The 71,048-nt window shown below is 38.7% G+C and overlaps 5 protein-coding genes across 5 annotated transcripts; 3 read left to right on the top strand and 2 right to left on the bottom strand.

Moving 5' to 3' along the window:
• The first annotated feature begins 16,939 nt into the window (after positions 1–16,939).
• LOC136277319 (tetratricopeptide repeat protein 28-like) lies at positions 16,940–20,603 on the top strand. The gene is made up of 2 exons (XM_066159313.1): positions 16,940–18,465; positions 20,284–20,603. The coding sequence occupies exon 1, from the start codon at positions 16,955–16,957 to the stop codon at positions 18,455–18,457; it is 1,503 nt and encodes a 500-aa protein (XP_066015410.1). The 5' UTR covers positions 16,940–16,954; the 3' UTR covers positions 18,458–18,465; positions 20,284–20,603.
• Positions 20,604–22,559: 1,956 nt separating this feature from the next.
• LOC136276757 (kelch-like ECH-associated protein 1B) lies at positions 22,560–28,083 on the bottom strand. Its single transcript, XM_066158787.1, has 6 exons — positions 27,748–28,083; positions 27,231–27,287; positions 26,232–26,424; positions 25,087–25,359; positions 24,203–24,275; positions 22,560–23,412 (listed from the first exon to the last, which is right to left on the bottom strand). Exons 1-6 carry the CDS (start codon positions 28,081–28,083, stop codon positions 23,241–23,243), a joined length of 1,104 nt encoding a protein of 367 aa, XP_066014884.1. The 3' UTR covers positions 22,560–23,240.
• Positions 28,084–48,661: 20,578 nt separating this feature from the next.
• Positions 48,662–51,114, top strand: LOC136277443 (tetratricopeptide repeat protein 28-like). Its single transcript, XM_066159549.1, has 2 exons — positions 48,662–50,523; positions 51,008–51,114. The coding sequence occupies exons 1-2, from the start codon at positions 48,776–48,778 to the stop codon at positions 51,063–51,065; spliced, it is 1,806 nt and encodes a 601-aa protein (XP_066015646.1). The 5' UTR covers positions 48,662–48,775; the 3' UTR covers positions 51,066–51,114.
• Positions 51,115–53,256: 2,142 nt separating this feature from the next.
• LOC131783163 (kelch-like ECH-associated protein 1) lies at positions 53,257–58,934 on the bottom strand. Its single transcript, XM_066159239.1, has 6 exons — positions 58,581–58,934; positions 58,063–58,245; positions 57,033–57,225; positions 55,795–56,067; positions 54,921–54,993; positions 53,257–54,116 (listed from the first exon to the last, which is right to left on the bottom strand). Exons 1-6 carry the CDS (start codon positions 58,929–58,931, stop codon positions 53,729–53,731), a joined length of 1,461 nt encoding a protein of 486 aa, XP_066015336.1. The 5' UTR covers positions 58,932–58,934; the 3' UTR covers positions 53,257–53,728.
• Positions 58,935–60,339: 1,405 nt separating this feature from the next.
• LOC131783164 (uncharacterized) lies at positions 60,340–66,147 on the top strand. The gene is made up of 6 exons (XM_066159302.1): positions 60,340–62,231; positions 62,678–62,761; positions 63,202–63,357; positions 63,847–63,948; positions 64,057–64,324; positions 65,253–66,147. The coding sequence occupies exons 1-6, from the start codon at positions 62,229–62,231 to the stop codon at positions 65,426–65,428; spliced, it is 789 nt and encodes a 262-aa protein (XP_066015399.1). The 5' UTR covers positions 60,340–62,228; the 3' UTR covers positions 65,429–66,147.
• Positions 66,148–71,048: the final 4,901 nt, after the last annotated feature.

Raw genomic sequence — 71,048 nt, 5'->3', positions numbered from 1 at the left:
TGGCTGAAGAATATATTGATACTGTAGGGAGAAATTGCACGTTAAACAATTCTTTGGTGTCATATTCTCAGACTGAAAGATAAAAGCAGAGACGCTATGTATGATCGGGACAATCAGATTTTTAAATCTGAAATCATGTTTAAAAATATGTTTTAAAAAAGTTTTAAAAAATCAAATTTTCATTTAAATTCATAGACCAGCGCTTTTATAATCAGAGCTGCTATTACACAGACCATTATTATTTTGATTAATATTCTTATTCGACATGAATTGCCTTAGAAGGACGTCGTTCTTACGAAGTTCCCTCATTTTTTCAAAATTGTCGTCTTATCCCTCAGATAAAGAACATGTGACGCATTAACATGGGTACTTCTGCTGTGTTGAGTCAAATTCATTTCATTCATACCTATTTATCAGTTGGTTAACAATCAAACCGCTTGTGTGAATTTAATCAAATAGACGTGCTTAATCTGTGCCCATATACTTCATGAGAAGTTTATAAATGTTAATATCATGTACACATTGCATTTTTTGCTCGTGGTCAGTTATCTTCGGCAGAACAAGTTTTAAGATCCAGAAAGATGGTAGACGTTGTCAGTGTTCCCAATGTAAACAACGGGTGAAATAAGGCCATTCAAAATTGAAACTGTTTTCATGAAAATGTTTATCACATGAGTAGAAATTCTTCTTATAAAACCTCCGTTTAGTCCAGCTCGTCTAATGTTGTTTTTTTGGCCGTCCTAATTTGCTTAATTTTTTGCAGTGTCAGTTGTAACGCAAATTATATACAAATCGCACAGTATTGCTAAGTTTCAAATTAATTCAAGGCGGGAAAATCTAGTCTGTTTGATAATTTAACCTTGTGTGCTTAATTTATGGAGAAGTTGACAAGCCATTGATTTTCAGGTTCCTAAACGGCTTTTTTGTTGTTCTGTAGAAACCGAGCTCAATCTTTATACTTGGTAACCGTTTTTCACCCATTTTACTTCTATTTTACAAAAGGTTTCACGTCTTTCTTACAATAGCTATTTGCAATTATCTTTGTTTTGCAGAGAAAGTCTTACTTCGGTTTCTTGCTTTTGGTTTCATCAGTCATACGACTAAAATATCAAACAAGACAAGCTTCTTGTGTAAAGAAAGTTAGTAGTTAAAAAAATAAATTTAGAAACAATCTTTCCTGCTTTACAAAACTGAAATGTTTTGCACTGGACATTCAAAGCCAGAGGATTTAATCTCGAAATTATCTTAGATTCTGGCAAAGATTTGTTGATCGTAGTCTGCAAAATAAAATAATGAAGTCAATTTTAGGCCTTTAACTTCCATTATCATACTAAGTCTCCTTTGCAAATGTAACAAATATCTCAGGAAATATTTTTAGAGAATAAAGTGTTGCGTAAAAAAACCAAAAGCAAGAAATCGAAATAAGACTTCCCCTGCAAAACAAATGATAAATGCAAGATAAATGCAAATAGCTATTGTGAGAAAAACGTGAGAGCGTCTGTAAAGTAGAAGTAAAATGGGTGAATAAAAAATTTATGAATCGAAGAGGGAAAAACGGTTGCCAAGTATAAAGATTGAGCTCGATGTGTACAGAACATAAAAAAAGGCCGTTCAGGAACATGAAAATCAATCGCTCATCATCCTCTCCATAAATTAAGCACACAGGGTTGAATTATCAAACAGACGAGAGTTATCTTCTCGACTTGAATTCATCTGAAATTTAATAATACTGTGCGATTTTTGTATAATCTGCGTTACAACTGACACTGAAAAACGTTAAGCAACTTAAGACGGCCAAGGAAACAACAGTAGACGAGCCGGGGCAAAACGAAGATTTTATGAGAAGAATTTCTGCTCATGCGATGAACATTTTCACAAAAACAATTTCAATTTCGAATGGCCTTATTTCACTCATTGTTTACATTAGGAACACTAACAACGGCTACCATCTTTCTGGATCTTAAAACTTGTTTTGCCGAAGATAACTGACCCCGCGCGATAAATGCAATGTGTACATGATTTAAACATTTATAAACTTCTCATGACGTTTACGGGCACAAATTAAGCATGTCTATTTGATTAAATTCACACAAGCGGTTTGATTGTTAACCAACTGATGAATAGATATTAATGAAACGATTTTGACTCAACACGGCAGAAGTACCAATGTTAATGCGTCAGATGTTCTGTATCTGAGGGATAAGAAAAAAAATTTAAAAAATAGAGGGAACTTATTAAGAACGACGTCCTTCTATGGCAATTCATGTCGTGTAAGAATATTAATCAATATAATAATGGTCAGTGTAAGAGCAGCTCTGATTAAAAAGGCGCTGGAATATGAATTATTTATCTTCGGCAAAACAAGTTTTAAGGTCCAGAAAGATGGTAGCGTTTGTTAGTTTAATATGAATTATTATATCTTCGGCAAAACAAGTTTTAAGATCCAGAAAGATGGTAGCGTTTGTTAGTTTACCCAATGTAAAAAATGAGTGGAATAAGGCCATTCAAAATTGAAACTATTTTCATTTAAATGTTCATCACATAAGCAGAAATTCTTCCTCTCATAAAATCTTCGTTTGGCCCCGGCTCGTCTAATGTTGTTTCCTTGGCCGTCCTCAGTAGCTTAACGTTTTTCAGTGTCAGTTGTAACGCAGAGTATATACAAATCGCACAGTATTGCTAAATTTCAAATGAATTCAAAGCGGGGAGATAATTCTAGCCTGTTTGATAATTTAACCTTGCACGCTTAATTTATGGAGAAGATGATGGGCGATTGATTTTCAGGTTCCTGAGCGGCCTTTTTTTGTGTTTTGTACAAATCGAGCTCAATCTTTATACTTGGTAACCGTTTTTCCCTCTTCCGGATTCATAAGTTTTTTATTCACCCATTTTACTTCTATTTTACAGAAGCCTTCACGTCTTTCTTACAATAGCTATTTGCATTTATCTTTGTTTTGCAGGGGAAGTCGTATTTCGGTTTCTTGCTTTTGGTTTCATCAGTCATACGACTAGAATATCAAACAAGACAAGCTTTTTGTGCAAAAGGTTAATAGTAAAAATATTAAATTTAGAAACAATCTCTCCCGCTTTACAAAACTGAAATGTTTTGCACTGGACATTTAAAGCCAGAGAATTTAACCTCCAAATAATCTTAGATTTTGGCAAAGATTTGTTGCTGAATGATGAACTCAATTTTAGGCCTTTAACTTCCATGATCTTACTCCGTTCTTTGCAAATGTAACGAATATCTGGGGCGGGAAATATTTTTAGAGAATGAAGTGTTGCGTCTTCTCATAAAATCTATGTTGGACCGGCTCTTCTAATGTTGTTTTCTTGGCCTTCATAAGTAGACTACCGTTTCCCAGTGTCAGTTAAAACGCAAAGGATACACAAATCGCACCGCATTGCTAAATTTCAAATTAATTGGAGGTGGGGAAATCTAGTCTGTTTGATAATTGAACCCTGTGTGCTTAATTTATGGAGAGGATGACGAGCGATTGATTTTCAAGTTTCTGAACGGTCTCTTTTTGTGTTCTTTACGAATCGAGCTCAATCATTTTACGTGGTAACCGTTTTTCCCTCTTCGGTTCATCAATTTTTTTTCACCCATTTCACTTCTATTTTACGGAAGGTTTCACGTCTTTCTTACAATAGTTATTTGCATTTATCTTTGTTTTGCAAGGGAAGTCTTATTTCGGTCTCTTCCTTTTTCTTCCATCAGTCATACGACTAGAATATCAAACATAACAAGCTTCTTGTGTAAAAGATTAGTAGTAAAAAAAATAATTTCGAAACAATCTCTCCCGCTTTACAAAACTGAAATGTTTTGCACTTTACATTCAAAGCCAGAGGATTTAACCTCCAAATAATCTTAGATTTTGGCAAAGATTTTTTGCTTTAATCTTGACTTAAATAAAATCTCCGTTTGGACCGGCTCTTTTAATGTTTTTTTCTTGGTCTTCATAATTAGCTTAACGTTTTTCAGTGTCAGTTAAAACATAGAGTATACACAAATCGCACAGTATTTCTAAATTTCAAATTAATTCGAGGCGGGGAAATCTAGTCTGTTTGATAATTCAACCCTGTGTGCTTAATTTGTGGAGAGGATGGTGAGCGATTGATTTTCAGGTTCCTGAATGGCTTTTGTAAGTCTCCTTTGCAAATGTAACAAATATCTTAGTAAATATGTTTAGAGAATAAAGTGTTGCGTCAATTTGACGTGTCAAAAAAAGCGGATCAACTTAGATTACAGCAGGCTTTGTTAAACGATTAACAATGACCGTATATGGCTACTTTGGAACAATGGCGGAACCAACTTCAAAATACACGCGGGATTTTTCAAAATTTCCGATTATCATACGTGCCTCAGATTTAAACCACCGGCAAAACTGACGATAAGACAAATCCTCCCCGTGGGGGTGATTCCGGTAAATTTTTTAGGATGCAAATATTCATGGTGGGGTGGATGGTGGGGCGACTGTAGCTTTCGTATCTGAAGTAAAGAGATGTCACTGTTTTTTTTCCTTTATATTGCTTAAAACTGGCGAAAGATATATTCAATTAGAGGCTCGCTGTGCGATACAAAGGTAATGAGAGCATGTGTAATCTGGTATTAACGTCCGAAGCCTACAGCGCTGTTGAATCATGTAGAAGACTATCGTCATTTGCTCGATTGTTTAATGTGCGTGAATTTAAATTTCGCGCTGCGTGAATAAGATTTTGTTCCTGATGTAAAAAAAAAAAATTCATATTCTCCTTCCTCTTGCGTGTGACACCGTCCTTCTGATAAGTTTCTTTATTCTCCAAAACTGTTGGCTGAAGAATATATTGATACTGTAGGGAGAAATTGCACATTAAACAATTCTTTGGTGTCACAGTGTCATAGTCTGGGAGTGAAAGAGTAAAAGCAGATACGCAATGAATGAACCGGAAAATCAGATTCTTAAATCTGAAATCTTTTTAAAAAAGGAACATGAGGATGTCATGTTTTTTTTATTTAAATTACGGGGAACTTAGAAAGCGACGTAGTTCTGTTTTAGGTTTTCTAAACGATTCTTTGTTTCACCGATTAAGCTGTTACCTTTTTTGACTCTTGTCAGATTGTCATTCATCTCTGTTTTTCAAGGAAAGCGTTATTTCAGTCTTTTACTCTCGGCTTCCTCAGTCATTCGATCAGAATACGAAACACGATACAACTCTCTGTTCAAGAGTAAGCAGTAAAAATAAAGAAAATATTAGCTTGCAGTCCCATCTCTCTCTCTCTCTCTATTTTTATTTAAAAAATGTTTTCGGCGCCTGCTCAAATCAGGCGCAACAGAAGTTGAATTCAAGACAGCGATTTTTGATGTGGAAAGAAAAGCGCTTCAATGTTTTTTCAACGACGCTATGGGCGAAACAGAAAGTCTCATTCATATATCTCATACCATGAGATTATCAACTGCAGTTTATAGTTTCCTGTCTTAGACCTATCAAACTTAGCACTTTGTTCTCACGCGAGCTGCGTGCATTTATCTCTGTTTCTCTCCACTTTTGGTCTCATCAACCAAACAAAGCGTGATTATTTTTGAAAGGGTTACCAGCAAAAAACTAAATTTAGTTGTTAATAAAGTTATTCTTTTCTCGCTTCGAAAAAAATGAATTTCTGGTTAAGTAAATGTAGCAAATTCAGTGGTAAGAAAGAGTTTTAATTCCAAACAATCTAATAATATTTGAGGGCTCTTCTGTCTTCTTGTTAGACCCTTTTGTTTTCTTGTTGAACTCTGTTGTTTTCTTGTTTTACTCTTGTTTTCTTGTTGGACTCTTTTGTTTTCTTGTTGGACTCTTTTGTTTTCTTGTTGGACTCTTTTGTTTTCTTGTTGGACTCTTTTATTTTCTTGTTAGACTCTTATTTTCTTGTTGCACTCTCTTGCTTTCTTGTTGGACTCTCTTGTTTTCTTGTTGGAGTCTTTTGTTTTCTTGTCGGACTCTCTTGTTTTCTTGTTGGACTCTCTTGTTTTCTTGTTGGACTCTTGTTTCCTTGTTGAACTTTTTTGTCTTCTTGTTGGGCTCTGTTGTTTTCTTGTTGGACTATCTTGTTTTCTTGTTGGACTCTCTTGTTTTCTTGTTGGACTCTCTTGTTTTCTTGTTGGACTCTCTTGTTTTCTTGTTGGACTCTCTTGTTTTCTTGTTGGACTCTCTTGTTTTCTTGTTGGAGTCTTTTGTTTTCTTGTTGGACTCTCTTGTTTTCTTGTTGGGCTCTCTTGTTTTCTTGTTGGACTCTTCTGTTTTCCTGTTGGACTCTCTTGTTTTCTTGTTGGACTCTCTTGTTTTCTTGTTGGACTCTCTTGTTTTCTTTTTGGAGTCTTTTGTTTTCTTGTCGGACACTCTTGTTTTCTTGTTGGACTCTCTTGTTTTCTTGTTGGACTCTTGTTTTCTTGTTGAACTTTTTTGTCTTCTTGTTGGGCTCTGTTGTTTTCTTGTTGGACTATCTTGTTTTCTTGTTGGACTCTCTTGTTTTCTTGTTGGACTCTCTTGTTTTCTTGTTGGACTCTCTTGTTTTCTTGTTGGACTCTCTTGTTTTCTTGTTGGACTCTCTTGTTTTCTTGGTGGGCTCTTTTGTTTTCTTGTTAGACTCGTGTTTTCTTGCTGGACTCTTTTGTTTTCTTGTTGGAGTCTTTTGTTTTCTTGTCGGACTCCCTTGTTTTCTTGTTGGACTCTCTTGTTTTCTTGTTGGACTCTCTTTTTTTCTTGTTGGACACTCTTGTTTTCTTGTTGGACTCTCTTGTTTTCTTGTTGGACTCTCTTGTTTTCTTGTTGGACTCTCTTGTTTTCTTGTTGGACTCTCTTGTTTTCTTGTTGGACTCTCTTGTTTTCTTGTTGGACTCTCTTGTTTTCTTGTTGGACTCTCTTGTTTTCTTGGTGGGCTCTTTTGTTTTCTTGTTAGACTCGTGTTTTCTTGCTGGACTCTTTTGTTTTCTTGTTGGAGTCTTTTGTTTTCTTGTCGGACTCCCTTGTTTTCTTGTTGGACTCTCTTGTTTTCTTGTTGGACTCTCTTTTTTTCTTGTTGGACACTCTTGTTTTCTTGTTGGACTCTCTTGTTTTCTTGTTGGACTCTCTTGTTTTCTTGTTGGACTCTCTTGTTTTCTTGTTGGACTCTCTTGTTTTCTTGTTGGACTCTCTTGTTTTCTTGGTGGGCTCTTTTGTTTTCTTGTTAGACTCGTGTTTTCTTGCTGGACTCTTTTATTTTCTTGTTGGAGTCTCTTGTTTTCTTGTTGGACTCTCTTGTTTTCTTGTTGGACTATCTTGTTTTCTTGTTGGACTCTCTTGTTTTCTTGTTGGACTCTCTTGTTTTCTTGTTGGACTCTCTTGTTTTCTTCGTGGGCTCTTTTGTTTTCTTGTTGGACTCGTGTTTTCTTGCTGGACTCTTTTGTTTTCTTGTTGGAGTCTTTTGTTTTCTTGTTGGAGTCTTTTGTTTTCTTGTTGGAGTCTTGTTTTCTTGTTGGACTCTTGTTTTCTTGTTGGAGTCTTTTGTTTTCTTGTTGGAGTCTTTTGTTTTCTTGTTGGACTCTTGTTTTCTTGCTGGAGTCTTTTGTTTTCTTGTTGGACTCTTGTTTTCTTGTTGGAGTCTTGTTTTCTTGTTGGATTCTTTTGTTTTCTTGTTGGACTCTTGTTTTCTTGCTGGAGTCTTTTGTTTTCTTGTTGGAGTCTTTTGTTTTCTTGTTGGAGTCTTTTGTTTTCTTGTTGGAGTCTTTTGTTTTCTTGTTGGAGTCTTTTGTTTTCTTGTTGGAGTCTTTTGTTTTCTTGTTGGAGTCTTTTGTTTTCTTGTTGGAGTCTTTTGTTTTCTTGTTGGAGTCTTTTGATTTCTTGTTGGAGTCTTTTATTTTCTTGTTGGACTCTTGTTTTCTTGTTGGACTCTTGCTTTCTTGTTGGACTCTCTTGTTTCCTTGTTGGACTCTTTTGTTTTCTTATTGGACTCTTTTGTTTTCTTGTTGGACTCTTTTGTTTTCTTGATGGACTCTCTTGTTTTCTTGTTGGACTCTCTTGTTTTCTTGTTGGACTCTTCTGTCTTCTTGTTGGACTCTTTTGTTTTCTTGTTGGACTCTTTTGTTTTCTTGTTAGATTCTTTTGTTTTCTTGTTGGACTCTTGTTTTTTTGTTGGACCCTTTTGTTTTCCTGTTGGACTCTTTTGTTTTCTTGTTGGACTCTTTTGTTTCTTGTTGTACTCTTTTGTTTTCTTGTTGGACTCTTGTTTCCTTGTTGGACTCTAGGGAAAACAAAACTAAATGTTGCCCTCGGCACCATACATTTAGTGTATATTGATATTGTAAGGAGAAACTACATGTTTATGACTTCTGAGATGATCGAAACTTAGGAGATCCCGTATGTCATTTGATGAATCTTATTAGGAACTTGGAAAACAATTTTCCTTTAATCTTAGGTCTTTTTTCTATTTTGATGATTTCTTCTCAATAACCGTGCAAGTAAAACGTTATTACACCAGCTATTTCCGTTTACGTTTGTTTGTCTGGGAAAGTCTCATTTCATTTTCTTAATTTTGTTTTCATTAGTCACGCTATCAGGCACCAATGTAAAAGGCATGTTCTGTTTCCAAGAGGTGAGCTGTTCGTTTTCTTTAATTTCTGCATTTTTATTGCTTCCTCGGTTTCATTTTCCATGAATGAAATTGACTTCATTACTTTACGAAACAAAAAATTTGGAGGAGTTAGTATATGACGTACTGAAGTAACGCGTATGTTGTTAAATGAAATAGAAAGATTTTCCTTCGTCTGAAAAACAAAGCATCTTGTAAGCGGTTGAAACGTTTGGTAGAATTTTTCTAAAATTAATTATACGAGTTCCTAAGACTGACATGCCGACTTGATCTCTATGGGACAAACGGTTAGAAATACCAACACAAATCTTGCACAAATATCCTCATCTGGGCTCAATTGAACAGTTTTATACTTCGTTTAATTGTAGAATGTGATTTTTTTTGTTGGATTTATGTCCATCAAATTTTTCCACCACGTAACGAAACTAGATCTACGTCATGCACAGGCGGCCCAAGCTCCAGCTGTGAGATGATGATCTTGCGCAATAACTGTCAGGGCGGAATTATTACACCGCTTTCTTTAATGAAAAGAACCTATTTAGCGTGTTGTCCATTTCGAGGTTTTTCTTATGTACGTATAAAACCTCGAAATGGACCACTCGCTAAAATGGGTTCTTTTCATCAAAGTAAGCGGTCAGATAACAAGTGATACGCTGTAGAAGTAAGGTGGAGTATTTTTATTGAGAATTTGACGTAATTTTTAATTCCTTAGAGCGGTCGTAAATATTCCGATACAAGCTCTTATAATTCCGCCATGACCGTCTGTTATTGCGCAAGATGATCATCTCACAGCTGGAGCTTGGGGCCGCCTGTGCGTCACGTAGATGGATATCTCCAGATCGATTCAAGATATATTGATGTGCCTCGATTTTTAAACAAATAACAACGGAAATCAGAGCTTAGTTAGTCCCTGGTTTTTGAAGGGCAGCAGAGTAAGGATCCCGCGTTGTGTTTAAAAACTCGAACATTTATCAGTGTTAGGTTTTTTTAAGCTTCCTTTTTTTGTTGATTCTTTCTTACGACAACAAACAGGAGAGAGCCGTCATAAGTGACGCTGCAGAAATCCTAAGATCAGTCCAAATAGGTTTAAATGTCGTCATATTTCTTCTGAACACTGATCGAGGCCTACAAGCGACTGAGTTATGTAATGAATGTGTAATTCTTCTTCAAAACCTTGACTCTGGTAGTCACCTTGATATCTCCGATGTACTATTCAATGCGTACTATGCCATCTCTGGTTACACGGATGCAGAAAGACATGCCACCAAACTTCTTGACACATTTAATCATGCTTGGAGACTAAACATAGAAGTGGGAGACAAATATCAAGCACAAAGCCGGTTTGTAGAGGCAAAGCAACTCTTTAAATGCGCACTCACCATCATGAAAACAATTGGTCACAAAAGAAAAGAAGCACTGGCTCAAGTGAGACTTGGAAATGTCTGTGCTAGCCTCAGTAAATATCAGAATGCTAAAGAATATTACGACAAAGCACTTGCCATCACGATAGAAATTGGCAACAGAGGAGAAGAAGGAACAACCTACGGGAACCTCGGAAATGTGTTTCATTCCCTTGGCGAATATCAGAATGCTAAAGAATATCACGAGAAAGCACTTGCTATCGCGATAGAAATTGGTGACAGAGGAGAAGAAGGAACAACCTACGGGAACCTCGGAAATGTCTTTCATTCCCTTGGCGAATATCAGAATGCTAAAGAATATCACGAGAAAGCACTTGCCATCGCGATAGAAATTGGCGACAGAGGAGAAGAAGGAACAACCTACGGGAACCTCGGAAATGTCTTTCATTCCCTTGGCGAATATCAGAATGCTAAACAATTTCACGAGAAAGCACTTGCCATCGCGATAGAAATTGGGGACAGAAGGGTAGAAGGAACAACCTACGGGAACCTCGGAAGTGTGTTTCATTCCCTTGGCGAATATCAGAATGCTAAAGAATATCACGAGAAAGCACTTGCCATCGCGATAGAAATTGGCGACAGAGGAGAAGAAGGAACAACCTACGGGAACCTCGGAAATGTCTTTCATTCCCTTGGCAAATATCAGAGTGCTAAAGAATATCACGAGAAAGCACTTGCCATCGCGATAGAAATTGGCGACAGAGGAGAAGAAGGAACAACCTACGGGAACCTCGGAAATGTGTTTCATTCCCTTGGCGAATATCAGAATGCTAAAGAATATCACGAGAAAGCACTTGCCATCGCGATAGAAATTGGCGACAGAGAAGGAGAAGGAACAACATACGGGAACCTCGGAAGTGTGTTTTATTCCCCTGGCGAATATCAGAATGCTAAAGAATATCTAGAGAAAGCACTTGCCATCGCGATAGAAATTGGCGACAGAAGAGGAGAAGGAAGAACATATGGGAAGCTCGGAAGTGTGTTTGATTCCCTTGGCGAATATCAAAATGCTAAAGAATATCACGAGAAAGCACTTGCCATTGCGATAGAAATTGGGGACAGAAGAGGAGAAGGAAGAACATACGGGAAGCTCGGAAATGTGTTTCATTCCCTTGGCGAATATCAGAATGCTAAAGAATATTACGAGAGAGCACTTGCCATCGCGATAGAAATTGGCGACAGAGGAGGAGAAGCACCAACATACGGAAACCTCGGAAGTGTGTTTCATTCCCTTCACGAACATCGGAATGCTAAAGAATATCACGAGAAAGCACTTGCCATCACGATAGAAGTTGGCGACAGAGGAGGAGAAGGAAGAACATACGGGAACCTCGGAAGTGTGTTTGATTCCCTTGGCGAATATCAGAATGCTAAAGAATATCTAAAGAAAGCACTTGCCATTGCGATAGAAATTGGGGACAGAGGAAGAGAAGGAACAACCTACGGGAACCTCGGAACTGTGTTTCATTCCCTTTGCGAATATCAGAATGCTAAAGAATACCACGAGAAAGCACTTGCCATCGCGATAGAAATTGCCGACAGAGGAGGAGAAGGAACAACCTATGGGAACCTCGGAACTGTGTTTCATTCCCTTTGCGAATATCAGAATGCTAAAAAATACCACGAGAAAGCACTTGCCATCGCGATAGAAATTGGCGACAGAGGAGGAGAAGGAACAACCTATGGGAACCTCGGAAGTGTGTTTCATTCCCTTGGCGAATATCAGAATGCTAAAGAATATCACGAGAAAGCACTTGCCATCGCGTTAAAAATTGGCGACAGAAGGGTACAAGGAGCAACCTACGGGAACCTCGGAAGTGTGTTTGATTCCCTTGGCGAATATCAGAATGCTAAAGAATATCACGAGAAAGCACTTGCCATCGCGATAGAAATTGGTGACAGAAGAGGAAAAGGAAGAACATACGGGAACCTCGGAAGTGTGTTTGATTCCCTTGGCGAATATCAGAATGCTAAAGAATATCACGACAAAGCACTTGCCATCGCGATAGAAATTGGCGACAGAGAAGGAGAAGGAAGAACATACGGGAACCTCGGAAGTGTGTTTCATTCCCTTGGCGAATATCAGAATGCTAAAGAATATCACGAGAAAGCACTTGCCATCGCGATAGAAATTGGCGACAGAGAAGGAGAAGGAACCATATACGGGAACCTCGGAAATGTGTTTGATTCCCTTGGCGAATATCAGAATGCTAAAGAATATCACGACAAAGCACTTGCCATTGCCATAGAAATTGGGGACAGAATAGGAGAAGGAAGAACATACGGGAAGCTCGGAAGTGTGTTAAATTCCCTTGGCGAATATCAGAATGTTAAAGAATATCACCAGAAAGCACTTGCCATTGCGATAGAAATTGGGGACAGAAGAGGAGAAGGAAGAACATACGGGAAGCTCGGAAATGTGTTTCATTCTCTTGGCGAATATCAGAATGCTAAAGAATATCACGAGAAAGCACTTGCCATTGTGATAGAAATTGGCGACAGAGGAGAAGAAGGAAGAACATACGGGAACCTCGGAAGTGTGTTTCGTTCCCTTGGCGAATATCAGAATGCTAAAGAATATTACGAGAAAGCACTTGCCATCACGATAGAAATTGGCGACAGAGGAGGAGAAGGAACAACATACAGGAACCTCGGAAATGTGTTTCATTCCCATGGCGAATATCAGAATGCTAGAGAATATTACGAGAAAGCACTTGCCATCGCGATAGAAATTGGCGACAGAGGAGGAGAAGCACCAACATACGGGAACCTCGGAAGTGTGTTTCATTCCCTTGGCGAATATCAGAATGCTAAACAATATCTAGAGAAAGCACTTGCCATCACGATAGAAATTGGCGACAGAGGAGGAGAAGGAGCAACATACGGGAACCTCGGAAGTGTCTTTCGTTCCCTTGGCGAATATCAGAATGCTAAAGAATATTACGAGAAAGCACTTGCCATCACGAGAGAAATTGGCGACAGAGGAGGAGAAGGAACAACATACAGGAACCTCGGAAATGTGTTTCATTCCCTTGGCGAATATCAGAATGCTAAAGAATATTACGACAAAGCACTTGTCATCGCGATAGAAATTGGCGACAGAGGAGGAGAAGGAGAAACATACGGGAACCTCGGAAGTGTGTTTCGTTCCCTTGGCGAATATCAGAATGCTAAAGAATATTACGAGAAAGCACTTGCCATCACGAGAGAAATTGGCGATAGAGGAGGAGAAGGAACAACATACAGGAACCTCGGAAATGTGTTTCATTCCCTTGGCGAATATCAGAATGCTAGAGAATATTACGAGAAAGCACTTGCCATCGTGATAGAAATTGGCGACAGAGGAGGAGAAGCACCAACATACGGGAGCCTCGGAAGTGTTTTTCATTCCCTTGGCGAATATCAGAATGCTAAAGAATATCTAGAGAAAGCACTTGCCATCACGATAGAAATTGGCGACAGAGAAGGAGAAGGAAGAACATACGGGAACCTCGGAAATGTGTTTCATTCCCTTGGCGAATATCAGAATGCTAAAGAATATCTAGAGAAAGGACTTGCCATCGCGATAGAAATTGGCGACAGAGGAGGAGAAGGAACAACATACGGGAACCTCGGAAGTGTGTTTCATTCCCATGGCGAATATCAGAATGCTAAAGAATATCACGAGAAAGCACTTGCCATCACGATAGAAACTGGCGACAGAGGAGGAGAAGGAGCAACATACGGGAACCTCGGAAGTGTGTTTCATTCCCGTGGCGAATATCAGAATGCTAAAGAATATCACGAGAAAGCACTTGCCATCGCGATAGAAATTGGCGACAGAAGAGAAGAAGGAAGAACATGCAGGAACCTCGGAAGTGTGTTTGATTCCCTTGGCGAATATCAGAATGCTAAAGAATATTACGAGAAAGCACTTCCCATCGCGATAGAAATTGGCGACAGAAGAGGAGAAGGAAGAACATACGGGAAGCTTGGAAGTGTGTTTGATTCCCGTGGCGAATATCAGAATGCTAAAGAATATAACGAGAAAGCACTTGCCATCGCGATAGAAATTGGCGACAGAAGAGAAGAAGGAACAACATACGGGAACTTCGGAAATGTGTTTCATTCCCTTGGCGAATATCAGAATGCTAAAGAATATCACGAGAAAGCACTTGCCATTGCGATAGACATTGGGGACAGAATAGGAGAAGGAAGAACATACGGGAACCTCGGAAGTGTGTTTGATTCCCTTGGCGAATATCAGAATGCTAAAGAATATAACGAGAAAGCACTTGCCATCGCCATAGAAATTGGCCACAGAAGAGGAGAAGGAAGAACATACGGGAAGCTCGGAAGTGTGTTTGATTCCCTTGGCGAATATCAGAATGCTAAAGAATATTACGAGAAAGCACTTGCCATCGCGATAGAAACTGGCGACAGAGGAGGAGTAGGAAGAACATACGGGAACCTCGGAAATGTGTTTCATTCCCTTGGCGAATATCAGAATGCTAAAGAATATCTAGAGAAAGGACTTGCCATAGCGATAGAAATTGGCGACAGAGGAGCAGAAGGAACAACATACGGGAACCTCGGAAGTGTGTTTCATTCCCATGGCGAATATCAAAATGCTAAAGAATATCACGAGAAAGCACTTGCAATCACGATAGAAACTGGCGACAGAAGAGGAGAAGGAAGAACATACGGGAACCTCGGAAGTGTGTTTGATTCCCTTGGCGAATATCAGAATGCTAAAGAATATCACGAGAAAGCACTTCCCATCGCGATAGAAATTGGCGACAGAAGAGGAGAAGGAAGAACATACGGGAACCTCGGAAGTGTGTTTCATTCCCTTGGCGAATATCGGAATGCTAAAGAATATCACGAGAAAGCACTTGCCATTGCGATAGAAATTGGCGACAGAAGAGGAGAAGGAACAACATACGGGAACCTCGGAAGTGTGTTTGATTCCCTTGGCGAATATCAGAATGCTAAAGAATATCACGAGAAAGCACTTGCCATTGCGATAGAAATTGGCGACAGAAGAGGAGAAGGAACATCATACGGGAACCTCGGAAGTGTGTTTGATTCCCTTGGCGAACATCAGAATGCTAAAGAATATCACGAGAAAGCACTTGCCATCGCGATAGAAATTGGCGACAGAGGAGGAGAAGGAAGAACATACGGGAACCTCGGAAATGTGTTTCATTCCCTTGGCGAATATCAGAATGCTAAAGAATATCTAGAGAAAGGACTTGCCATCGCGATAGAAATTGGCGACAGAGGAGGAGAAGGAACAACATACGGGAACCTCGGAAGTGTGTTTCATTCCCATGGCGAATATCAGAATGCTAAAGAATATCACGAGAAAGCACTTGCAATCACGATAGAAACTGGCGACAGAAGAGGAGAAGGAAGAACATACGGGAACCTCGGAAGTGTGTTTGATTCCCTTGGCGAATATCAGAATGCTAAAGAATATCACGAGAAAGCACTTCCCATCGCGATAGAAATTGGCGACAGAAGAGGAGAAGGAAGAACATACGGGAACCTCGGAAGTGTGTTTCATTCCCTTGGCGAATATCAGAATGCTAAAGAATTTCACGAGAAAGCACTTCCCATCGCGATAGAAATTGGCGACAGAAGAGGAGAAGGAAGAACATACGGGAAGCTCGGAAGTGTGTTTGATTCCCGTGGCGAATATCAGAATGCTAAAGAATATCACGAGAAAGCACTTGCCATCGCGATAGAAATTGGCGACAGAAGAGAAGAAGGAACAACATACGGGAACCTTGGAAATGTGTTTCATTCCCTCGGCGAATATCAGAATGCTAAAGAATATCACGAGAAAGCACTTGTCATCACGATAGAAATTGGCGACAGAAGAGGAGAAGGAAGAACATGTGGGAACCTCGGAAGTGTGTTTGATTCCCTTGGCGATTATCAGAATGCTAAAGAATATAACGAGAAAGCACTTGCCATCGCGATAGAAATTGGCGACAGAAGAGGAGAAGGAAGAACATACGGGAACCTCGGAAGTGTGTTTGATTCCCTTGGCGAATATCAGAATGCTAAAGAATATTGCGAGAAAGCACTTGCCATCACGATAGAAATTGGCGAGAGAAGAGGAGAAGGAAGAACATACGGGAACCTCGGAAGTGTGTTTGATTCCCTTGGCGAATATCAGAATGCTAAAGAATATTACGAGAAAGCACTTGCCATCGCGATAGAAATTGGCGACAGAGGAGGAGAAGGAACAACATACGGGAACCTCGGAAGTGTGTTTCATTCCCTTGGCGAATATCAGAATGCTAAAGAATATCACGAGAAAGCACTTGCCATTGCGATAGAAATTGGCGACAGAGGAGGAGAAGGAATAACATACGGGAAGCTCGGAAGTGTGTTTCATTCCCTTGGCGAATATCAGAATGCTAAAGAATATCACGAGAAAGCACTTGCCATCGCGATAAAAATTGGCAACAGAAGAGGGGAAGGAAGAACATACAGGAACCTTGGAAATGTGTTTGATTCCCTTGGCGAATATCAGAATGCTAAAGGATATTACGAGAAAGCACTTGCCATTGCGATAGAAATTGGCGACAGAATAGCAGAAGGTGCAGCATACTATGATCTTGGAGCGGTGTACTGCAATCTTAATAAATATCGGAAAGCTAAAGAACATTTTGACAAAGTAGTCGGCGTCAGTATTGCAATTGGTGACAGAGAAATGGAAGCCTTCGCTTTTGCAGGTTTGTCACATGTCTCTAATTCTGTAAACGACAGTCAGAAGGCAAAAGAACATTGTGAGAAGGTGCTTACAATCAGCAGAGAATGTGGCAATAGAATGAACGAAGCACAACTATACCTATACGTTGGACGTCTATTTCAGTTGTTTGGTAAATATGATAAGGCAGCATATTATTTACAGAAAGCTTGTTCCATAAGTAGCCAAATTGGACACAAAATGACTGAGTTTCAATGCCTTCTTGCTATTACAGTGTTAAAGATATCGCAGTCGGAGGTTGTAGAGGCAATGAAATATCTTCTCCAAGGTATTGAAAAATATGAACAAATCAGAACTCTTCAGAAAGGAAACAGTGGATTTGAAATTTCTCTATTAGAGGAACACGGTACTTTTCCCTACAAGTTACTCACTCACCTCCTTTGCGGTAGGGGAAAATTTCGAGATGCTCTCTATGTTGAGGAGCTGGGACGAGCAAGAGTCCTCGCAGAACTCATGGCAGACAAATACTCCGCTGAAAGCCACATCTCAGCTAATCCACGATCATGGTTCGGGATTGAAAACATCGCGAGAAGAGAAAGTAACTGTGTGTTTTTGTACATTTCGTATGAAGATCGGCAAGTTCTTCTCTGGGTATTGAAAACAAATGGAGACATTTTCTTTCGAAAAACAGACGAAGTGAAAATAGACACTCTTATTGCTGAGCAAGTTTGCGAAGTGGAAGGAGTTTTCAAAAAGGGCGCCCAATGCTTTGGTGTTTTACCCGCAGCGAACTGCGAAGACCGATCGCTGGATGACAACGCGACGACATCTCTTCATGAAGAGAGCCAAGCAAATTTGCGTGGTGACGAAACCAAAGATACCGGAAGAAGTCATCATTTGTGCTACAAATGGATCGTCACACCTGTGGCAGATTTACTTACAGAGCCCGAAATCATCATTGTACCGGATCGTTTTTCGTACCGAGTCCCATTTGCTGCCTTGCGTGATGAACAAGCCGGAAAATATTTATCGGAGAAGTACAGAATACGCATCATCCCTTCACTGACAACTCTCCGGCTCATTCAAGAATGTCCAGCAGACTACCACAGTCAAACTGGCGGACTGGTTGTGGGTGATCCTACGGTTGGCAAAGTGCAATACAATGGACGTGTCATTGACATTACACCATTGTTCTGTGCAAGTAAGGAAGCGGAGATGGTTGGTCAACTACTGGGTGTTCAGCCTTTATTAGGAAGTCGCGCAACAAAGCAGGCGGTTCTTCAAGCGATACCTTCAGCGAGTCTGATACATCTTGCCGCCCATGGAAATCCCGAAAGAGGAGAGATTGCCCTCTCTCCTCAATGTACTACTAACAGTACTCCACAAGAGGAAGACTACCTCCTGACAGTGTCCGACATTGAAGGAGTTCAAGTGCGAGCTAAACTGGTAGTACTCAGCTGTTGTCACAGTGGGCGTGGATTGATTAAAAAGGAAGGAGTTATTGGAATCGCTCGAGCATTCTTAGCATCTGGTGCACGTTCAGTGTTGGTAGCATCGTGGGCTATAGAAGACAAAGCAACGGCAAAGCTCATGGAACATTTTTATAAACACCTCGTACGTGGAGAAAGTGCCAGTGAATCTCTTCACCAGGCCGTTCAATGGTTGAGAAGCAATGGATTTTCCAAACCTTCCCAATGGGCTCCGTTTGTGTTGATGGGGGACAGCGTGACATTTGATTTATGAAAAAAAGGGTAAGTCTGATTATAAGGAGCAATTTTCTACGATAAACCAATTAGCACATTTAACCTGTTCAGTTCACTCAGTTGTCCTAATTTTGTTTTTATCTAGTGCTCGGAGCCAGAATATTTCCACGAAAGGCTTTCTAAAATTGGCTTTGAATTAGCCTTTCTTTTGTATGCAATATACTCAGAAATGATTATTCAAGGTCGATACGATACCACACGTTATGACGATGAAGGTGACTTGAGAAGCTGAAAAAATTCACTTTATTTGTAAAAAATCAACAAAAATAACAATAAATATATGTTATTTGCCGGCTGGGAGGTCCGTATGGGGAAAAACTGTGACCGAGGTCTTGAAAATACTGCCCGAGGCCGTAGGCCGAGGGCAGCATTTTCAAGACCGAGGTCGCAGTTTTTCACCATACGGACCGACCCTTAGCCGGTAAATAACATATTTATTGTTTTTAAACTTGACGAAATTCTTTCCGAGAGAACCCGAATGATTTATGGCTGTAAATACGGCAAGATCTTCCATAAACTGAACAATTTTTGAGTGAGTAAATGGTAGTTAAAATAGAGGTGATGCAAATTTAAGAGAGATGCCTCAGCGAAACATTTTCATTTCCGTAACGATAAAGGTGATTTAAAAGGCTTCCAAACAAACTTTGAAACATTATTTTTACAAGTATCTGTCACAATCTGACACCTGTCAATTAGAGAGCGCGCAAGAAAAAAAAGCGAAGGAACATTTGAAAACCAACAGAACTAGTTTGGCAAGGGCTGTCACGACAATGTTTTCTTCAAAATCAGTCAATAATCTAACGGAAAGTATTATTCACTCTCATCGACCATTCATTCATGTACGAAGATTTACCTCTGTTCATTAAGTAAACGGCGAGGAAAGTAATTGTGAGTAAATTCAATTTTTTTATTTTGAAGTTGTGAGAGTTTGCTCGTTTGTTTGCTGTAATGGCGTGTTTAACTCTGATCTTTCCTTCACAAAAACTAAATTCGAACGGCACACTCCAACGAGATACAAGGGAATGTAATGCGGCCTTTTCTCAAAAAATTCCTTCAATTTCTGTTGTGCAATTTAAGGTACAAATGTCCAAATTGAACGGAATTGGAAAGACTCACCAGGAGCGTATATTTGTTGTAGAACTTAAATAAAACTTCGCTCGCTCTTTCACTACGAACAAATTGCTCGAGAAAATTCAGATATTAAATGAATGAAAGTTCCATCGTTCAGTTTAACTGTAACCAAATACCTCACGTTTCAACTTTCTGGGTACTTTTTGTGAACGATTAAAATTAATTGCAGACGGTTTTTAGGCCGCTTGTCAACCAACGTAATGATACTATTCTTTATACAAATTCATTCTGAAACCAATATTTTCTGTCAACCAAAGTGATTTGATAGAGAGAAAAGAGAGGATTCATAAGTTATTTATCGGCTTGAGGTAGTGACCGACGTGTTTGCTTAAAAATACTGCCCAGCCGGAAAACGAGGTATGTTTATGAAAAATGACAACGAAAGTTGGGATGTACTCGGCGACTCACGAAAGCGTTACCGTGGCCCGTGGGCAGAGATAGGAAAATACTGACCGGGTAAAGAACCAATCAGATTGCAGGATTCGTTACCGTGCCCTCTAAAAAAACAATAAATTGACAATCTTAAAGTCACTTTCGTATCAAGCACGGTATGTTCGACAAGTTTGGATAATCGTACCCAATGGCATTGAAGAAGAAAGTAATTTCTTCAATTGAAAAATCTGTTCCGTTTATTTTAAAGATGAAATAGCGACAAATTTATAATGTTTTTTTCAGGAAAGAAGAATTCGAGGAGGACAACAACGAGGCGGAGAAGAAACAGAGTGACTACTGATCCTACACAAAGATTTTTCGTCCTAAACATTGTCGTTCAATGGACACTGGTATTACTTTGCGAAGACATTTTTAATCTTTTTATTTAGTCAAGTAGTAGATTTTGCTTGCTTTTTTAGACAGGGCTTAATCGAAAGGCAGCGACGATGAAACCTGCAATTAAGTCGTTTGATCTATTAAGTATACTATCAATAGGGAACTGCAATAAATTGAGATGGGAAAACTGAACGCAGGAAATAGGCTCAATGTATAAAAATGTGAGAATGTTAGCAAAGCTTCGTCAAAACTCAAAATTAATCCTTGATTTAAATCATTATAGTTCTGTTTTCAATTCTACCATTGGACGCACACTTGATCATTAAAGAGTGATTAAGACTGTTCACAGGTGCAGGAGATGATAACATAACAAACTAACGGAAGAGGGAACAAAAAGTGCCGAGATACTTAAGACACAATCTAAAAAAAAGAGAAGGTAATTATGTAAAAATCAAACAGAAAAGAGAAAATGCTTGAGAATTACCGCAAAAATCAAACAGCTTGAGAACAGGGCGCTACATATTAATCTAAAAGTTAAGTGGAGAAGAGAACAAACAAAGTGCAGTTTACTAAAAGAAAAGTATTAACAAATAGAGAAGAAGAGAAACGGTGAGCGAATTATTGAGATAAAATTAGGAGAAAACATCGCGCGAGATACTAACGCCAAACAGAAGAGTGCGAACACTTTCTAAGATATGAACGTGACAATCAGCCAGAATTAACCCTTTAACTTCCAAGATCTCATTAGTAATTCTCCCTACTGTTTGCCATAAAATACTTATGATTTCAACTTAGAGAATTTGGTATTGGATCAACTTTTAGTCCCCTTATTGAGTTTTCTTCTTTATTCTCCTCACCTGTCTGCTCGATTCTGTGTTGATATTGTGAGGAGAAATTCTGTCTTCGTCACTCATGGGAGTTAAAGGGTTAAGGAAGAGAACAGAGGGCTTGATTCTAATATAGGGAAGAAATTCAAGTTGAAACAAACAGTGATGTAGATATTAGCTTGGAAATCAAACAGAGTCGAGAAAAGCATTGTGCAAGATTTGAATGAAATATTTAATCAGAGGAGAGACCGAGCTATGCAGAAGATTCAACTAAACAAAACTACCAAACAGAGCAATGAAAAAAACAAAACAAAAAACAGTTCTCAATATAATCGCAACAAACAAAGTTAAAAGAAGAAACGGTGCCTGGACAAACAGTAAAATCATAGGCATGCAATGCATGCAAGAGTTATTTTTTTCGTCTGGGTGAGTTGAGGTGGGACACTGTTCAATCAGGTCGAAACGTAAGACTGAACTACAAAACTTTTTTCTGCAAATTTTCAACATGTTTACTTTTTAAACGTTAATACTAGGAAAAGTCGCGGAGAGTCAATTAGAAACTTATTTTACAGCAAAGTTTCAACATATTTAGTTTGATACATTAATACTGGGAAAAGATGCTGTTATTTAATATTTCAGTGCGCCAATCGATGGCTCAGCTTTCCAGGAAGTCAACAGTACACTAGGAAAAGACGTCACGTTGTAGAAATAGAAATGGAGATAGAAATGGATCTAGTATTTCCACTCAAACCGATAAGGAAAAGAAATATTTCCAAAGGTTGATGTTTTAGTGGATCATGTTGTGCTTGGATTTCAAAAGGCTGAATTGGGAATTTTAGCAAGATGGAAAGCATCCTTGATTGTATTTGAGGTTTTGTTTCATCATAACTGAAGTTGAAATGAGGATGATAGAGAAATGCTTGATAATACACACGGATCTTTTTGCTGCGGAGCATTTTAAACACCTGGCCCCGGTTGTTCAAAGGATGGATAACTTCTTATCCGCTGGACAAACCGCTATTCAGTGGATAAATTTTACCCATGGTGCTATGTTGGTTGTTCAAAGTATGGATGGCGCTATCCACTCGCTATCCACTCGCTATCCAGTGGATAAATTTCTTCATCCTTCGAACATCCGGGGCCTGCCGGCATTTAGAGAGCTACACCAAAGAAAGCTGAATGAGGACTTTGACGAACATACGAGGTCCAATGGCCAAATCGCACCGTATTTTATACTGTATTTTATCCCGTATTTTATAGGCCACATAAATGAGATTCGGTAGCATATATTTTCAATGTAAAATAATGAACTATTACTTGGAAATTAAAGCACTAAGTTAAAATACAACGCACATGTGAGAGTAAGCATATCTTCTTTATTTTTCGGTTTTTATTCTGAATTCGTTGCGATTATCTATGGTGGTAAATATGTTGTGTTTCCTCTGTTGAGGAAATTTTTCTGAGTATCAAAAATGCAAACCAAACTACATGAAGCGCGCGAGAAAAAGTGGGTGATAAGTGGCGACTGTTTTCTTGTCTCACATTTGATTGGTCGAAAGGTTATGGGGAAGAGAAGAACCCACTGCTACCCGGGATTCAACACTCAAGGGAAAATTCCTCAGTGGAACGAAGCCAATGAGAACGCAAAATTGTCACATGCAATCGCCACTTTGCGCGGGAAAACGCGAGTGACCGAGTCGTGACTGGTTTTAATGCCGCATTTGATTGGTTAAGAGGTTGGCAAGAGTTTTCCGGGCCAATCACAGCGCGGGGAAAAGCAAAACCTATGCAATCATTGATTACTTTTTGAGCCTCAACCAAAGGGGCTCTAGGTGGCAGGTTTCCAACCTACTGCAATTCCCGCTCCGCTACGTCCCAGGTTCATACTGCTAACCAACTTCCAGCAATCTTGTTCAGGAACGTATTCCTCGAGAGTGTTCAAAAACCCTTCTCCATCATAACCTCCGACTACATAAAGTTTCCCGCACAAAACAGTAGCACTTAGTGCACTTCTCCTGTGTATCAGAGGCGAAACAGTCATCCATAGGCTGGGCTATAGCGTTCAACACTATTTAATTGTGTTTCACCGTCATATCCACCGATGGCATACACAAAGCCATTCAACGAGGCCGCTCCTGCGCCACTACGACGCTCGACCAGCGGAGACACTAATTTCCACAGATCAGTATCCACGTCATAACATTCAACACTAAAATGAAATTCAGAAAAACATGTCCCTTGTAAATATGAACGGGGAGGGGGGGGGGAGAGGGGGGTTGATAAAGGGGAAGAAAGTTAGTCTAGCTTTCAGCATATCAGGATTTAAATTTTCTACAAATAATATGGATGGTAATTATCATCACATCAGAGGGTGGTAGAGAACTACCATCCATTTGAAATCACAGCGAAGCACGAAAACAGAGCTTCTAACCATTACACCTGTCAACTCATGAGAGCCTATATAAAGAGATCTTTGGAATCACAGCGAAGCCACAAACGTGACTCTCGAATAACAGAGCTTTCAACCAATACAGCTGTCCACTCACGAGAGTGTATGTAAAGATGTCTTTGACTACATTTGGTTTTAATCCCCAAAAAAGGAAACACGCACGACTTCATCATTGTGCAGAAGAATTAGTTATTATATTGCTTATATGAAGCAAAGAAAAAGAACCTGGCCAATTTCTTGCCATCTACACCGAGCAAGCTTGGTCAATAACGCATATATATAGACATTCATATCTTAGTTTGTAGTATGCAGGAAGTTTATCATCAAGGACCTTGTTAAACTGCCTACCACAAATCTCCAACAGTTCATTGATTGGTAGGGCGTATGGAGTGCTGATCGCAAGGTTGTATTATCGACTCTTATTGGGAACATTATAGTATGCTAGTGTCATTCACTGGATGAAAACATCTTACACTAAAGCGAAGGCTTACTTTGCGCTTACTTCGTGATAAACAACGTCTCACTCAAACAACTATTAACATTCTCTTACCTCCTGAGCCTGTGTCTTCCATCAAATCCTCCTGCGGCATAAAGCTTTCTATCAAGTACAGCAACAGCTACACCTGGCAAAAAAATGCAAAAAATATATAAAAAAAAAAAACAGCATCCGTTACAGCACTTGCAAAAGAGAATGTGCATCTCCTTGGACAAAATGTTAAAAGTTTTTTCAAGCCATCCTAGTTCCAAACTTGATTTATCATTGTCTCTTTTGTGCTTTTCTATCTTACGAAACTAATATTTTGTAGTCATTTACAATCGTTGTGAATCTTCTTCATCCTCTGTTACCCTTTTTCCTTCTCGGTTTATTATCACCTCTTTTGTGTTTTTCTATTTTATTAAAGTAATATTTTGTGATCATTTACAATCTGTGTCAATCTTCTCCATCCTTGGCCATACTGGCTTGTACTTGGTTCATCATTCCCTCTTTTATTTATTTTTTTTCCTACATTACTATGCACATTTTGGTATTTTTGAGACAAATTTAGTTTTTCATTGCACAAAAAGCAGCTCAAACACTTGTTCCCCCAAAGGAAAGGACTGAGAGCAAGACAATTTCAATAACATGGTGACTGAATTCGATAAAAATATTGCTGAAAAGCCGTGTCAATATTTTTTTAAACAGATCTCCTAGCTATATTTTATTCAAAGTTGCCAAATGACAAACTAATAACAATAAAAATGGTAATTACCAGACAAACTGTCACCAGAAAAAAGTGAAAATGAAACTCTGATAGTGTTGTATGCAAACATGTGGCCAAATTGGTGACTTTTTCTACAAATTTGAGCAACAGATTTTTTCCTCTTGCCAACTGGTTACCCAAACAGTTCCAGCTTGGAGCAGTATCTTAATGCACAACCTTGCCCAAAACCTACCTATGCGAGGAAAATTAAGTGACATAACTGTTGTCCATTCATCTTGTTTGGCATCATATTTCTCCACTGATGTGTGACATGTGTTCCCATTTCCTCCACCAATTGCATAAATACAGTCATCTACCACTGCCACGCCCAACCTGTTGCGTGGTACACTGAGGGGTGCCATAGGCTTCCACTCATCTCGCAGAGGATCATACCTGTCTACAGAAGGTGTGTCTATGTTCCCAGCTGGGGTGTTGTTGCGACCACCAATTATATACAGCATGTTATCTGCAAATGGAGGATTATGCTAATGACTGAGTCAACATACAAGACTGAATTAATTAACTCTTTACACCTTAATATCAGTATGCATATTCTCCATACTGTTCTACATACATTTCCTATAGTACTGGTAAGGAGAATTGAACAATAAATAGCTTCTTTAGTTGGGGGTCAAAGCATTAGCTGGCAGAGCTTAGGTCTTTGTAGCTTGATGCAACCAAAGTTTACCTAACAGTCCACTCCTAGGAGTGATCAAGACATTTTTTCTCTTTTTATTATCAATAGAATATCATGTTGGCAAGCGATGAGAATAGTAAAAAATATCAGCTAAGGGATTATCATTTGATCCAACACCCAGTTTTCACAACAAAGTTAAAAGGCTGTGTATAGGAGACAGTAAGGAGTGATTGGGAATGAAATAGTTGACTGGACCCTGTTTCATACTCTTGGGAGGAGATAGGCATTGCATAAGCCAGGATCTAATACAAACTCTTTACTGATCTGGAGTTCAGCAAAATACCATTGAGCTTCAAGGCAATATACTTCATCTATGTATAACAAGTTTCCTGGATTCTGCTGGAATCAGGAATGCAGGTAAAGCTGATTTATTGCCTAGCTACAATCACTGCAGCTCAGTGGCAGAGAACTGAACCATAAGATCTGTCAGTCTAAAAATTGAATCCTTGGAAGACTCAAACTTTTCTCTTTGTCCTACATGACAAATGAATAATATCATCCTTTAATAATTGAGAATTTACAAGTAGCTTGTTACTTTCACATGACCTTACAAGCTTGTCGCTTAAAAATTATCATCGTGTATAAATAGAGGTCATCTATATCTCTATCTATCTATCTTCTTAATACAGTATTTATCATACCAACATAAGCTGCCCCAAGACCACTCTTAGGCACAGATAGAGGGGAGAGAATTGTCCATTTGAAAGTCAGAGGATCAAAACACTCCAAAACATCCAGAGATCTTCTTAAGTACCCCCCTGCAAAGTACATCACAGTTGGACCAGGGGGTCGTCGTTTGTGAAATGTACTAAGAGTAGAAATTCTCTTTTTTTCCTGCAAATTAATAAATGACTTTTAATGACTCAGTTTGCAACATTTGCAAATATAGGAGGGGTAGTATGCTGACCTCAGAATAAAGGACTTATGATTTGTGCACTTCAAAGGTTTGGTCTTTTAAGGAAAATTACCCCACCCTTTGTTGGGGTAGTTAGGGGACAAACCTATTTTAGACCTGCACAGAGAGAAGTAATTGGCCTGTCAAGAGATATCCATCCAACAAAGGCAACAGGTTCAACTAAAATGCTAAATTAATTTCAGCTCATTACATCTAAAGAGTTATATTCGCAGTCACATTTTACCAGAAATTTTTTTTCAGATCCAAATAATGTTTTCTGTGAACTTGTCATGTCTGTAATTTCTAGGCAAAAGCACTTTTACTCAAGTATATTTGTCATGAAAGTTTTAGTCATTAGCCAAATGGAAACTATAATAATAATAGCAAAGATCTCTCATGACAATCTGTTTAGCTTGCAAGCAAGCTGTCATGTTTGGGTTTTGCTTAACAGCCCTTTTTCTGGAGAGAGCTGCCTTAGTTACACCATTGCCAGCAGTCTATGGAAAAAGTTATTAATCAAAAACTCCAGACCTGTATATTATGGTGTAATCCCTCCAAAAGGGTGTGATTTTTGAGCTTTTTTGGTCTGAAATCTGGTATAGGTGCTTGTGGCATGGGTATTGGACAGGTCCATCATAATGTGAGAGATATCTAGTACATATAGTTATCACAACTCAGCCGAGAATCCAGAGAAGTCATTCCTGGAGGTTAAGTAAACAGGAAAATCATACTTTAAAATACTCACTGAGAAGGCCTCAATCAATGTTTCTTTAAACTCAGATCTCATGCCCTTTTCACAACACTGGATAATCGAGTTAAGGTAAGAATTTGAAACAAAAGGCACCCGTATATGTTCCAGTAGATCCTTCAGTTCCTGTGTTCTGTTTGTCAGATCATGAGTTACCCATCGTAACAAGGCTGCAAGAACCAAGTAGATGACCATAATAATTTAAGAATTTGATATGAATCATTTTTTAAGTCAACTGATACTTTATTATCTGCCTCACTGAAATTTACTTAACTTTTTCACCCTTTACAGTGACTAACATCTAATTTCTCCTTACAATATCACCCCTCAGTCACATGGATAAGGGAAATGTTTATCAAAAAAAAGAAGATTTATATCTTTAAACAAATTATCTTTGTTAGCACCTTAGAAAATGTATGAAGAACAGTATGGAGAACATGCATACTGATGTTGGGGTCTAAAAAGGTCAATGCAGAGAGTCAAAGGATGAGATAATCATTGATTCAAACCTCACCTCATCTTCCGACTTCACAAAAAGTTCATCTCGACTTATTAAGTCGACCAAGCGGTCCTCGGGCAAGGTTTGAAATTCTTCACTTTCTGAGACTTGTAAAAAGTGGCGAAAAATAAACTTTTCTGCTGCTTTACTTAAATCCAAACAGCCATAAAACTCTGAAAAGTCCTTTATACCGATACAGTTCGATGGATCAAGTTGCGATTGTATAAAGTCACAACAGGCTTTTTTAACGGGAAAGATTTGTAATATACAGGATACCGGTAACACGTCTTGAACATTTTCTTCAGTGATTCGAATCTGCGCTGTGTAAGCGAACTCGATCAAAAGTTCCATACTCTTCGGTTACATCTATTTTAGTGTTATGCTGTTTTGGCGACTTTCCAATACGTCGCTCATAAACATGGCGTAAAAATATGGACTAAAGGGAACATGATACATGACATATAAATAAAGGAAATAATGTTTCCTTTTGTCTGATGACCCATTTTGATTTATGTTTACCGACACCCATTTTAGACACTTTTAGCTACTAATGCAGATAATGCCCATTCAAGCTTATCGATAGTAAACTGACAGGCGCTTAATTTAGACCAATGACTGATAGGGGGTAAGTTTCGAAAGAAACTACGATGCTGCGTTGCTAAGGAGTATATCAACATAATTTTGGTTTTATCAGCTGAGTTGATAATGTAAATTGCCCACCATAAAGAGTTTCAAAGCTGACGTTTCGAGCGTTAGCCCTCGTCAGAGATTTATCGCGAATCTAGAGTTCGTAGTCGGTTAATCAGAGCAAGGAAAAGTCGACCAGAGTCGAGCAGTCAGTCAGAGTTACAGCGGCCTAAGAGAAAAGAAGGGAAGTAAATTTGCCGTAAAGCGTCTAAGAGAAAACATATCGAGGAGACTGAAAAGGACAGGCAGAGAGTCCTTGGTGCCTTTCGCTATAAGCATGGTACTTGGTGGAGGCCCGACTGTCTTCTTCAAGACTGATATTTTTCCTCTAGCGATCAAGCTTCAAGAATGACACGCTCCACGTGCTTTCCAAGCTTCAAGAGGACAAGGTTCAGGTAGAATGGAACAATGCCTAGTCCACTAAAAAATATTTTGACTCGATCGTCGGGTTTAAATCAGTATTTTTTCAGGGAAGGTTTAACATATTTCCGCATTGTCCACTCAATATCGACTCATAAATGTCCTCGTTTGTTTGGCCGTTTATAGATAGAAGATTAGAGCAAAACGACAGCCGCCATGAATCGGGTTGTCAGTTAATTAAGGCTATGAATTACTGCTCAACCAAAACAGCAACGGCATAAATCGCCTTACATTCTCTCTTGTCAACAAAACATTAGGTGCTTTGGTAGAAATAACCCTGGCTATTTTTAAATGTAGCCATTATCCAGATGTGGATGATAACAGGGCTGTGCGAAGACACCAATTCCTTTCTAATTTACCCTCTGACGCACATGCAAGATCGGATAAACTGGCGAGCTAAACGAAAGCGCTTGGACCTCCGACCCGAGACGAATAAATGATTTTGAAGTTTCTGAAGAGGACAAGCTGAGAAACTATGGTGCTATGTCGGTAGGGATTTTTTTCAGATAATTTTGTGTTATCACCCGAGGGAGTTGATGAAGTAAATTGGCTGTCAAAGCGAAGCTAAGGCCTAACGCTCAAAAAGTCAGCTTTAGATTCTCTTTACAGTGGCCTGGTAACATTATCAACTCAGTTGATAAAACCAAATCATCGATCAGAGACGGATAGAAGCGAGATCTCTATAACTTTCTGCACTGCATTAATTGAACTAAACTGTAACGGGAAGAAAAATAATGATCCGTCCTGTTTGAGAGATTTACTACTTTTTTTTCTTGTATTTATGGCTAATTTTAAAATATTTCGAGACCATAACGTGAGAACAAGTTCAAAATTAACATTACCCTCGGAGAGAAGCCTATCGCTCAGTACTTCATTATTATATTTCGTAGTTATACAAACAAAAACCTGTCAAGCCCAAGCACATGTGGAGAGGATCAACTTGGCGATAACTTCACCAAAGAAGAAAAAACAACTTCAGCAAGAAGCAGAAAAAGAAGAGGGCAAGATTTATAAGAAACAAAGTAACGCCGGGTGAAGACAAATATGACTGTGAGTATGCCCTCATTAAAAGCGTCGAGGGAAGCGTGTTTTCCCGCCCGCGGGAAGATTTGACACGAGTCAGGGAGAGATTTGCCGGGAATCTGGGCTCCTCATCAGTGCCAAGCCCTTTGCAGACTTCTCACAGGATCGCAGTGCTCAAGACCAAAATGTTATATTGCTTAGATCTATTCGACTGTGATCAAGCGTTCTTTTTTTATCAGAGGGAGAGTAATATTGATACATGCGCTGTTGGACTATCCCATACCCCCGAGAAAGAAATGACGCTTTATATTAGGTGAAATTCTTTTTATCTCACCCAAAGGATGAAGGTAACTGTGCACTTCGCTAGAACAATTTGAAACACTCAGTAATGCGATTACTCAAAGCGCCACAGTATCGACTGTCAAGCTCGCAGCAAAAAAATCCGTTATATTAACAAGTAAAATGTACATTATCATTACATCATCATTATTATGATCATTTTTAATTTCAGTTGAGATGTCAAAACCTCACATGCCATCGAAGATGCCCTCCATGTTGCTAAAATTTCTAATTCAACCAAAGTGAAAAGTAAATGCAGTTTGATGCATTAGAGCGAATCACCCTACAGCAGCACCGGAAATTAATAAGTGACTTTGCTTGATTCTACAACATTCCTTGACCACAAACAAATAAAAACCTTCAATAAAACGTTTGCTTGAGTGGAGCATTTGAACGCAATTTTGGCCCAGAAAGTCGGGAACATGAACGAACCAATCTTCCAAAGTTCAAATGCGCGGGGGGTGGGGGTGGGGGAATGCTGAAGCCTCGAATTGATCTACGCATAAGTAAAACTATCGAGATGTACGGAACGTGACTCTTACACTAAAGGTTTTTTTTCATGGTTGCTAGGTGAGAAACGTCAAATCGGGCAAAGATTTAGAGAATAGGTTTGTAACCTGCCTTTTGCGGTCCATTTTCTTTGTTGTCTGAATAATTGTTAGCAAAAATAAATTGAATTAGTGCAACGCTCACTGTTGTCTCCTTCGGATACATTGTTTAGCCTCGTCACGCAACGTGCTTTCCCTCCTCCCGTTGCGTGACGAGGGCGAACAAAAGCTGCGAGACCTCATTATCGGCATTTGGTCACGATCGCTTCTTCGCCCGCGCGAACGTACGAGGTCTTTAGAAACACAAGCCAGCAAGAGGTCTGTCTGGGCTCTTGTACTAATAATTAGTGCAAGATTTCCCGCAAACCTCTCCCCGATTTGTCTTACAATGCATACTTAATATCGGCCCCTCAGGGGTGGGCTGAGATTCACCACATGTTTATAACCTTATAATAGACACATGCTGCTGATTCTAATTCTAAATTTGGCTGTTTCACCTTACAAAGCAATAAAGCGTTCAGAGTGAGAGTCGAGGTAAGTACGATATTTAATTGGTAATGTACTGATGTGTTAATGCTACCTCTCATCAATTTTCCAATTCATATTCCAGCGCCTTTATAATCGGAGCTGCTCTTACACTGACCATTGCTATATTGATTAATATTCTTACACAACATGAATTGCCGTAGAAGGACGTCGTTCTTAATAAGTTCCCTCTTTTTTCGAAATGTTCTTCTTATCCATTGGATAAAGAACATCTGATGCATCAACATCGGTACTTCTGCCGTGTTGAGTCAAATTCGTTTCATTCATACCTATCCATCAGTTGGTTAACAATCAAACCGCTTGTGTGAATTTAATCAAATAGACATGCTTAATTTGTGCCCATAAACGTGATGGGAAGTTTATAAATGTTAATACCATGTACACTTGCATTTTTCGCGCGGGGTCAGTTTTCTTCGGCAAAACAAGTTTTAAGATCCAGAAAGATGGTAGCCGTTTTTAGTGTTCCCAATGTAAACAACGGGTGAAATAAGGCCATTCGAAATTGAAACTGTTTTCATGAAAATGTTTATCACACGAGCAGAAATTATTCTTCTCATAAAATCTTCGTTTGGCCCCGGCTCGTCTACTGTTGTTTCCTTGGCCGTCCTAAGTAGCTTAACGTTTTCAGTGTCAGTTGTAACGCAGATTATATACAAATCGCACAGTATTGCTAAATTTCAAATGAATCCAAGTCGGGGAGATAATTCTAGTCTGTTTGATAATTTAACCTTGTGCGCCTAATTTATGGAGATGATGAGCGATTGAAACGGTTTTTTTTTGTTGTTCTGTACAAATCAAGCTCAATCTTTATACTTGGTAACCGTTTTTCACCCATTTTACTTCTATTTTACGGAAGGTCTCACGCCTTTCTTACAATACTTATTTGCATTTATCTTTGTTTTGCAGAGAAAGTCTTATTTTGAATTCTTGCTTTTGGTTTCATCGGTCATACGACTAGAATATCAAACAAGACAAGCTTCTCGCGTAAAAAAGGTTAGTAGTAAAAAAAAAAAATTAGAAACAATCTTTCCCGTTTTACAAATCTAAAAAGTTTTGCACTGGACATTCAAAGCCAGAGGATATAACCTCCAAATAATCTTAGATTCTGGCAAAGATTTGTTGCTTAAAAAATTGACTTTAACTGATCATACTCTGCAAGATAAAATGATGAACTCAATTTTTTGGCCTTACTAACGGTCTCCATTGCAAATGTAAAAATATCTCTGGAAATATTTTTAGAGAATGAAGTGTTGCGTCAATTTGACGCCGTCCAGCTGATAAGTTTCTTTATTCTCCAAAACTGTTGGCTGAAGAATATATTGATACCGTGGGGAGAAATTGTACGTTAAAAAATTCTTTGGTGTCATAGTCTGGGAGTAAAAGAGTAAAAGCAGAGACGAGATGTATGATCGGGAAAATCAGATTTTTAAATCTGAAATCATGTTTAAAAAAATGTTTTGAAGATGTTTTAAAATATCATAATTTCATTTAAATTCATATTCCAGCGCTTTTATAATCAGAGCTGCTCTTACGCAGACCATTATTATATTGATTAATACTCTTACACGACATGAATTGCCATAGAAGGACGTCGTTCTTAATAAATTCCCTCTTTTTTAAAACTTTTCTTCTTATCCTTTAGATAAAGAACATCTGACACATCAACATCGGTACTTCTGCCGTGTTGAGTCAAATTCGTTTCATTCATACCTTTCCATCAGTTAGTTAACAATCAAACCGCTTGTGTGAATTTAATCAAATAGACATGCTTCATTTTTGCCCATATACGTCGTGGGAAGTTTATAAATGTTAATATCATGTACACATTGCATTTCTCGCGCGGGGTCAGTTTTCTTCGGCAAAACAAGTTTTAAGATCCAGAAAGATGGTAGCCGTTTTTAGTGTTCCCAATGTAAACAACGGGTGAAATAAGGCCATTCGAAATTGAAACTGTTTTCATGAAAATGTTTATCACACGAGCAGAAATTCTTCCTCTCATAAAATCTTCGTTTGGCCCCGGCTCGTCTACTGTTGTTTCCTTGGCCGTCCTAAGTAGCTTAACGTTTTCAGTGTCAGTTGTAATGCAGATTATATACAAATCGCACAGTATTGCTAAATTTCAAATGAATTCAAGGCGGGGAGATAATTCTAGCCTGTTTGATAATTTAACCTTGTGCGCCCAATTTATGGAGATGATAGGCGATTGAAACGGTTTTTTTTTTTGTTTTGTTCTGTACAAATCAAGCTCAATCTTTATACTTGGTAACCGTTTTTCACCCATTTTACTTCTATTTTACAGAAGGTCTCACGTTTTTCTTACAATAGCTATTTGCATTTACCTTTGTTTTGCAGAGAAATCTTATTTTGAATTCTTGCTTTTAGGTTTCATCAGTCATACGACTAGAATATCCAACAAGAAAAGCTTCTCGCGTAAAAAAGGTTAGTAGTAAAAAAAAAATTTAGAAACAATCTTTCCCGTTTTTCAAAACTAAAATATTTTTCACTGGACATTCAAAGCAAGGGGATATAACCTCGAAATAATCTTAGATTCTGGCGAAGATTTGTTGCTTAAAACTTGACTTTAACTTATCAAAGTCTGCAAAATAAAATTATGAACTCAATTTTAGGCCTTAAACTTCCATGATCTTACTAAGTCTCCTTTTGCAAATGTAAAAATATCTCAGGAAATATTTTTAGTGAATAAAGTGTTGCGTCAATTTGACGCCGTCCAGCTGATAAGTTTCTTTATTCTCCAAAGCTGTTGGCTGAAGAATATATTGATACTGTAGGGAGAAATTGCACGTTAAACAATTCTTTGGTGTCATATTCTCAGAGTGAAAGAGTAAAAGCAGAGACGCGATGTATGATCGGAAAAATCAGAGTTTTAAATCTGAAATCATGTCTAAAAAAATGTTTTAAAAATGTTTTAAAAAATCATATTTTCATTTAAATTCATATTCCAGCGCTTTTATGATCAGAGCTGCTCTTACACAGACTATTATTATATTGATTAATATTCTTGCACGACATGAATTGCCTTAGAAGGACGTCCTTCCTAATAAAATCCCTCTTTTTTTCAAAATTTTCTTCTTATCCCTTAGATAAAGAACATCTGACGCATTAACATCGGTACTTCTGCCGTGTTGAGTCAAATTCGTTTCATTCATACCTATCCATCAATTGGTTAACAATCAAACCGTTTGTGTGAATTTAATCAAATAAACATGCTTAATTTGTGCCCATAAACGTCATGAGAAGTTTATAAATGTTGATATCATGTACATTTTTCGCGCGGGGTCAGTTATCTTGGACAAAACAAGTTTCAAGTGCTGCTCTCGCTGAGAGCGGTCCTCTCGACTTCCGATCCCGTCGGGAAAAAATTTTCTCTAATTTTTTGCCCATAAAGAGGGTTTAGGACACATGTTTCAAAAATGGTTTAGGTATTCTCCAATTCTCTTTTTTTGCGTCGCCACAAGCCAAAAATAATTTTTGGCCAGACCACCCCTGTGGACAGCCATCGAAAATGTAAATTTGAAAGATTTTGTTCAGTGCGCAGCAACTGCAACAATGTAGCTCACGGAATTCTTTCTTGCTACAAGTTGCAAGATGTATTCAGTTAGTTCACATACAAAATATGGAAACTTCGGCTGAAATATTTTTCATACCAGCGTGATCAGAGGGGACCCTTCTCTTCGACCTTAATTTGCATATAAAAAATTCACTACTTTGTACGAAAGAATTCTCAAAATTCAGGCGTCAATCGGGCTGAAAAAGCATATCAGTGCATATTTTATACACCAATAAGGTCACAGATTGCCTCAAACTTGCGGGTACATCTCTAGCTTCCATCCACCAACATCTTAAAAACAACGCAAATCCATGTGTTTGGTCAAGTGCGCTCGTGTCAAAGATCATTTGCATGATTCTCAAAAAATTGACCAAGATCTCCTTTTGACTGTTCAAACTTCGTTCGTTTATCTTCTAAGTTGAGGATTTTAGGTTTTCATAGCAACCGAATAGAGAATAGATGCCGAGTTGTCCTAAAACGTTGTGCAAACGTGATCGGTCGTAACGCTTGCGCGCTTGCGTGACTTCCAAAGTAAACAAAGGTGATTGGAAGGCGTCTTCCGGCGATAATATCGCGTTGCTTAAAAGGACACAAAAACAAGTTAAAATAGGTTACAGTGTATATATTTACAAAACAACACGCATACACTCTGAAACAATTCTTGCAGTTTTTCCCGAGATTTGGTTCACGGAACACGATGAACTAACCCTCCTTTCCGCAGATTTGAGTCCATCATTAATGATGGACCATCACGGTTTTGATGCGACAAACGCGATATTTCCCTGCGATCATCAAAATCAATTGCGTGACGTGATTGTGCAAATTTTTCCCCTTGCCTTAGGGCCTGTTTCGCGGCTTCTACAAATTGAAACCAAAATTAGTTAATGTAACGAATTAGAATGGAAAGTAATTAAAATGGACTTAAGAATTTTACATTTTAATGAGAATTTTAACTTTTAAAAAGTTTTACTTGATTCATGGAAAGCAAAGATTGGAGTGGCTTTGGCGATGCAATGTTCTCCACTTTTGTTAAGACGTTGACATTAATGTTGACTTGCATCTGAAAATAAGCTGAGAGTTCCAATAGTTCAGAATAGAAACATTTTTACTTATCATAGGCTTTATGAACGACTTGTAGTAGGAGTAGTTTCTTCGTTCTTGTTCAGAAACTGTTTAATGTTATTATTTTAGAAAACCAGACTGAGTTATTTTTGTGACTGGACGCAATAGTCTCCACTATTGTTATGACGTTTCGTATCAATGTTGATTCGCATCAGAAGAAGCAAAGATTTATTGTAACAATTTCAATAGTTCGAATGCAGTAGTTTCTTCACATCTAATTCTTGCATATACTGTACGACCTGCTATAATAAATGCGGTAAATTTGGAACGAAATGGCTGTTTTTTGTTTTTTGTTTTATCTTTATTGAGGAATGTTGTGTTGTGATTGAAAAGAACACCGACAAAAAGCTTGCAAATAGAATTAGTTACCAAATATGATACAAAGGATGCCTAAAAGGAAAGTTTGGTAGGGGAAGTCCAAATCTGCGAAGGGGGGTCCATATCCGCTAGCGGATTTGGACCGTGAAGGGGGGTCCAAATCCGCCGGGTGTCCAAATCCGTTGTGACACCGGGACGACGTATCGAGTCATTTGAAGTACTACCGACTATCCAGGGAAATCCTCGAGTATAAGTTAATTTTGTTTCGTTCCGGTCATTTTGACCACGATATGGAAAAAATATAGCAGTTATTGGTATGTTCTAAACATCCGAACACTTAAGGAAACATTGGACATGCAGTGAAAGTACTTGTTAACAGCTACCGCAAAAGGGAAAATGTGAGGCAGTGAAAGAGAGTCAGACTGACTGGAGATGTTTTCGAAGTTTGCGGAATTAAAGTTGTAATCGGATCACATGGCTAATATATTTGCAATTTCTCGAGAGTGAAGGCTGTTATTTAACTAAAAATTGATTCATAAGTGCCTATCTGGGCTATCTGCGCTAGCAGACAAAACCAGAATTTTCTTGACAAAATCAAAGGACAAATTGTGTCATGACGAATTTTTGTCTCGATTTTTGCATCCGCTTAAAATTTCAAAACTGTCAAATTTCGTCAGCGCTTGATCTGCTCATGAGACCAGCTGGAATAGTTTGCCACTGGACTCAATTTCAGTTTCCAGGATTCATCGTACGTCGTTTCAAAGTTTTCAAATCTTCGAGTTTCGCGACAATAGAAAGTTCATGCCTTTAAGGGAAATTTTTAGTGAGTTCAATAACAAGCTGGTGGTTGCTTTTTACGACAAATGGCGTTGAAAACTCAGTCTTCTTTCACTGTCTCACATTCTTCTTTTTGCTCTGGATGCTAAAAAAATACTTTTACTACATTTCCGGTGTCCTCTCAAGTGTTCTGATGTTTAGAACATACTAATAACTATTTTATTTTTTCCGAATCAGGGCTGAAATACCCAAAGCCACTCCAATTTTTGCTTTCCATGAATCAAGAAAACATTTTAAAAGATAAAATTCTCATTAAAATGCAAAATTGTTAAGTCCATTTTAATTACTTTCGATTCTAATTCGTTACATGAACTAATTTTGGTTCCAACTTGTAGAACCCGCGAAACAGGTTGTATGAACAAAGAGAAAAGTTTGCACAATCACGTCACGCAATACATCAAGCTGGGTTTGTCCAATTAATTTTGGGGAGTTACTACATCACGGGCGACGAGAGGGGATAGAAAAAACGACCCAAATATGAGCGGTCAGCGGTGAAACAGCTTTTATACTTCATATAGAGACATATAATTTGTTGTTCCAGAGACAATCGTGTTGTTAAGCCGAAATGTTAACAGTTTACTTCACAGTTTAAGCAATTTTTCAAAAGTGTTGATTGAACTCATATCTTTTACTGCTTTAATAAACAATGGAGGCTTCGGAGAGGGAGTCAGTGGCATTTGGAAAGGCACCAAGAATAATTTTATATATGGTTTGTAGCTAGCTGCGTGACGTGCATGACGTTAAGATAGATTTTCACGAGCGTCAATGGTGCAGAATCGTAACTTGATGGAGCCAACAGTGGACAACATCCCAGAATTCAAACTTTGTGATTTTTTTCTCGGCTTAAACGCTAAGTCAGTTGTTCAATTTAATAGGAAGAAAAAAAATTTCGAACGGAAAACAGCATTATTTGCACGTGCGGATCTTGAGAAAAGGTCTCCTAAACGAGTGGTCTTGATTGTAAATATTTAAGGAATGGTAAATACATTAGCCTTAACATGGCTGTTTCTCGAAGCTCAGTGTTTTCCTACGGCTTATACTATTTTGCGAAACGAAACGAAACGAAACGAAACGAAACGAAACGAAATCAGGTAAGATAGAACAAAACTAAAGGAATAATGCAGATATATTTTCTAACAAGGTAAAGAACGCTTTCACAAGGAATTTGGAGTAATCGTTCATTAACAAGAAGGATTTTTATTCATTTCGCAAAATAGTAATTTTAGGAGCGTTACTATTTTGCGAAATGGAATTTTTCACCCTGCGGTGACAACGTGACCTCTTCCATGTCACAAAAATACATTTAAACATTACAAATTAGTATATCACCGAAGATTTTGGCCTCCTCTTATTTCTTAAACCGTATTAAAATGTATTTCGCAAAATAGTAATTTTAGGTGAGTTACTATTTTGCGAAATGGACCATTTTCACCCCTGCGGTGACAACGTGACATCTTTCATGTCACGAGAATACATTTAAACATTGCAAATTAGTATATCACCGAACATTTTGGCCTCCTCTCATTTCTTAAACCGTATTAAAATATATTTCGCAAAATAGTAATTTTAGGAGAGCCATAATCTTGCCTGATTTAGCAGCACACAAAGCGAGCAGAAAGCAAACTTCTTGCAGCACATGGAACTTGCGCAAATGCGAAACACGATCTCTTGCTCGTAAGGAAAAGGTGTGCGACGGGGGTGTAATCAGAAGCGCGTAACTTTTCCATGTATATTATTTTTATTAAAAATTTTGAAGCAAAGTAACTGTATTACTTGCGATTATAAAGCTGCTGGACGACTATTTCGGCATGAATATGCTTCTGTTCTCTATACGAGACGGAGAGTCTAAACATGTTTAGCCGCCACTGGAAAACTGTCATGTTGGTTTTGCACCGAAACAGTGCACACCCTTCAAAACGCACGAAATGGAGTCTTTCAAATCTCTCAGGAGAACATGCCAACTTCCCCCTAGAATAGCTCCGTCGCTAGTAAAAACAGCTTTTACCTCTTACTTTCCGCTCCGTCCCATATCATTAATTGGACACAACCTCGGTTTGGGTCTTCAGCGGGGCTCTCTTGACTTGGTTTCGGCGTCACGCAATACGGTACTACACAGTTGTCGATTTTGATTAAATGAACCTGTTAGCCCAAACCTCTTGTTGCATGTTAATTGAGATGGAGTTATTAATTGGCTCTTCCTTAATCATTTGAAGCTGAGGAAAGGAAAACACCGCCTTGTTGCTTGGCAGTGAAGAAGTACAGACCACAGCTAATTAAAACACTTACGTACAAGGAAAGGTGAGACCTGTAAACCCAATCTGTCACGAGTCAGTTTTCTCAGGCGGCATTTAAATCATTTATGGTCCATTTAGCTAAACAGTAATTCTTCCAAAATTACTGCCTCGCGAAATAAACTTAGAAGACGTTTATATAGGTGAAGATAGCTTAGACCTTTTGAGATTTGATAGTGCTTTAAATTGAAACTTACCGAAAACCTATTGTATGACACGAGAATAACAACATCGTTCGCTGAGTGAAAATAGCCTAGCTATTCCGCAAAACAGTAATTTTTCTGACATTACTACTTTGAGAAATTAATTATATCTGGATAGAGAAAGAGGAGGTGACCGAACCCTTCGAGAATGTACTATAATGAAATGTTTAAGCGTATTTTTGTGACCCGAAAAGAAAGTTATTGAGGGGTAAAAATTGTCCATTTCGCAAAATAGTAACTCTCCTAAAATTACTATTTTGCGAAATAAATTTTGAAACGGTTTAAGAAATAAGAGGAGGCCAAGATGTTCGGTGATATACTAATTTGTAATGTTTAAATGTATTTTTGTGACATGAAAGAGGTCACGTTGTCACCGCAGAGGTGAAAATAGTCCATTTCGCAAAATAGTAACTCTCCTAAAATTACTATTTTGCGAAATATATTTTAATACGGTTTAAGAAATGAGAGGAGGCCAAAATGTTCGGTGATATACTAATTTGTAATGTTTAAATGTATTTTCGTGACATGAAAGAGGTCACGTTGTCACCGCAGGGTGAAAATAGTCCATTTCGCAAAATAGTAACTCTCCTAAAATTACTATTTTGCGAAATATAATTCAATACGATTTAAGAAATAAGAGGAGGCCAAGATGTTCGGTGATGTACTAATTTGCAATGTTTAGATGTATTCTCGTGACATGAAAGAGGTCACGTTGTCACCGCAGGGGTGAAAATGGTCCATTTCGCAAAATAGTAACTCTCCTAAAATTACTATTTTGCGAAATATATTTTAATACGGTTTAAGAAATAAGAGGAGGCCAAAATATTCGTTGATATACTAATTTGTAATGTTTAAATGTATTTTCGCGACATGAAAGAGGTCACGTTGTCACCGCCGGGTGAAAATAGTCCATTTCGCAAAATAGTAACTCTCCTAAAATTACTATTTTGCGAAATGAATAAAAATCCTTTTTGTTAATGAACGATTACTCCAAAATCCTTGTGAAAGTTATCTTTACCTTATTAGAAAATATATCTGCATTATTCCTTTTGTTTTATTTCATCTGACCCGATTTCGTTTCGTTTCGTTTCGTTTCGTTTCGTTTCGCAAAATAGTATAAGCCTTTTCCTACTTGCCTTTTTTCCACGTGAATTGGGGGCGATTGGATAGATATAATATGCAGTAAAAGAACTTCAGCTGATAGAAATTTTAAATTTCTCATCTTAGGCTGTGGATACAAAATTCAAGTGAAAAGGAAGCCAACTGTGATTAATGCTTTGAACAAGTCAAGATACGTTTTTTTCGTCACACAATAAATTACATAACGTTAATATCATTCTTCTTGATGCCTTTCCCGGTGTCACCAATGCCTTTCCCGATGCCTCCGTTGGTTAATAGAGCATTAAAAGTATTGTTCCAGTTAAAGCTTGAGGAAAATTGCTTAACTTTTTAAGTAGCGAAGTGTAACTTGGTAACATTTCGGCTTTACAACACGATTGTTTTCTGCAACTACAAAACGTACATTTAATTCTTCTTGGTACCTTTCGGATGCCACCGATGCCTTCATTGTTTATTAAAGCAGTAAAAGATTTATGTACAATCAACACTTTTGAATTGCTTAACATTTTATTTAGCGAAGTAAACTGTTTACACTTCGGCTTTACAACACGATTGTTTCCTGATACTACAAATGATCTGTCTGTATATGAAGTATTAAAGTTGTTTCACCGCTGACCACTCGTATTTGGGTCGTTTTTTCTATCCCCACTCGTCGCCCGTGATGTAGTAACTCCCTTAATTTTGATGGTCGCAGGGAAATGTCGAGTTTGTCGCTCAAAACCGTTGTGGTCCATAAGAGCGTAACATCATCGATGACGGAAACAAATTTGCAGAAAGGAGGGCTAGTTCATCGGGTTCCGTGAACCAAATCTCGGGAGAAACTGCAAGAATTGTTTCAGAGCGTATGCGTGTTGTTTGTAAATATAAACACTGTAGCCTATTTTAACTTGTTTTTGTGTCCTTTTTAAGCAACGCCATATTTCTGTTATGACAAGAGTGCCAGATTTTATTCTTTAATTCTGATCTTCTCCACACTGTGCGTAGTTCAGGAACTGATATTTCAACGTAAATTATCGAGAAGGCGCCTTCGGTCACTTTTGTTTACTTTCGAAGTCACGCAAGCGCGCAAGCGTTACAACCGGTCACGTTTGCACAACGTTTTAGGACAACTCGGCATTTATTCTCAATTCAGTTGCTATGAAAACGTAAAATCCTCAACGTAGAAGATAAAAGATCGAAGTTTGAACGGTCAAAAGGAGATCTTGGTCAATTTTCAGAATCATGCAAATTATCTTTGACACGAGCGCAATTGAGCAATAATGGATTTGCGTTGTTTTTAAGATGTTGGTGGATGGAAGCCAGAGATATACCCGCGGGTTTGAGGCAATCCGTGACCTTATTGGTGTATAAACTATGCAATGACATGCTTTCAGCCCGATTGACGCCTGCATTTTGAGAATTCTTTCGTACAAAGTAGTGAATTTTTTATGTGCAAATTAAGGTCGAAGAGAAGGGTCCCCTCTGATCACGCTGGTATGAAAAATGTTTCAGCTGAAGTTTCCATATTTTGTGTGTGAACTAACTGAATACATCTTGCAACTTGCAGCAAGAAAGAATTCCGTGAGCTACATTGTTGCAGTCACTGTGGGCTGGACAAAATCTTTCAAATTTACACTTTCGATGGCTGTCCACAGGGGCAGTCTGGCCAAAGATCATTTTTGGCTTGTGGCGACGCAAAAAAAGAGAGTTGGAGAACAGCTAAACTATTTTTGAAACATGTGTCCTAAACCCTTTTCATAAGCAAAAAAAAAAAGAAAATTTTTTTTTCCGACGGGAAGTCGAGAGGACCGCTCTTAGCGAGAGCGGCTCTTAAGATCCAGGAAGATGGTAGCCGTTGTTAGTGTTCCCAATGTAAAAAAATGAGTGAAATAAGGCCATCCGAAATTGAAACTGTTTTTATGAAAATGTTTATCACATGAGCAGTAATTCTTCCTCTCATAAAATCTTTCCTTTGGCCCCGGCTCGTCCACTGTTGATTCCTTGGCCGTCCTAAGTAGCTTAACGTTTTCAGTGTCAGTTGTAACGCAGAGTATACACAAATCACACAATATTGCTAAATTTCAAATGAATTCAAGGCGGGGAGATACTTCTAGTCTGTTTGATAATTTAATCTTGTGCGCTTAATTTATGGAGAAGAAGTGATGAGCGATTGATTTTTAGGTTCCTGAACGGGCTTTTTTTGTGTTCTGTACAAATCGATCTCAATCTTTATACTTGGTAACCGTTTTTCCCTCTTCGATTCATCAATTTTTTATTCACCCATTTTACTTCTATTTTACAGAAGCTTTCACGTCTTTCTTACAATAGCTATTTACATTTATCTTTGTTTTGCAGGGGAAGTCTTATTTCGGTTTCTTGCTTTTTCTTTCATCAATCATACGACTAGAATATCAAACACAACAAGCTTCGTGTGTGAAAGGTTAGTAGTAAAAAAAATAATTTATAAACAATCTTTCCCGCTTTACAAAACTGAAATGTTTTGCACTGGACATTCAAAGCCACAGGATTTAACCTCCAAATAATCTTAGATTTTGGCAAAGATTTTTTGCTTTAATCTTGACTTAAATAAAATCTCCGTTTGGACCGGCTCTTTTGATATTGTTTCCTTGGTCTTCATAAGTAGCTTTAACGTTTTTTTTTAACGTGTCAGTTAAAACGCAGAGTATACACAAATTGCGCAGTATTGCTAAATTTCAAATTAATTCGAGGCGGGGAAATCTAGTCTGTTTGATAATTCAACCCTGTGTACTTAATTTGTGGAGAGGATGGTGAGCGATTGATTTTCAGGTTCCTGAACGGACTTTGCAAGTCTCCTTTGCGAATGTAACAAATATCTCAGTAAATATTTTTAGAGAAAAGTGTTGCGTCAATTTGACACCGTCCAGCTGATAAGTTTCTTTATTCTCCAAAACTCTTGACTGAAGAATATATTGATACTGTAAGGAGAAATTGCACGTTAAACAATTCTTTGGTGTCATATTCTTTAAGTGAAAAAGTAGAGACACGATGTATGATCGGGAAAATCAGATTTTTAAATCTGAAATCTTTTAAAAAAAGAACATGAAGATGTCGTGGTTTTTATTTGAATTACGGGGAAGTTAGAAAGCGACGTAGTTCTGTTTTAGGGGGGTAAGTTTCTAAAGAAACTGTGGTGCTGCGTCGGTGGGAGAGTATAGCAGGTAATTTAGTGTTAACAACTGGGTTGAAAACGTAAATTAGCCACCGAAAAGGGTAAAAAAGCTGCAGTATTAACTATTATCAATGATATGTGAGCTCCAATAGATTGTTTTCACGCGACGTCACAGAATTAATTTCCGTCATGTTGGTGCACATCTACGTCTCGCGTTTCAGTCATTACTATATGCAAACACGGTCCAAATTTATAGTTCCGAAATTCGAAAAAATGAAATGGCGTCTACCGAAAAAATTGCTATTCTTTCGTCTGATCCAGACCATGTCGTCCAAATTCCACTGTTTGATTACGTTAAAAAACTGGATATAACAGTCAGAGAGCGTATCTAAAGAAGATCTCGACTATCGGAATCAATCCTGTTTTGATAGGTGGGAAACACTTCGAGCCTGATTGCTTACCGCCGGTGGAATCGACTCATTTGCTCTGCTATTTTGGGCTCGATTTCTTCCCAGAGCTGCCCTTCACGTTCTCCTGCAGCACGTTTCAGCGCACGACCTCTGCGGCTCTCTCATCTCGCTTGGCGGCAACTTCAAGATCGGCTTGAAGCTTTTCGACAGAACCACATTTCTGATGACCCAGATTTTGGGTCGGAAACAAATCTGGATCGTAACGATCCCACAGTTTAGCCGCTTATCCGGAGATAAAATGTTTTACTACAGACCCGGCCGTAAAAAGTTTCCTTACTTCTTCTCGTCGAATAGTAATGATTGAAGGTATTCTTGCCATATTAATTCCTTTATCACGACCACTTCGGGTCCCACAGCTAAATATCGCGTATAAAACCATTTTTTTTTTTATCATAAACACAACTTCTGGTCATATGTTTACAGGCAGGTGATGGGCACCAATATGGCGGCCAATTAAAATGAGATCACGTGACTGAAAACGATCTCTATTTATTGAGATATCTTATGAGCAAGCTGTAATGTAAGTTCCATCCTTATTAGGTTTATAATAATTACTTTTATCAGATAATTTTCCTATTCAATCTTACAGTAGCCCCTTGCATTCTTCATTACTTTGCAGAGAAAGTTTAAATCAGTTTCGTGATTTTGGTCTCCTAACCATCCCGAGATCTTTTTGTTTTCAAAGGTGAGCGGCTAAAAATTTTTTTCATAAACGTTATGCGTTAACATGTTTTGGATGGAAACTTGCTACTTATAAAGATAACGCCCTCCAATATACCTAGACTTTCCCTAAACAAAACGAGCACTGTGATTGATTGATTCTTGGTCACGTGTACCTGATCAAATTCAAATCTATCCCGACCAGGATACAGTTTTGCAGTTAGACATGGTTTGATGCTACTCTGGTTTACAGATTTAATGAATGTAACCGAAGAAGTTACAATTCATGGACCCAACGTTTCGACAGTCCTGTCTAGTGCCTTCCTCAGGGGTGATCTAAACGCTGCAACAAGAGGTCCTTTTATACGATCACTAAATAGCTGCCTTTTTTCTGACGAGGTGTAAATAGGCGTCAGGAAGTAAGCCGCCATCATCACGATTGAAAGGAGCGTGGGCGGAGTTTATATGCCAAGCTTTCAAATGAAGGCGCTGATGGTAACGCCGATTGGTGGTGATAATTTTAGACTTATCCCTCCCAATTGTATTTTTAGTTAGGTACGTGTGTTCCGATAAAGCTGAATTTTCTTTTTTGCAAAAGAAATCGCTTTTTGATGCTCTTTTAAACGTGTACCAAACTGACGTTTGGTCTGTCCGATGTATTCGTTGTCACAGTCGTTGCAAGGAATAGAATAAATGGCGTCGGTTCGTTTTGCTTTCGTGACAGGATCCTTAGGTTTTGCGAAAATATGCCCCAAAGTCTAAAGGTTTTTGAGCAACTTTAACGTTGTGGCTATTCAAAATTCTCTTGATGGGTTCCCTTTCATCAGGAGTGCTATTAGTTGTAACTGGTTTTTTGCAGTTACGTAGGAAATTTTTTGTATAGCCATTCGCCTTTAAGACATTAGAAACATATTTCCTCTCCTCAGGCTTCGAATCGAGTGAAGATGGTAGACAGTCAGCCCTCTTGAGTAAAGTTTTGGCTACAGACTTTTATGGCAAATAGGGGGGTGAGCATCGACTGCGAGGTATTTGTCGGTGTGGGTAGGTTTACGATAGACACTTGTCTCTAATTTCCCTTGAACCCCTCTGGACACATCTAAATCAAGAAAGGGCAAATTTCTATCCTTTTTACGCTCAAGGGTGAATTGGATGGACGGCTCTACTGAATTCAAATGCGACAAGAGGCGCTCTGCTTCATTTCCGGATACCGCAGAAATAACATTATCGATATATCGTTTCCAGAAAAAGAGTTTAACCGGTGAAGTGGCTAAGGCCCTTTGTTCCACGCTTTCCATTACCATGTTAGCAATGACAGCAGAGACGGGCGAACCCATCGCTGTACCAAAAACTTGTTGATAGTAGGTGCCGTTATATGTAAATTGCGTGGTTTTGAGGCAAAAAGACAGCAGATGGATAATATCCTCCACAGGCAAAGAAGTTCTTTGTCCCAGGGAAGCATCTTCTCTGAGTCTCTCCTCCGCAACCTTAACGGCAAGATCAATTGGGATTTTAGTGAAGAGCGAAACAACGTCGAAAGATACTAATTCTTCACAAGCGTTAAGAGTTTTATCTCTTATGAAATCTGCAAATTCGCAGGATTTTTGACAGTGTAATCAGTATTCTCAACAACAGGCGACAAAATGCTCGCAAGATAACCAGAAATTGCATACTCTTCGGTTACATTCATTAAATCTGCAAACAAGAGTAACATCAAACTATGTCAGAAACTACATGTTCATCACTTCTGAGATGATCGAAACTAAGAAGATCCCGTATGTTATTTTATGAATCTAATGAGCAACTTGGAAAACAATTATCCTTCCATCCTAGGTCTTTTTTCTATTTTGATGATTTCTTCTCAATAACCGTGCGAGTAAAACGTTATTACACCAGCTATTTCCATTTACGTTTCTTTGTCTGTTGATTCTCTCTTATGACAACAAACAGGAGAAAGACGTTATGAGTGACGCTGCAGAAATCCTAAAATCAGTCCAGATAGGTTTAAATGTCGTCATATTTCTTCTGAACACTGATCGAGGCCTACAAGCGACTGAGTTATGTAATGAATGTGTAATTCTTCTTCAAAACCTTGAGTCTGGTAGTCACCTTGATATCTCCGATGTACTATTCAATGCGTACTATGCCATCTCTGGTTACACGGATGCAGAAAGACATGCCACCAAACTTCTTGACACATTTAACCATGCTTGGAGACTAAACATAGAACTGGGAGACAAATATAAAGCACAAAGCCGGTTTGTAGAGGCAAAGCAACTCTTTAAATGCGCACGCACCATCGTGAAAACAATTGGTCACAAAAGAAAAGAAGCACAGACTAATGTGAGACTTGGAAATGTCTATACTAGCCTCAGTAAATATCAGAAGGCTAAAGAATATCACAAGAAAGCTCTTGCCATTGCGATAGAAATTGGCGACAGAGAAGGAGAAGGAACAACATACGGGAACCTCGGAAATGTGTTTCATTCCCTTGGCGAATATCAGAATGCTAAAGAATATCAAGAGAAAGCACTTGCCATCGCGATAGAAATTGGCGACAGAGGACTAGAAGCACGAACATACGGGAACCTCGGAAGTGTGTTTGATTCCCTTGGCGAATATCAGAATGCTAAAGAATATTACGAGAAAGCACTTACCATCGAGATAGAAATTGGCGACAGAGAAGGAGAAGGAACAACATACGGGAACCTCGGAAATGTGTTTGGTTCCCTTGGCGAATATCAGAATGCTAAAGAATATCAAGAGAAAGCACTTGCCATTGCGATAGAAATTGGCGACAGAGGAGGAGAAGGAAGAACATACGGGAACCTTGGAAATGTGTTTCATTCCCTTGGCGAATATCAGAATGCTAAAGAATATTGCGAGAAAGCACTTGCCATCACGATAGAAATTGGCGACAGAGGAGGAGAAGGAACAACATACGGGAACCTCGGAAATGTGTTTTATTCCCTTGGCGAATATCAGAATGCTAAAGAATATAACGAGAAAGCACTGGCCATCGCGATAGAAATTGGCGACAGAAGAGGAGAAGGAACAGCATACGGGAACCTCGGAAATGTATTTTATTCCCTTGGCGAATATCAGAATGCTAAAGAATATCACGGGAAAGCACTTGCCATCGCGATAGAAATTGGCGACAGAGGACGAGAAGCACCAACATACGGGAACCTCGGAAGTGTGTTTTATTCCCTTGGCGAATATCAGAATGCTAAAGAATATTACGAGAAAGCACTTGCCATTGTGATAGAAATTGGCGACAGAGGAGGAGAAGGAAGAAAATACGGGAACCTCGGAAATGTGTTTCATTCCCTTGGCGAATATCAGAATGCTAAAGAATATTTGAAGAAAGCACTAGCCATCGCGATAGAAATTGGTGACAGAAGAAGAGAAGGAACAACATACAGGAACCTCGGAGAGGTGTTTGATTCCCTTGGCGAATATCAGAATGCTAAAGAATATCACGAGAAAGCACTTGCCATCGCGATAGAAATTGGCGACAGAGAAGGAGAAGGAAGAACATACGGGAACCTCGGAAAGGTGTTTGGTTACCTTGGCGAATATCAGAATGCTAAAGAATATTACGAGAAAGCACTTGCCATTGCGATAGAAATTGGCGACAGAAGAGAAGAAGGTGCATTATACTGCAGTCTTGGAGCGGTGTACTGCAATCTTAATAAAAATCGGAAAGCTGAAGAACATTTTGACAAAACAGTCGGCGTCAGTATTGCAATTGGTGACAGAGAAATGGAAGCCTTCGCTTTTGCAGGTTTGTCACATGTCTCTGATTCTGTAAACGACAGTCAGAAGGCAAAAGAACATTGTGAGAAGGCGCTTACAATCAGCAGAGAATGTGGCAATAGAATGTACGAAGCACAACTATACCTAAAGGTTGGACGTCTATCTCAATCGTTTGGTGAATATGATAAGGCAGCATATTATTTACAGAAAGCTTGTTCCATAAGCAGCCAAATTGGACACAAAATGACTGAGTTTCAATGCCTTCTTGCTATTACAGTGTTAAAGATATCGCAGTTGGAGGTTGTGGAGGCAATGAAATATCTTCTCCAAGTTATTGAAAAATATGAACAAATCAGAACTCTTCAGAAAGGAAACAGTGGATTTGAAATTTCTCTATTAGAGCAACGCGGTACTTTTCCCTACAAGTTACTCACTCACCTCCTTTGCGGTAGGGGAAAATTTCGAGATGCTCTCTATGTTGAGGAGCTGGGACGAGCAAGAGTCCTCGCAGAACTCATGGCAGACAAATACTCCGCTGAAAGCCACATCTCAGCTAATCCACGATCATGGTTCGGGATTGAAAACATCGCGAGAAGAGAAAGTAACTGTGTGTTTTTGTACATTTCGTATGAAGATCGGCAAGTTCTTCTCTGGGTATTGAAAACAAATGGAGACATTTTCTTTCGAAAAACAGACGAAGTGAAAATAGACACTCTTATTGCTGAGCAAGTTTGCGAAGTGGAAGGAGTTTTCAAAAAGAGCGCCCAATGCTTTGGTGTTTTACCTGCAGCGAACTGCGAAGACCGATCGCTGGATGACAACGCGACGACATCTCTTCATGAAGAGAGCCAAGCAAATTTGCGTGGTGACGAAACCAAAGATATCGGAAGAAGTCATCATTTGTGCTACGAATGGATCGTCACACCTGTAGCAGATTTACTTACAGAGCCCGAAATCATCATTGTACCGGATCGTTTTTCGTACCGAGTCCCATTTGCTGCCTTGCGTGATGAACAAGCCGGAAAATATTTATCGGAGATGTACAGAATACGCATCATCCCTTCACTGACAACTCTCCGGCTCATTCAAGAATGTCCAGCAGACTACCACAGTCAAACTGGTGCACTGGTTGTGGGTGATCCTACGGTTGGCAAAGTGCAATACAATGGACGTGTCATTGACATTACACCATTGTTCTGTGCAAGTAAGGAAGCGGAGATGGTTGGTCAACTACTGGGTGTTCAGCCTTTATTAGGAAGTCGCGCAACAAAGCAGGCGGTTCTTCAAGCGATACCTTCAGTGAATCTGATACATCTTGCCGCACATGGAAATCCCGAAAGAGGAGAGATTGCGCTCTCTCCTCAGTGTACTACTAACAGTACTCCACAAGAGGAAGACTACCTCCTGACAGTGTCCAACATTGAAGGAGTTCAAGTGCGAGCTAAACTGGTAGTACTCAGCTGTTGTCACAGTGGGCGTGGATTGATTAAAAAAGAAGGAGTTATTGGAATCGCTCGAGCATTCTTAGCATCTGGTGCACGTTCAGTGTTGGTAGCATCGTGGGCTATAGAAGACAAAGCAACGGCAGAGCTCATGAAACATTTTTATAAACACCTCGTGCGTGGAGAAAGTGCCAGTGAATCTCTTCACCAGGCTGTTCAATGGTTGAGAAGCAATGGATTTTCCAAACCTTCCCAATGGGCTCCGTTTGTGTTGATGGGGGACAACGTCACATTTGATTTTATGAAAAAAGGGTAAGTCTGATTATGATGAGCGATTTTCTACGATAAACCGATTAGCACATTTAACCTGTTCAGTTCACTCAGTCGTCCTAATTTTGTTGTTTGTTTTTGTCTTTGTCTTTCATCCATAAAATGCCAAGAATAAGAAGTTGTTTTTATCTAGTGCTCGGAGCAAGAATATTTCCACGGAAGGCTTTCTAAAATTGGCTTTGAATTAGCGTTTCTTTTGAATGCAACATGGTCGATACGATACTACACGTTATGGCGATGAAGGTAACTTGAGAAGCTGAAAAAGTTCACTTTATCTGTAAAAAATCAACAAAAATAACAACAAATTGACAATCTTTAAGTCACTTTCGTATCGAGCATGGTATGTTGGACAAGTTTGGATAATCATACCCAATGGAATTGAAGAAGAAAGTAATTTCTTCAATTGAAAAATCTGTTCCGTTTACTCTAAAGATGAAATAGCGACAAATTTATAATGTTTTTTCAGGAAAGAAGAATTCGAGGAAGACAACAACAAGGCGGAGAAGAAACAGAGTGACTACTGATCCTACACAAAGATTCTTCTTCCTGTACATATTCGTTCAATGGACACTGGTATTACTTTGCGAAGACATTTAAAATTTTTTTTTAAAGCCAAGTAGTTGATTTTGCGTGCTTATGTAGACAGGGCTTAATCAAAAGGCAGCGACGATGAAACCTGCAATTAAGTCGTTTGATCTATTAAGTTTACTATCAATAGGGAACTACAATAAATTGGGATGGGAAAACTGAACGCGGGAAATTAACTCAATGTATAAAAATGTGAGAACGTTAGCAAAACTTCGTCAAAACTCAAAATTAATCTTTGATTTAAATCATTATAATTCTATTTTCAATTCTTCCGCTGCACACACACGTGATCATTAAAGAGTGATTAAGACTGTTCACAGGTGCAGGAGATGATAACATAACAAACTAACGGAAGAGGGAGCAAAAAGTGCCGAGATACTGAAGACACAATCAAATCAAAGAGAGAAGGTAATTATGTAAAAATCAGACAAGGAAGAGAAAAATGCTTGAGAATTACCGCAAAAATCAAACAGTATTGAGAACAGGGTACTACATATTAATCTAACAGTTTAACGGAGAAGGGAACAAACAGAGTGCAATATACTAAAAGGAAAGTATTAACGAATAGAGAAGAAGAGAAACGGTGAGCGAATTATTGAGATAAAATTAGGAGAAAACATTGCGCGAGATACTAACGCCAAACAGAAGAGTGCGAACAATTTCTAAGATATGAAGGTGACAATCAGCCAGAATTAACCCTTTAACTCCCAAGATCTCATTAGTAATTCTCCCTACTGTCTGCCATAAAATACTTATGATTTCAATTGGGAGAATTTGGCATTGGATCAACTTTTAGTCCCCTTATTGAGTTTTCTTCTTTATTCTCCTCACCTGTCTGCTTGATTCTGTGTTGATATTGTGAGGAGAAATTCTGTCTTGGTCACTCATGGGAGTTAAAGGGTTAAGGAAAAGAACAGAGGGCTAGATTCTAATATAGGAAAGGAATTCAAGTTGAAACAAACAGTGATATAGATATTAACTTGGAAATCAAACAGAGACGAGAAAAGCATTGTGTAAGATTTGAATGAAATATTTAGTCGGAGGGGAGAACGAGCTATGCAGAAGATTCAACAAAACAAAATTACCAAACAGAGCAATGAAAAAAAAAAAAAAGTTCTCAATATAATCGCAACAAACAAAGTTAAAAGGAGAAACGGTGCCTGGACAAACAGTAAAATCATAGGCATGCAATGCATGCAAGAGTTATTTTTTTCAGCTGGGTGAGTTGAGGTGGGACACTGTTCAATCAGGTCGAAACGTGAGACTGAACTACAAAACTTTTTTCTGCAAATTTTCAACATGTTTTCTTTTTAAACGTTAATACTAGGAAAAGTCGCGGAGAGTCAATTAGAAACTTATTTTACAGCAAAAAATTTCAACATATTTAGTTTGATACATTAATACTAGGAAAAGATGCTGTTATTTAATATTTCAGTGCGCCAATCGATGGCTCAGCTTTCCAGGAAGTCAACAGTACACTAGGAAAAGACGTCACGTTGTAGAAATAGAAATGGAGATAGAGATGGATCTAGTATTTCCACTCAAACCGATAAGGAAAAGAAATATTGCCAAAGGTTGATGTTTTATTGGATCATGTTGTGCTTGGATTTCAATAGGCTGAATCAGGAATTTTAGCAAGATGGAAAGCGTCCTTGATTGTTTCATCATAACTGAAGTTGAAATAAGGATGATAGAGAAATGCTTGATAATACACACGGATCTTTTTGCTGCGGAGCATTTTAAACACCTGGCCCCGGTTGTTCAAAGGATGGATAACTTCTTATCCGCTGGACAAACCGCTATTCAGCGGATAAATTTTACCCATGGTGCTATGTTGGTTGTTCAAAGTATGGATGGCGCTATCCACTCGCTATCCAGTGGATAAATTTATTCATCCTTCGAACATCCGGGGCCTGCTGGCATTTAGAAGAGCTACACCAAAGAAACCTGAATGAGGACTTTGACGAACATACGAGGTCCAATGGCCAAATCGCACCGTATTTTATACTGTATTTTATCCCGTATTTTATGGCCACATAAATGAGATTCGGTAGCATATATTTTCATTGTAAAGTAATGAACCATTACTTGGAAATTAAAGCACTAAGTTAAAATACAACGCACATGTGAGAGTAAGCATATCTTCTTTATTTTTCGGTTTTTATTCTGAATTCGTTGCGATTATCTATGGTGGTAAATATGTTGTGTTTCCTCTGTTGAGGAAATTTTTCTGAGTATCAAAAATGCAAACCAAACTACATGAAGCGCGCGAGAAAAGGTGGGTGATAAGTCGCGACTGTTTTCTTGTCTCACATTTGATTGGTCGAGAGGTTATGGGGAAGAGAAGAACCCACTGCTACCCGGGATTCGACACTCAAGGGAAAATTCCTCAGTCGAACGGAGCCAATGAGAACGCAAAATTGTCACATGCAATCGCCACTTTGCGCGGGAAAACGCGAGTGACCGAGTCGTGACTGGTTTTAATGCCGCATTTGATTGGTTGAGAGGTTGGCACGAGTTTTCCGGGCCAATCACAGCGCGGGGAAAAGCAAAACCTATGCAATCATTGATTACTTTTTGAGCCTCAACCAAAGGGGCTCTAGGTAGCAGGTTTCCAACCTACTGCAATTCCCGCTCCGCTACGTCCCAGGTTCATACTGCTAACCAACTTCCAGCAATCTTGTTCAGGAACGTATTCCTCGAGAGTGTTCAAAAACCCTTCTCCATCATAACCTCCGACTACATAAAGTTTCCCGCACAAAACAGCTGCACTAAGTGCACTTCTCCTATGTATCAGAGGCGAAACAGCTATCCATATGTCCGAGGCTGGACTATAGCGTTCAACACTATTTAATTGTGTTTCGCCGTCATATCCACCGATGGCATACACAAAGCCATTCAACGAGGCCGCTCCTGCGCCACTACGACGCTCGACCAGCGGAGACACTAATTTCCACAGATCAGTATCCACGTCATAACATTCAACACTGAAATGAAATTCAGAAAAAGAAAGTTAGTCTAGCTTTGAGCATATCAGGATTTAACTTTTCTACAAATAATATGGATGGTAATTATCATCACATCAGAGGGTGGTAGAGAACTACCATCCATTTGAAATCACAGCGACACAACGAACGAGACTTTACGATAACAGAGCTTCTAACCATTACACCTGTCAACTCATGAGAGTGTAGAATGTATAAAGAGATCTTTGGAATCACAGCGAAGCCACAAACGTGACTCTCGAATAACAGAGCTTTCAACCAATACACCTGTCCACTCACGAGAGTGTATGTAAAAATGTCTTTGACTACATTTGGTTTTAATCCCCAAAAAAGGAAACACGCACGACTTCATCATAGTGCAGAAGAATTAGTTATTATACTGCTTATATGAAGCGAATCCTGAGTTCTAATTTGCTACCTGGGCGACTTCGTCAAACCAGAAAAACGCAAAGAAAAACAACTTGGCCGATTTCTAGCCATCTAGACCGAGCAAGCTTGGTCAATAATGCATATATATCGACATTCCTATCTTAGTTTGTAGTATGCAGGAAGTCTATCATCAAGGACCTTGTTATACTGCCTACCACAAATCTCCAACAGTTCATTGAGTGGTAAGGCGTATGGAGTGCTGATCGCAAGGTTGTATTATCGACTCTTATTGGGAACATTATAGCATGCTAGTGTCATTCACTGGATGAAAACATCTTACACTAAAGCGAAGGCTTACTTTGCGCTTACTTCGTGATAAACAACGTCTCACTCAAACAACTATTAACATTCTCTTACCTCCTGAGCCTGTGTCTTCCATCAAATCCTCCTGCGGCATAAAGCTTTCTATCAAGTACAGCAACAGCAACACCTAGCGAAAAAATGCAAAACATATTAAAAACACAGCATCCCTTACAGCACTTGCAAAAGAGAATGTACATCTCCTTGGCCAAAATTTCAAAGTTTTTTTAAGGCCATCCTAGTTCCAAACTTGATTTATCATTGTCTCTTATGTGCTTCTCTATCTCACTAAACTAATATTTTGCAGTCATTTACAATCGTTATCAATCTTCCCCATCCTCTGTTACTCTTTTTCCTTCCCGGTTTCTTATCGCCTCTTTTGTGCTTTTCTATCTTACTAAACTAATATTTCATAGTCATTTACAATTTGTGTTGATCTACTCCATCCTTGGCCATACTGGCTTGTACTTGGTTTATCATTCCCTCTTTTGTTTTTTTCCTACATTACTAAGCACATTTCGGTATGTTTTTAGACAAATTTAGTTTTTCATTGCACAAAAAGCAGCTTAAACACTTGACCCCCCAAAGGAAAGGACTGAGAGTAGGAAAATTTCAATAATATGGTGACTGAATTCAACAAAAATATTGCTGAACAACCGTGACAACATTTTTTTAAACAGATCTCCTAGCTACATTTTATTCAAAGTTGCCAAATGACAAACTAATAATAATAAAAATGGTAATTACCAGACAAACTGTCACCAGAAAAAAGTGAAAATGAAACTCTGATAGTGTTGTATGCAAACATGTGGCCAAATTGGTGACTTTTTCTACAAATTTGAGCAACAGATTTTTTCCTCTTGCCAACTGGTTGCCCAAACAGTTCCAGCTTGGAGCAGTGTCTTAATGTACAACCTTGCCCAAAACCTACCTATGCGAGGAAAATTAAGTGACATAACTGTTGTCCATTCATCTTGTTTGGCATCATATTTCTCCACTGATGTGTGACATGTGTTCCCATTTCCTCCACCAATTGCATAAATACAGTCATCTACCACTGCCACGCCCAACCTGTTGCGTGGTACACTGAGGGGTGCCATAGGCTTCCACTCATCTCGCAGAGGATCATACCTGTCTACGGAAGCTGTGTCTATGTTCCCAGCTGGGGTGTTGTTGCGACCACCAATTATATACAGCATGTTATCTGCAAATGGAGGATTATGCTAATGACTGAGTCAACATACAAGACTGAATTATTTAACTCTTTACACCTTAATATCAGTATGCATATTCTCCATACTGTTCTCTATTCATTTCCTATACTACTGGTAAGGAGAATTGAACAATCAAGAGTTTCTTTAGTTAATGATCATTTCCTTGATTCTTGTGGGCGTTATGTGTGATTCAGCGGGAGATATTGTAGGGAGAACTTAGGTGTTAATCACTCTTAGGGGTCAAAGTATTAGCTGGCAGAGCTTAGGTCTCTGTAGCTTGATGCAACCAAAGTTTACCTATCAGTTAACTATTCCACTCCCAAGAGTGATCAAGACATTTTTTCTCTTTTTATTATCAATAGAATATCATGTTGGCAAGTGATGAGAATAGTAAAAAATATCAACTAGGGGATTATCATTTGATCCAACACTCAGTTTTCACAACAAAGTTAAAAGGCTGTGTATAGGAGACAGTAAGGAGTTATTGGGAATGAAATAGTTGACTGGACCCTGTTTCATACTCTTGGGAGGAGATAGGCATTGTGTAAGCCAGGATCTAATACAAACTCTTTACTGATCTGGAGTTCAGCAAAATACCATTGAGCTTCAAGGCAATATACTTCATCTATGTATAACACGTTTCCTGGATTCTGCTGGAATCAGGAATGCAGGTAAAGCTGATTTATTGCCTAGCTACAATCACTGCAGCTCAGTGGTAGAGAACTGAACCATAAGATCTGTCAGTCTGAAAATTGAATCCTTGGAAGACTCAAACTTTTCTCTTTGTCCTACATGACAAATGAATAATATCATCCTTTAATAATTGAGAATTTACAAGTAGCTTGTTACTTTCACATGACCTTACAAGCTTGTTGCTTAAAAATTATCATCGTGTATAAATATAGGTCATCTATATCTCTATCTATCTATCTTCTTAATACAGTATTTACCATACCAACATAAGCTGCCCCAAGACCACTCTTGGGCACAGATAGAGGGGAGAGAATTGTCCATTTGAGAGTCAGAGGATCAAAACACTCCAAAACATCCAGAGATCTTCTTAAGTACCCCCCTGCAAAGTACATCACAGTTGGACCAGGGGGTCGTCGTTTGTGAAATGTACTAAGAGTAGAAATTCTCTTTTTTTCCTGCAAATTAATAAATGACTTTTAATGACTCAGTTTGCAACATTCACAAATATAAGAGGGGTAGTATACTGACCTCAGAAGAAAGGACTTATGACTTGTGTACTTCAAAGGTTTGGCCTCTTAAGGAAAATTACCCCACCCTTCATTGAGGTAGTTAGGGGACAAACCTATACTAGACCTGCACAGAGAGAGGTAATTGCCCTGTCAAGAGATATCCATCTGACACAGGCAAAATATAGAAATTTTGGAAGTTCCCAAGAGTTCTCATTAAAGGTCCAACTAAAATGCTAAATTAATTTCAGCTTATTACATCTCAAGAGTCATTCGCAGTCACATTTTATCAGAAATTTTTTCAGATCCAAATTATGTTTTTCTGTGAACTTGTCATGTCTGTAATTTCTAGGCAAAAGCACTTTTACTCAATCACGTATATTAGTCATGAAAGTTTTAGTGATTAGCCAAATGGAAACTATAATAATAATAGCAGAGATCTCTCATGACAATCTGTTTAGCTTGCAAGCAAGCTATCATGTTTGGGTTTTGCCTAACAGCCCTTTTTTCTGGAGAGAGCTGCCTTCATGACACCATTGCCAGCAGTTTATGGAAAAAGTTATTAATTAAAAACTCCTGTATTTATGGTGTAATCCCTCCAAAAGGGTGTGATTTTTGAGCTGTTTTGGTCTGAAATCTGGTATAGGTGCTTGTGGCATGGGTATTGGACAGGTCCAATATAATGTGAGAGATATCTACATACAGTTATCACAACTCAGCCAAGAATCCAGAGAAGTCATTCCTGGAGGTTAAGTAAATAGGAAAATCATACTTTAAAATACTCACTGAGAAGGCCTCAATCAATGTTTCTTTAAACGCAGATCTCATGCCCTGTTCACAACACTGGATGATCGAGTTAAGGTAAGAATTTGAAACAAAAGGCACTCGTATATGTTTCAGTAGATCCTTCAGTTCCTGTGTTCTGTTCGTCAGATCATGAGTTACCCATCGTAACAAGGCTGCAAGAACCTAGTAGATGACCATAATAATTTAAGAATTTGATATGAATCATTTTTTGAGTCAACTGATACTTTATGTATCTGCCTCACTGAAATTTACTTAACTTTTTCACCCTTTACAGTGACTAACATCTAATTTCTCCTTACAATATCACCCCTCAGTCACATGGATAAGGGAAATGTCTATCAAAAAAAAGAAGATTTATATCTTTAAACAAATTCTCTTTGTTAGCACCTTAGGAAATGTACAGAGAACAGTATGGAGAATATGCATACTGATGTTAGGGTCTAAAAAGGTCAATGCAGAGAGTCAAAGGATGAGATAATCATTGATTCAAACCTCACCTCATCTTCCGACTTCACAAAAAGTTCATCTCGACTTATTAAGTCGACCAAGCGGTCCTCGGGCAAGGTTTGAAATTCTTCACTTTCTGAGACTTGTAAAAAGTGGCGAAAAATAAACTTTTCTGCTGCTTTACTTAAATCCAAACAGCCATAAATCTCTGAAGAGTCCTTTATACCGATACAGTTCGATGGATCGAGTTGCGATTGTATAAAGTCACAACAGGCTTTTTTAACGGGACAGATTTGTAATATACAGGATACCGGTAGCACGTCTTGAACATTTTCTTCAGTGATTTGAATCTGCGCTGTGTAAGCGAACTCGATCAAAAGTTCCACACTATTCGGATCCATCGATTTTTTAGTGTTATGCTGTTTTGGCGACTTTCCAATACGTCGCTCGTAAACATGGCGTAAAGATATCGACTAAACATGACGTGACATATGAATAAAGGAAATAATGTTTCCTTTTGTCTGATGACCTATTTTGATTAACGTTTACGGACGCCCATTTTTGACACTTTTAGCTACTAATGCAGATTGTGGGACAATTACTCATTTGACATCGATCCTTCGTGAGCGTATGAAAGGTCACGGAAGAATGTCACGATTCAGTATTCTCGACATAAAATTGTAGCTGTATCAAAATGGTGGTCCGCTTTGAGAAAGTTGCTCCTAAGCTCTCCAGGATTCCATCCAATGTTCCTTAACATCTTTGGATCACACAAACCACGAATTCATATTATGTTTTGTAGACAGGAGAGAATGAAGAGCGATTTATGCCGTTGCTGTTTTGGTTGAGCGGTAATTCATAATCTTTATTGAAAAGCCGGCTCATGGCGGCTGTCGTTTTGCTCTAATCTTCTATCTATAAATGGCCAAACAAACGAGGACATCTATGAGTCGATATTGAGCGGAGAATGCGTAAATATGTGAAACCTTCCCTGAAAAAATACTGATTTAAACCCGACGATCGAGTCCGAGTATTTTTTAGCAAACTAAGGTCGATGATACAGGTATATGAGATAAAACAGGCGTTCTGAGGCATTTAGTAACTCAGTTAGGATTTTAGTAATTTGTTTAGAGTCAACATTTGGCTAAGATTTGAATCCAAAAATCCAAGTTATTGGGGTTTAAGCTATCGTGATGACTCTCCTGAAAGTGATTGTCTTGTCCAACTTCCATTAGCGGAAGTCAACACCGGTCAAGATGTTTTCGACGCTGATCCATTAAAAAGGTTCCTTCGATCGTTTGGAATGGCGCTTCGTAAGAGTTGTTTTTCGGATAGCCTGCGTGGCGCCATCGCCAAACGATCAGCGTTAAAGACCTTTTAACAACACGCGTAGAAAACACCTTGACCGGTGTTGACTTCTACATCCTCAAGCACACCACAACGACTCCTCAGTTTAAATAGTGTCGTTTATTTTCTTAAATTCGTTACATATCTGCTCCAAGGTTAATTGGCCCACATGCCCATTCAAGTACTGACAGGCGCTTAATTTAGACCAATGACTGATAGGGGGTAAGTTTCGAAAGAAACTGCGATGCTGCGTCGCTGGGGAGTATATCAAGATAATTTTGGTTTTATCAGCTGAGTTGGTAATGTAAATTGGCCACCGTAAAGAGTTTCAAAGCTGACGTTTCGAGCGTCAGCCTTCGTCAGAGAATTTATCGCGAATCTACAGTTCGTAGTCAGTTAATAAAAGAAGAAAGGGAAGTAAATTTGCCATAAAGCATATGAGAGAAAACATATCGAGGAGACTGAAAAGGACAGGCCGAGAGTCCTTAGTGCCTTTCGCTATAAGCATGGTAATTTGTGGAGGCCCGACTGTCCTCTTCATGACTGATATTCTTCCTCTAGCGATCAAGCTTCAAGAATGACACGCTCCACGTGCTTTCCAAGCTTCAAGAGGACAAGGTTCAGGTAGAATGGAACAATGCCTAGTCCACTAAAAAATATTTTGACTCGTATCAGTATTTTTTCAGGAAAGGTTTTACATATTTCCGCATTCTCTACTCAATATCGACTCAGAAATGTTCTCGTTTGTTTGGCCGCTTATAGATAGAAGATTAGAGCAAAACGACAGCCACCGTGAGCCGGGTCAGTTAATTAATACTATGAATTACCGCTCAACCAAAACAGCAACGGCATAAATCGCCCTTCATTCTCTCTTGTCAACAAAACATTAGGTGCTTTGGTAGAAATGACCCTGGCCATTTTTAAATGTAGCCATTATCCAGATGTGGATAAAATCAGGGCTGTGTGAAGACACCAATTCCTTTATAATTTACCCTCTGACGCACATACAAGATCGAATATTGAACTGGCGAGCTAAACGAAAGCGCTTGGACCTCCGACCAGAGACGAATAAATGATTTTGAAGTTTCTAAAGAAGACAAGCTGAGAAACTATGATGCTATGTCGGTAGGGATTTTTTCAGATAATTTTGTGTCATTACCTGAGGGAGTTGATGAAGTAAATTGGCTGTCAAACCGAAGCTAAGGGCTAACGCTCGAAAAGTCAGCTTTAGAATCTCTTTACATTGGCCTGATTACATTTTCAACTCAGTTGATAAAACCAAATCATCAGAGACGGTTAGAAGCGAGATCTCTATAACTTTCTGCACTGCATTAATTGAACTAAACTTTAACGGGAAGAAAAATGATGATCCGTCCTGTTGTCTTGTATTTATGGCTAATTTAAAAAATTTTCGATCCTGGTTTGTGTGATCCAAAGATGTTAATGAAAATTGGACGAAGTCCTGGAGAGCTGAAGAGCAACTTTCTCAAAGCGGACCAACATTTTGATACAGCTACTATTTTGTGTCGAGAATGCTGAATCGTGACATTCTTCCGTGACCTTTCATACTCTCACGAAGGATCGATGTCAAATGAGTAATTGTCCCACAATCTGCATTAGTAGCTAAAAGGGTCTAAAATGGGCGTCCGTGAACGTTAATCAAAATGGGTCATCAGATAAAAAGAAACAGTATTTCTTTTATTCATATGTCATGTATGAAAGATGTCGATTTGTTTTAATCCTGAGTTGTAAATCTCCACTTCACCCTGCATATCAAGAGGGAAAGACGGCGCGACACTCTCCATTGATGAGTACGTGATGTTATATGTTGTCTGTGTGACCATCAACTTTCAAGGAACGTTGAATTGAATCCTGCAGCGCTGGTACCCTCTAACTTAAGTTTAAAAAGTTGATGAGCACGTAACGTTATGATCGTCTGTGTGACCATCAACTTTCAAGGAACGGTGAATTGAATCCTGCAGCACTGGTACTCTCTAACTTAAGTTAAAAAGTTGATGAGCGCGTAACGTTATGATCGTTTGTGTGACCATTAACTTTCAAGGAACATTGAATTGAATCCTGCAGCGCTGGTACTCTCTAAATTAAGTTTAAAAAGTTGATGAGCACGTAACGTTATGACCGTTTGTGTGACCATCAACTTTCAAGGACGTCGAATTGAATCCCGCAACGCTCAAGAGGAACTTCGTCAGGCAGGAAAACTGTTCGAAACTGTTATCAATATTTGTTTCGAGATTGCTGAATCGCCATGCATTTAAACGGTAGAAGCTCGCCTGAAAGCAAATCAGAAGCTCTGGCGTTTGACTTGCTGTGTTCCTACACTGTTTGTGAAAATGGTGAGTTTTGAAATATTTAGGAGTATTTATAGCACGAACCGTCGTCTGAGTAAGGTTATTTTTGTTCTCATACTAGACGTATTGGTGTTCATATCAAATTAACCTTGTATAAGAATGATTATAATACCCCTGGGAAATGTTGAGTAGGGGAACACAAAATAAGAAAAGTTTTTATATTTAAAACGACTGAGGGTTTTTTCTTTTGGTGATTCAGGTTCAGGTTGAAAGTTACTCCCTTGACATTCTTGAAAAGAGAACAAGGTTTTACGAGACTGTAGAAGTGGATGTCGACAGTGAATCAAAGTTGCTTTTTCTTAAATTGCTTAGGGATTGAAATCGCCGAAATATCTGGAACCAAGAAACAAACATATTGCTATGAAGGCAGCATTTCATAAAATTTCAACGAAATTCGCTTAAAAATTGATGACTTGCTGTTTTTTTCGCAGACATTCAAGTTGTCAACATTGTTTTCGTTTCTTGCCCTGTTGGTCGTATCTGTGCAGTCATCCTCTTTGATATCAGAGAAGAAGGTAAGTGATCATTTGTTATTATTTCCTATAGTTAAAATACATCGTCGGACCGAAAGATAATGAGAATTAAGAAAGATAACATTAACTTGGTCTTGATTTAGCTTCAAATTCTCTCAAAGAGCCAACTGAAAAATGTATGGTTACCAGTCGGTAGAAATCCCGGATGTTTAGGGGTTAGAAATTTATTGCGTTACCCTGAGCCTGTTTCATAAAATTGTTCCTTATCAATAAGGATCGATCGTCGTTGCAAGTTCAGTTTCTGTTATTCCATAGTTAAGTAAATGTTACGTTAGTAAAGAATTGCTCAGTCATTGCCATCCAACTTCCTTTTTAATCTTTTATTTTGGTTTTTGACCAACGATAGCGAGACTGAATCTATGTAATTACATGTTAGTCGAAATACATCCTCCTTTAATTAAAAAAATCCTATTCGTTCTTAGAGCTCTGTCAGCAAATATTCATTGGAGTTGTCGGAAGGCGGAAGAACATTTAAAGAAGAGATTTCAATCGACATTACAAAAGGGACAGAGACTTTCCATGTACCAAAGACATCGCTAAATCAATCAGCAGGAGATATACTCTACGATTTCAAAAAGGTAATAATTGTTTGTATTTGTTGAATAAAATTCTTTGGGTTGGTAAGGGCGGTGAGGTATTGAACCCATTCTTTAAAAAAAAAAAAGGTCCCGTCTCCTGCATCCTGCACTGGGTAGGAGGGGACGTTAAAGAACCTACGCACCTCTCGCAAAGACTTAAGAACATACCTTCCAGTGTTACAGCCTGGCCTTGTGTCCACAAATTCCTAAATTAGGGGTACTTGCAAAATTTCATTTAAAGAGAGCATTGTAAACTGTATTTGGCCAAAGTCCACCGGGGAAGGGCTGTAAAGCGCATCAGAACATATTCATTTGGAAAATGCGCCATATAAATATATCTTTATCATTATCACTTATTCTAATAACTCTAGTTTATCTCAATATAAACTTCCAGGCTGTCAAGTGTGTCAGTTCATTGTATCTCTGTCCACTTTACTATATGCTTTTCCCGAAAGTACTGACTAAAGCTGAATTTTATTTTTCATGCAGCAAATGACAATGATTCATCTAGCAGCAGAAAAGGCTTGCTATGTGGCGAGATCAGTCGATGAAACTCCCACACCCGCTGTTTTAAAGGAAGCTTTAGAGACGGTGAGTGAGATTGAATTACTTCCACACCTTGGGTCTTTTATCGTCAGTCTCGCAATGTTTTGGCGCGTCTGATTCCTAATTCTCATCACTTTTTTTTCATTATATCAGCAAACTCCCAGAACAGGTGAAGACTTACCAACCACTTCAACTGAAATACAAATGAAGGTCGTGGGACTGCTTGACGATCGTTCAGTGCTGAGTACTGAAATGGAGGATCTGTGTGCAAATCTACCAATTTATGTGGTCGTAAGAAGAGCTAGGAACTCAAATGAGAAGGAAGCTGATGTGGAGTCCGATGAGGATGTTAATGAACTCGTTGACGAGGAAGCCAGGGGTTTCCCTGAAGTAACGGACCTATCCGACATTCCTAACGCACGTAAGTCGTATTGAATAGGATGTGCTTTCTGTTAGAGTGAGTTGTCGAGGAGAGGTTTGGGGTGGGATGTGTTTAGGACAACTATTTTTTTTTTCTTGGACAAAATAACGCAAATCAAGAGAGAAATGCTTAAAAAGGAACAATTAAATCCTAAATGTTAGTCATTGTTTACATCAAATATGAAAAAAGGACCTTATGACATGACTGGCTCTGCGTGCTGGTAACATGAATCGAATGATGTGTGCGGATTGACTCTCAAGCAAGCGAGATGGGCCATTTTTCCCGCTAAGAATTGGCTTCCTTCCTCCCTCAATAAGAAAGACTTGTAGACTTAAAGACAACTTTCTCTTATTACAATTGTGGAAAATGCGAACACTTATGCGGTGTTTATTTTATAGCGCATGTGTGCGTACCACAGGGTAATGTGCCATGCATTATCCACGAGATAACTCATGCGGTCATACACGATACATGTAGATACCGATTCGGACACCTTCGGGCGTTTCACCAAAAGGCCCTCTCCGGGATGGGGAGTGTGAGCCTTCCCTGGGTGGGGAATATAAAGCTTAATTTTTAACATGGAGGAGCAAATGGTTTGGAACGAAAAGTTTTACAGCGCAATTTGATGCATACAAGCGAATCACCCAAAAGCAGCACCAAAAGCTAATGAGTAACTTTGCTTGATTCTACAACATTCGTTGATCAAAAAAAAAATCCTTCAAAAAAATTTGCTTGAGTGGGGCATTTGAACGAATTTTGGCCCAGAAAGTCGGGAATGAGAACGAACCAATCTTCAAAAGTTCAAATGCGCGGGGGGTGAGGGTGGGGGGAATGATGAAGCCTCGAAGTGTTCGACATACAACTAAAACTCAAGAAAGATATACGAGACGTCAATTGTACACTAACTGTATTTTTTTGTGGTTGCTAGGTGAGAAACGCCAAGTGCAAAAAAAACTGGAATGGGTTTGTAACAAGGTGTGTAACTGGGTAACGAAACAGATTTGCAGACGTGTGTTTAGCAACGGCCTTTGGCGTCGGGTATGCCATAACGTCCTAAAGAGGATCTGTCGCATAGTTTGTAAATGGGTGACACGAATAGGATAAACTCTCCTGTCTCGAACCAAGTGTAAAAATGTAGTATTTTTTTTTTCAATGAGAGATTAATCCAGTAGCGCTTTCCTTTGAGCTAAAATTCAGTTCTAGTTTCAAATCGCCTTAAGTAGTTTTTTTTTTTCATCCAGACTCATGGATCGATTTTCAGGTCGAAATGCGAGACTCAACTACAAAACCTATTTTATGCAAATTGTCAACATGTTTTCTTTTTATAAGTTAATACTTGGAAAAGTCGCTTCTGTCTAAGATTTCAGTGAACTAATCGCTGACTCAGCTTTCGAGGAAGTTAACGGTACACTTGGATAAGAAATCATCCCGTAGAAACAGAAATGGAAATAGAAATGGATCTAGCATTTCCACTCAAACCGATGAGGAAAAGAAATATTGCCAAAGGTTGATGTTTTAGTTGCCATGTTGTGCTTGGATTTCAATTGGCTAAGTGAGACATTTGAGCAAGAAGGAAAGCGCCCTTAATTATATTTGAGGTTTTTAGATCGTAACTGACTTTGAAGTAGTAATAACATTAAATTGATAATGTCCATTTGGCTTGATAACATACACGGATCTTCTTTTCTGCGGGGTATTTGAAACACCTGGCATTTAAAGAGCTGACCCAAAGAAAGCAGAAAAAGAACTTTGGAGAAGATGCGAGGTCCAATGGCCAAATCGCAGCCACATATATTAGATTTGGTAGCATATAATGTCAATGTAATTAGAAGAACTCTTAGGGAGAAATAAAGGCACTTGGTTAAACTACAACGCCTTTGTGAGAGTCAGTACATCTCTATTATTTTATTCGGATTCATTGCGAATATCTGTAACGAAAATATTTTTTGTTTAATTTGTTAGGGAAGATTTCGTTTTAGTGTCATAAATCAAACCAAAATGCATAGAGCGCGCGGGAAAAAGTGGGTAATTAGTTGCGATTGTTTTTTTGTCTAACACCAAGCGCGGGAAAACGCGAGTGACTTGGTCGGGATTGGTTTTAGAGCCGCATCTGATTGGTTAAGAATTTCAGTAGTGTTAACAATTGAGTTGAAAACTTAACGTGGCCGCCATAAAGAGTTAAAAGGCTGACATTTCGAGCGTTAGCCCATCATCAATTGCTCTGACGAAGGGCTAACGCTCAAAACGTCAACCTTTTAACTCTTTACGGTGGCCAATTTATGTTTTCAACTCAGTTGTTAACGCTAAATTACCTGTTATACTCTCCCACCGACACAGCACCCGTGGCTTGTTAGCTCAGTTGGTATAGCACTGCACCGGTATCTTAGAGGTCATGGGTTCAGATCCCGTACGGGCCTGAATTTTTTTTTTTCAGTTCCTATTTTCAACTACTAGTTCAGTAGTGTTCTTAGCTGCGAGGAGCTCTTAAATTCTTTTCTTCACCGCAGTGCAAATATATCAATTTTCATATATCTAAATCATTAGGTTGGCAAGGGTGTTGTGGGCCAATCACAGCGTGAGGAAACGTAGAACCTAAGCAATCATTAATTACTTTTTGAGCCTCGATCAAAAGGGGCTCTAGGTGGCAGGTTTCCAACCTACTGCATTCCTCGCTCCGCTACGTCCCAGGTTCATACTGCTACCCAACTTCCAACAATTTTGTTCACAGAAGTATTCCTCGAGAGTGTTCAAAAACCCTTCTCCATCATAACCTCCGACGACATAAAGCTTCCCACACAAAACAGTAGCACTAAGTACACTTCTCCTATGTATTAGAGGCGATACCGTTATCCACGAGTCCGAAGCTGAGCTATAGCGTTCACACTGTTAGATTGCGTACCGCCGTCATATCAACCAATGCTGACTGCGACGTTTCGACTGCTACACTGCTAGTCTTCGTCAGGCGAAGAGATCGACAATTTACGTGTGGCCATTTATAGCAAGGGGTTACTAAGATTTCCAAGAAGAAAGAATAATGATAAGATTGCTTTAAGCATGCAATGGTCTGTTGTATTCTAAAATGAGAGTCGGATATGAAATGTCAAATTGAGAACTTTCCAAAAAACCTGCATCTATGCAGGCAAAAACTTGAGAGATTTTTATCATAAGATTACGTCAAAGCTGTGTTCTATTGCATGAAATTTGTATCGTTGTTCTTCAAGTAGTGTTGTGAAACTTAAAATTAGTTGAAATATTGTCAAAATCCACAAAGGCAGTGAAAATTACATTACTATATAGAATAAACTGCAGTGTTTTAAAAGGATTTCCAGTCCTGGAAAAAAAATTCCATATCTACCTGTACCCATGTATTATTCTCTATTCGAAATTGAGTATTTGTTGTGAGTATACAGTAGCTATTGTTTTTTTTGTTGTTGTTGTTTTTGTAATGTGATTTATAATGTGTTAGAGTGGGACCCAGAACGGCATTTAGACTTAGAAAATAAACCGACAGGAAATTCAAAAGCTCTCCTGCATAGCCAATGTAGATAAACTTGAATGCTGCACCTTGCAGCATTTAAGAACTCTTCCAAGATATTTCTGAGATGCATCTTCTAACACCCGATCACAACTTTCCTAAGCAAAGCTCTAGACTATCAATTCGACTCCATTCTTTCTCTAGAATTAGAACAAAAGTTTGGACTGAGGTGCCCTTAAAATTGAGAAAAGACAATAAAAAGACAACTCTTTGACATTCTCATTTTAGAAGACTCTTTTATTGAGATTAAAAAAATCATTCAAAAGGTTAAGGTTATTCTAGCGTGTTTTTTTTTATAGCAGCCAACATGTTATATCCTTAGCTAGTCCTTAGGTAAACTTGTAATTTCTAATCTCTATACAACGAAAATTTATCTATTCTGTAACAATAGATTTTTCTTATCAACAATATTATTAGATTGTTAGTAATTTGTGAGTCTAACATGCGACTCACCTAAAATAGCACTCAAGCTAACTATGGGCGCATGAAAACCTGCAAATACAAATCCAAGTGATAAAATGTATGTATGTATGTATGTTGGATATGGCTGTACAAAAAGCTAATTCCACGGTTAGTTTTTATGATTCCTTTCAAAAATAAAAAACTCAGGCATTGACGGAAGAATGCTCAGCGGGCCATGAATAATTTTATCGATTACAGCAAATGTTTGTTGCAACCAACTACAACTATATCTTTCGTAGACGTAAAGTTGACTTTTAAGTTACTTTCCAATACCATGAGCGTCTTTCACGGTGTTAAAAATGATTTAATCTTTAATTATAGAAAGACCCTAAGACGTATTTCTTCGTAGCTAAGGATTATATTTCCTGTCTTTATGCCACGGAAATTGCGTCAAAAATGTGGTCCGAACCATGAGGAAATTAGGAAGTGATGTTTACACCAGATTTGATGTGATTAGTGTTCTTTTACTATACAAACATATGAGCACATAGTAATCATCTACAAGTTTTCAAAATGCGAAGTTTTCAAGCCTGTTCAGTCGTTTTGGCAGCCGTAGGCTACAAGCAGTTCTTGCTCTTCGGCGAAGTCCCTCGCCCATGAAAAAAAAAAGACAAAAGAAAAAAAAAATCCAGTCAGTGAAAAAAGTTAATGTAAGCGCGCGGTGGGGAGCTTTGAGAGTGGGGCGCCTCTCTCCCAGAGCTCCCTGAAGCGCGCTGACATCAATTTCATTCTTTCTTTTTTTCCCTGTTTTCTTTTCCTGTTTGTTCTTCTTTACTCGTGCGACGGACTTCGCCGAAAAGGAGGGACTGCTCGTAATGTATCGCAGCCGCGTCTTATTTCGACTGGTCACGCAACGTTTTTCAGAGTGTTATGTGACAAGACCAAGTAAACGTCACGCCAGAGCGCGCGCTGCTCTTATTTCAGTTTTCATTATGACATAGTGATTGACGCAATCAACGGTAAGTGTGGAGAAGAAACATTCACAAGACAAAATGCCTCGGGTCTCTCGCGGCATGTCGTTCGTGGTGTTATTTTTCATATCTTTAATTAGTTTTGGTTTGAAGAGAGGCGAGAACGGTGGAGTCAGATTCCAAGTTATTTCCAAGTAGATCGAAGGTAAAGAAATTTAAGAAGGTTGACGGAGATGATTTTTTCCCCATCGTGTGTTGTCTGAATAACTGTAAGCAAAAATAAACTGAATCGGTGTAACGCTCACTGTTGTCTCCTTCGGATCCATTGTTTGGTCTCGTCACGCAACGTGCTCTCCCTCCTCCCGTTGCGTGACGAGAGCGAACAAAATCTGCGAGGGAGGATACACTAGCATGCGAGACCTCATTATCGGCATTTGGTCACGGGCGCTTCTTCGCCCGCGCGAACGCACGAGGTCTTTAGAAACACGAGCCAGCAAGAGGTCTGTCTGGGCTCTTGTACTAATAATTAGTGCCAGATTCCCCGCAAACCTCTGCCCGACTTGTCTTACAATGCATACTTAATATCGGCCCCTCAGGGGTGGGCTGAGATTCACCACATGCTTATAATCTTATAATAGACACATGCTGCTGATTCTAATTCTAAATTTGGCTGTTTCACCATACAGAGCAATAAAGTGTTCAGAGTGAGAGTCGAGGTAAGTACGATATTTAATTGTCATTGTTTTGATGTGTTAATGCGACCTCTCATCAATTTTCCAATTCATATTCCAGCGCCTTTATAATCAGAGCTGCTCTTACACTGACCATTGTTATATTGATTAATATTCTTACACAACATGAATTGCCATAGAAGGACTTCGTTCTCAATAAGTTCCCTCTTTTTTCGAAATGTTCTTCTTATCCATTGGATAAAGAACATCTGACGCATCAACATCGGTACTTCTGCTGTGTTGAGTCAAATTCGTTTCATTCATAGCTATCCATCAGTTGGTTAACAATCAAACCGCTTATGTGAATTTAATCGAATAGACATGCTTGATTTTTGCCCATAAACGTCATGAGAAGTTTATAAATGCTAATATTATGTACACATTGCATTTCTCGCGCGGGGTCAGTTTTCTTCGGCAAAACAAGTTTTAAGATCTAGAAAGATGGTAGCCGTTTTTAGTGTTTCCAAAGTAAACAACGGGTGAAATAAGGCCATTCGAAATTGAAAATGTTTTCATGAAAATTTTTATCACATGAGCCGAAATTCTTCTTCTCATAAAATCTTCGTTTGGCCCCGGCTCGTCTACTGTTGTTTCCTTGGCCGTCCTAAGGAGCTTAACGTTTTCAGTGTCAGTTGTAACGCAGATTATATACAAATCGCACAGTATTGCTAAATTTCAAATGAATTCAAAGCGGGGAGATTATTCTTGTCTGTTTGATAATTTAACCTTGTGCACCTAATTTATGGAGATGATGAGCGATTGAAACGGTTTTTTTTTTGTGTTCTGTACAAATCAAGCTCAATCTTTATACTTGGTAACCGTTTTTCACCCATTTTACTTCTATTTTACGGAAGATCTCACGTCTTTCTTACAATAGTTATTTGCATTTATCTTTGTTTTGCAGAGCTCAATCTTTATACTTGGTAACCGTTTTTCACCCATTTTACTTCTATTTTACGGAAGGTCTCACGTCTTTCTTACAATAGTTATTTGCATTTATCTTTGTTTTGCAGAGAAAGTCTTATTTTGAATTCTTGCTTTTGGTTTCATCAGTCATACGACTAGAATATAAACAAGACAAGCTT

The sequence above is a fragment of the Pocillopora verrucosa genome, chromosome 12 (genome assembly GCF_036669915.1).
Source record: "Pocillopora verrucosa isolate sample1 chromosome 12, ASM3666991v2, whole genome shotgun sequence".
Taxonomy (NCBI): Eukaryota; Metazoa; Cnidaria; class Anthozoa; order Scleractinia; family Pocilloporidae; genus Pocillopora; species Pocillopora verrucosa.
This window is presented reverse-complemented; position numbering and strand designations above follow the sequence as displayed.

What these genes read in the sequence shown, in the direction of transcription:
- LOC136276757 (XM_066158787.1), bottom strand. Translation starts at nt 28,083, where the DNA reads ATGGAACTTTTGATCGAGTTCGCTTACACAGCGCAGATTCGAATCACT. An exon ending in CATTGATTGAGGCCTTCTCA is followed by an intron (nt 26,425 to 27,230) that starts GTGAGTATTTTA and finishes ATTAATTTGCAG; the next exon opens with GAAAAAAAGAGAATTTCTAC. An exon ending in GGAAGACACAGGCTCAGGAG is followed by an intron (nt 23,413 to 24,202) that starts GTAAGAGAATGT and finishes ATTTCATTTTAG; the next exon opens with TGTTGAATGTTATGACGTGG.
- LOC131783163 (XM_066159239.1), bottom strand. Translation starts at nt 58,931, where the DNA reads ATGGATCCGAATAGTGTGGAACTTTTGATCGAGTTCGCTTACACAGCG. An exon ending in CATTGATTGAGGCCTTCTCA is followed by an intron (nt 57,226 to 58,062) that starts GTGAGTATTTTA and finishes ATTAATTTGCAG; the next exon opens with GAAAAAAAGAGAATTTCTAC. An exon ending in GGAAGACACAGGCTCAGGAG is followed by an intron (nt 54,117 to 54,920) that starts GTAAGAGAATGT and finishes ATTTCATTTCAG; the next exon opens with TGTTGAATGTTATGACGTGG.
- LOC136277319 (XM_066159313.1), top strand. Translation starts at nt 16,955, where the DNA reads ATGACTGAGTTTCAATGCCTTCTTGCTATTACAGTGTTAAAGATATCG.
- LOC136277443 (XM_066159549.1), top strand. Translation starts at nt 48,776, where the DNA reads ATGGAAGCCTTCGCTTTTGCAGGTTTGTCACATGTCTCTGATTCTGTA. An exon ending in TTTGATTTTATGAAAAAAGG is followed by an intron (nt 50,524 to 51,007) that starts GTAAGTCTGATT and finishes ATGTTTTTTCAG; the next exon opens with GAAAGAAGAATTCGAGGAAG.
- LOC131783164 (XM_066159302.1), top strand. An exon ending in CTTTGATATCAGAGAAGAAG is followed by an intron (nt 62,762 to 63,201) that starts GTAAGTGATCAT and finishes ATTCGTTCTTAG; the next exon opens with AGCTCTGTCAGCAAATATTC. An exon ending in TACTCTACGATTTCAAAAAG is followed by an intron (nt 63,358 to 63,846) that starts GTAATAATTGTT and finishes TTTTTCATGCAG; the next exon opens with CAAATGACAATGATTCATCT.